General features: G+C 37.4%; 1 protein-coding gene across 3 annotated transcripts; it reads right to left on the bottom strand.

The window, feature by feature from the left end:
- Window positions 1-12,861: 12,861 nt before the first annotated feature.
- On the bottom strand, window positions 12,862-63,458 carry SLC35F5 (solute carrier family 35 member F5). 3 transcript variants are annotated; one of them, XM_036254533.1, is made up of 16 exons: window positions 63,216-63,458; window positions 62,340-62,430; window positions 62,058-62,199; window positions 57,700-57,843; window positions 55,308-55,370; window positions 53,089-53,170; window positions 52,048-52,238; window positions 36,541-36,622; window positions 35,745-35,832; window positions 34,322-34,386; window positions 32,268-32,372; window positions 28,905-29,064; window positions 23,929-24,019; window positions 16,975-17,129; window positions 16,126-16,219; window positions 12,862-13,692 (listed from the first exon to the last, which is right to left on the bottom strand). In XM_036254533.1, exons 1-15 carry the CDS (start codon window positions 63,253-63,255, stop codon window positions 16,144-16,146), a joined length of 1,575 nt encoding a protein of 524 aa, XP_036110426.1. In that variant the 5' UTR covers window positions 63,256-63,458; the 3' UTR covers window positions 12,862-13,692; window positions 16,126-16,143. The 3 variants fall into 3 exon arrangements, 2 of the variants coding, with proteins under 2 accessions (XP_036110426.1, XP_036110427.1); XR_004958683.1 differs by lacking the exon at window positions 12,862-13,692 and having other exon boundaries at window positions 16,130-16,219; window positions 16,975-17,101; window positions 63,216-63,296; XM_036254534.1 differs by lacking the exons at window positions 12,862-13,692; window positions 16,126-16,219; window positions 16,975-17,129; window positions 23,929-24,019; window positions 28,905-29,064 and adding an exon at window positions 31,240-31,625 and having other exon boundaries at window positions 63,216-63,296.
- Between the last annotated feature and the right edge of the window lie 8,631 nt (window positions 63,459-72,089).

Below are 72,089 nucleotides of genomic sequence, written 5' to 3'. Positions count from 1 at the left end.
GCCGGGGCAGCGGGGACAATGTGCGGGCCTCGTCTGTGCCAACCCCCAGGCCCCCGCCGCCACGCCGCAGGGTGCTTCATTTGGCAGAAGTCCTCCCTGAGCCGACTAGGCCGGAGTCTGAGCTGGGAGTGACTGCAACCATGACTCACCATCTTGATTAGGTTTCAGGTCTTACTGGAATTCAAGACACTAAGAGATTACAGTAGGTGCTCATTTATCAAAAGCATGGTTACCTGCTATTTTCTGAAGTTAGAGTAACTTACCTGTTCAGGCTTTTTCTTTAATATGAAAGTGATATCTGTTATATATGTTAGATTTCCTTAGCAGGTGATTTGGGTCCATGTAACCAGATTTGATTTTAAGTGTTTCTCTTCAATGCCAATTTAAAACCAAATGTTTTTGGTATTCAGCAATATTTAAACGGGGGTGCTCAGATAAGAGGAAGGCTTGTGTGGCCCAAAGGAGAAGATATTTGCCACTGAAGAATATCATGCCAAGGACATCATCACCAAGACGGTTGGATAGAAGGCTTGTGACTTCCCCTCCCACTTTGGACACGCCAAATAACTACACATAAATCAATTCCTTCTGAGTGAAATCCAGAACTCATTGAGTGACTCCTATACTCAATGTGCCCTGTACTTCAATGATTGAAAAAGTACACCAAAATGGGAAGAAAAGGCTGAGACATACTTTCACAAGTAACCCTACCACCAGTACAGCACCTTATAATCAGGAGGAAACCCCAAACTCCCAGCTTCTCACTGAGAGCAGAGGTTTTGGACCACACATCTGGTGCCTGACTTTTATGGCTGCTACACAGGGACAGGCCCACAGTCATCTACCTCTGACAGCCAACAGGGCTCAGCATTCAGAGTCTCACAGGAACATATTAAACAGAGCAACAATGTACAAAAATCAAGTGTCTTTCTAAACGACAAAATATTGAGAAAAGAAATAAAGAAAACTATTCATTTACAATAGCATCAAAATTTAAAATACTTAGGAATAAATTTAACCAAAGAGTTGAATGACCTGTACACTGAAAACTGTAAGATATTGACAAAAGAAACTAAAGAAGAAACAAATAAATCAAAAGATATGCTGGCTTGGCTGAGTGAATTGAGCATCATCCCATGGACTGAGAGGTCCTGGTTCAATTCCTGGGTTTTGGGTTCAATCCCCAATATAGAGCATGGAGGAGGCAACTGATCAATATTTCTCTCTCACATCGATATTTCTCTCTCTCCTTTGCTCTCTAAAATATCAATGAAGAATTCACATTTTTCTCAAGTGCACATGGGACATTCTCCAAGATAGACCACATGTTAGGACACAATCTGAGTCTCTACAAGTTCAAGAAGACTGAAATCATATCAAGCATCTTCTCAGATCACAATGGCATGAAACTACAAATCAATTGCAACAAGAACATGCAAAGACACTTGAATATATGGAGGATAAATAGCATGTTATTAAACAATGAATGGATTACCATGGAGATCAAGGAAGAAATTAAAAACTTCCTGGAAACCAATGAAAATGAACACACAAAAATACATAATCTATGGGATGCAGCAAAAGCAGTTCTGAGAGAGAAGTTCATAGCACTACAGGTCTACCTCAAGAAACAAGAAAAATCTCTAATAGACTAACCTCACAACTTAAAGAACTAAAAACCAAACAAAAAGAAAACTCCAGGGCAAGTAGAAGGAGGGAAATAGTAAAGAGCAGAGCAGAAATAAATGACATAGAAACCAAAATAACAATTCAAAGGATCAATGAAACAAAGAGCTGGTTCTTTGAAAAGATAAACAAGATTGATGAGCCCTTAGCTAGACTCACTAAGAAACAAAGAGAGAGAACCCAAATAAACAAAATCAGAAATGAAAGAGGAGAAGTAACAACTGACACCGCAGAAATAGAAAGGATCATTAACAAATACTATGAACAATTATACAGAAACAAATAGGACAATTTAAGTGAAATGGACAAATTGCTAGAAACACATAGTCTCCCAAAACTGAATCAAGAAGAAATAGAAAACTTGAACAGATCAATAACAACTAGGCCCTACAGTAATCAAGACTCTGCCAGCCAAAAAAAAGCCCAGGCCCAGATGGTGATACAGGGATGTTTTACTGAACATTCAAAGAAGAACTAACACCCATTCTCCTCAAACTATTCCAAAAAATTCAAGAAAGGAGATTTCCAAACTCATTTTATGAAGCCAGTATAATTCTAATTCCAAAACCAGAAAAAGATACTACAAAGAAAGAAAACTACAGGCCAATATCCCTGATGAATATAGACGCCAAAATCCTGAACAAAATACTAGCAAATTGGATCCAGCAATACACCAAAAAAATTATCCACCATGACCAAGTGGGATTCATCCCAGGGATGCAAGGCTGGTACAATATTCGCAAATCAATAAATGTGATACACCACATAAACAAAATGAAGAATAAAAACCACATGATTATATCAATAGATGCTGAAAAAGCATTCAATAAAATCCAGCATACATTTCTGATAAAAACGCTCAGCAATGTGGGACTAGAGGGATCATATCTCGACATAATAAAGGCCATATATGAAAGACCTACAGCCAACATCATACTCAATGGGCAGAAACTAAAAACATTTCCCTTAAGAACAGGAACAAGACAGGGATGTCCACTTTTGCCACTCTTATTTAACATTGTACTGGAAGTAATAGCCACAGCAATCAGACATGAAGAAAAAATAAAAGGGATCCAAATTGGAAAGGAGGAAGTGAAACTGTCATTATTTGCAGATGACATGATATTATACATAGAAAACCCTAAAGACTCCATCAAAAATCTACTAGACTTAATAAATGCATTTGGCAAAGTAGCAGGATACAAAATTAACATCAAAAAATTGACAGCATTCTTATACACCAATGATGAACTCACAGAAAGAGAAAGTAAAAAAACAATCCCATTTACCATCGCGGCAAAAAAATTAAGATACCTAGGAATAAACTTAACCAAAGAAGTAAAGGACCTATTTGCAGAAAATTATAGGACATTGAAAAAAGAAATAAAGGAAGATATAAAAAAGTGGAAGCACATACCTTGTTCATGAATTGGAAGAATTAACATCATCAAAATGTCCATATTACCCAATGCAATCTCCATCAAAATACCAACAACATATTTCACAGAGCTAGAACAAATACTTCAAAAGTTCATATGGAACCAAAAAAGTCCCCGAATAGCCCCAGCCATCTTGAAAAAAAAAGGACAAAGTAGGTTGGATCACAATACCAGATATCAGGTTATACTACAAAGCGACTGTAATCAAAACAGCCTGGTACTGGCACAAAAACAGGCATATAGACTAGTGGAACAGAACAGAGAACCCAGAAATGGACTCAAGACATTATGCTCAATTAATATTTGACAAGGGAGGTAAGAGCATACAATGGAGTAAAGACAGCATTTTTAATAAATGGTGTTGGGAAAATTGGACAGCTACATGCAAAATATAAAACTAGACCATCAACTTACACCATACATAAAAAGAAACCAAAATGGATAAAAGACTTAAATGTGACTCGTGAATCCATAAAAAGCCTAGAAGAAAATGTAGGCAACAAAATTTTGGATATCATACACAGCAGAATTTTCACCGACACATAACCTAAGGCAACAGAAACAAAGGAAAAATGAACACATAGGACTATATCAAACTCAAAAGCTTCTGCACAGCAAAAGAAACAACCATCAAAATGGAAAGGGAACCCATTGTATGGGAGTGCATAACTGCCAATGATACATCAGATAAGAGATTAATTTTCAAAATATATTGGGTGCTCATAAACTCAACAGAAGGCAGACAAAGAACCCAATTATAAAATGGGCAGAGGACCTAAATAGACACCTCTCCAAAAAGGACATACAAATGGCCAAGAGACAAATGAAGAAATGATCAACATCACTAATCATCAGAGAGATGCAAATTAACACAACCATGAGGTATCATCTCACACCTACCAGAATGGCTGCCATCAACAAATCATCAAACAATAAGTGCCGGCGAGGGTGTGGAGAAAAGGTGATTCTAGTATACTGCTGGTGGGAACGCAAACTGGTACAGCCACTATGGAAAACACTATGGTGTTACCTCAAAAAATTAAGAATTGAATTGCCATTTGATCCAGTGATCCCACTTCTAGGAATATACCCTAAGAAACCTGAAACACCAATCAGAAAGAGTATATGTACCCCATGTTCAAAGCAGCACAATTTACAATCACTAAGATCTGGAAACAACCCAAGTGTCCATCAGTAGATGAGTGGGTAAAGAAGCTGTGGTACATATACACAATGGAATACTGTGTAGCTGTAAGAAAGATCTGTTATTTCTTTAGACAACATGGAGAGACCTTGAGAGTATAATGCTAAGTGAAATAAGCCAGAGAAAGATAAATGCCACATTATCTCACTTATTTGTGAAATATAATGGACAAGGTGGGCTGGTGAATAAAATAGACCCAGAGACATAGAAAGGAGTATGGTTCAAACTGACCAACCTCAGAGTAGAGGGGCAGGGGGGATGGATGAGATGAACCAAAGAACTTATATGCATGTATGCATAACCAATGGACATAGACAACAATGCTGGGGGAGGGGAAGAGTGGAGAGGAGGGTGTTTGGGGGGGAAAGGAGTAACATGTTTAACAAAAATAAAGAAAAATTAAACAAACAAAAAAAAGAAATGCAAGCTAAATATATAAGGGCAAAAGTAGGTTTACAGTTGTGAGTACATAAAACAGTTTATTCTTTAAAAAATTTTTTTTTTCTTCATTGATTTTTGAGAGAGAGGGAGATGGAAAGAGAGACAGAAACATCGATGAGAGAGACCATGAATTAGCTGCCTCCTGCATGCCCCCTCACTGGGGATTTGGGCCCACAACCTGGGCATGTGCCCTGACCAGGAATGGAACTGGTGACCTCTTGGTTCATGGGTAGATGCTCAACCCCTGAGCCTCACTGGCCAGACATACACAGTTTTTGCTTGTATTATTATTATTTTTCATACAAACAGCCATAAACCTACTTTTGCCCCAACCTGTCTATACCTGGTCTCACACAGATTCTGCTGCCTAACCTCTAACACTGGTCTGAATATTAAGACTCATTTTAGATTTTACTAGTTAAAATTTACCCTATACTGTATTCTGGCATTTGATTTTTTTTTTTTTTTCTATTATCATGTTGTACTAAAAGGATTTAATATTTTCAGTGTCCTGTCTGCATTTTTTCTAGCCCATTTCTGCTCAGGTTTTTCAAAATGGATATTTCAAATGCAGTATCCCATGTGTGGGGAACGCCATCCCAGCCATGCCCCGCGCTCATTCTGCAGGCACTCGGCAGTCAGTATTTTAAGGAGACCATTTTGATGGATTCAAATGTTTTATTCAAGCCAATGAGTTACATACACTTCCTATGGCATCAGCTCTTGTCCATATTTAGAGCACAGCAGACTTAGATGGCAAGGGAAAGGCCAAAGGACCCTAGTGGTGATTATTTTAACAAGACAGAATTAAAAGATGAAAAACTCTAATGGCATTTCTTTAGCATCCCCAAATTTTAAGATTACATATTCACAATAGTGAATATGCTAGTAACTGTTTTTTGTTTTTGTTTTTTAAAATAAAACACTGAGTATTTACATGCTATAAAAATTATGTTATATTAAAATTACAACTAAACTACAGAACATCCATCATTCAGAACCGCCTAAATGGAAGTACAACTATGAAGTTAAAGAAGAAGCCCCATTGAGACTGGTAGGAGGGGCGGAGGTGTAGTCGGGCTGGTCCCACACCCACATGTAGAGGATAAAAATCAGGAGGGAAACCTCGGCTGGGAAGGTCCTCCTTGAGAAGTGAGGGGTTCCCGTCCCACACCATGCTCCCAGCTCAGGGTTCCAGTGCCAGGAAGAGAGGTCCCCATTACTTCTGGCTGTAAAATCCAGTGGGAATTGAGGCTGAGAGAGGCTGAGGCTGCTAGAACCCCAGGCAGCTCCTCTTAAAGGGCCATGCAAGAACTTACTGGGAATGGCTCCCTCCAGGCTCCAGTGTGGGGGAGGCAGCTTGAAAGGAACCACAGTCATGCGGGGAAGAACTGAGTTGTTTGGCATCTGTGCCAGAGCTGGAGAAGTAGCTTTCTCCTGGACAGATGTGTTGGCAGAGGCCATTGTTCCTTTGTGAGCCCTTCCCCCATGGGGCTGGCAGAGGAGAGCCATAACTGGGACTCCAGCAACCTGGCTCACACTGTTTGCCCCCACCCTAGCGATTCCCTGAGGCCCTGCCCCACCCAACTTTTGGGCCCACCCAAACTGTTTCCAGTGGCTTTACCATAGGAATTGCCAGTCTCAACTCCTGCTTCAGATTTTCCTAAATTCTCTCAAACAAGCAGCATCTGTTCTCAGCGAGTCCCATATCACTTGCTAAGTGGCCCCAGGCCCAGCACTAGAAGCAGCCAGCCTTGGTTCCCAGCTTGGTTCTGTTGGGCACCCCCAAGCCCAGCACAAGAAACAGCCATTTTCAGATCACTTTTTAGCTTATGCTGGGTGACCATGGTAGAACACAGGCAGTGACTGACCTTGCCTCAGAGCTGGCATGCCCAGTGGACAGCTTCAGACCATGTTGAAGCACCATCACCCAACCACCTCCACAAGTGACACACTCAAGGAGCGGACTCAGCGGGTACCAGAGCCCTGCTGAAGTAAGTCTTGCTCTGTGTGGTGGGCCCCTGCACAGCTGATCCTCCAAAGCAGTCAAAGGTCAGTGGTAAATGGGCACAGACAGTCCTTGAAGCTGAGTAAAACCCTCTCACCGATATGCCAACAGCAATCAAGACTCAACCACAACAGAAGGATGTACAGTCCACATGAGGGATGTATCTTGAGGACCTAGCTGGGGTGATCAGGGAGGCTGTGTCACTGGACCCTACAGGACACCTACTATAATAGGCCATCCTATGAAGCCTAGGGGACATAGCAACTCTATGTCTAATACATAGAAACAAATACAGAGAGGCAGCCAAAATGAGGAGACAAAGAAACATGTCCCAAATGAAAAAACAGAAGAAAACTCCAAGAAAAGAAGTAAACAAAATGAAGATATGCAATCTAACAGATGCAGAGTTAAAAACACTGCTTATAAGGATGCTCAATGAACTAAGTGGGGACCTCAAGAGCATAAAAAAGGGCCAGTCAGAAATGAAGGATGCACTAACTGAAATAAAAAACAATTTACAGAGAATCAGTAGTACAGTAGGTGAAGCTGAGAAACAAACCATCTATTTGGAATATAAGGAAGCAAAAAACACCCCATCAGAACAGCAAAAAGAAAAAAATAATAAAAAACCAACAAAATGAGGATAGTATAAGGAGCCTCTGGAACAACTTTAAGCATACCAACATTCGCATCTTGGGGGTGCCAGAAGAAGAAGAGAGAGAACAAGAAATTGAAAAACCTATTTGAAACAATAATGGCAGAAAACTTCCCTAACTTGGTGAAGGAAACAGACATACAAGTCCAGGAAGCACAGAGAGTTCCAAACAAGATGAACCCCAAGAGGTCCAACCTAAGACACATCATCAACAAAATGCAAAAGGTTCAAGACAAAGAGAGAATCTTAAAAGCAGCAAGAGAAAGGCAGCTAGTGACCTACAAGGGAGTTCCCATAAGGCTGTCAGCTGATTTCTCAAAAGAAACTTTGCAGGCCAGAAGGGAGTGGCAAGAAATATTCAGAGTGATGAAAAGCAAGAACCTACAACCAAGATTACTCTATCCTGCAAAGCTGTCATTTAGAATCGATGGCCACATAAGAAAAAGTTAAAGGAGTTCATCACCACCAAACCGTTATTATATGAAATGTTGAAGGGTCTTTTTGAAAAAAAAAAAAAAGATAAAATACATGAACAAACAAAATGGCAATGAATACATATCTATCGACAATGGAATCTACAAACAAAATGAACAAGCAGAACAGAAACATTCTCATAGATACAGAGAACATTTTGTTGGTTGCCAGATGGGTGGGGGGTTGGGGAATGGGTGAAAAAGGTGAAGGGATTAAGAAGAACAAATTGGTTGCTAGTCTGACAAACCTCAAAAAGAAGGTGGTTGGGGGGTGGGAAGAAATAAACCAAAGAACTTATATGCATAACCAATGGACACAGACAACAGTGTGGGAAAAGGCAGGAGGGGGGCGGAAGTGGGGAGGAGGGGCCAATGGGGGAAAAAATGAGGAACATCTGTAATACATTCAACAATAAAGATAAAAACAAAAAACAACAATAACAAAAAAACTTTGCAGGCCAGAAGGGAGTGGCAGGAAATATTCAGAGTGATGAAAAGCAAGAACCTGCAACCAAGATTACTCGATCCTGCAAAGCTGTCATTTAGAATCGATGGCTATATAAAGAGTTTCCCAGACAAAAAAAAAGCTAAAGGAGTTCATCACCACCAAACCGTTATTATATGAAATGATGAAGGGTCTTCTTGAAGAAAAAGATGAACAAACAAAATGGCAATGAATACATATCTATTGATAATTGAATCTACAAACAAAATGAACAAGCAGAACAGAAACATTCTAATAGATACAGAAAACATTTTGTTGGATGCCAGATGGGAGAGGTGTTGGGGTAATAATGGGTGAAAAAGGTGAAGGGATTAAGAACAAATTGGTTGTTAGACTGACAAACCTCAAAGGGAAGGGGGCATGGGGGTGGGGAAAAAATTAACCAAAGAACTTACAGTGATACCTCGGTTCTCGAACATAATTCGTTCCAGGAGGACGGTCGAGAACCGAATTGTTCGAGAACCGAAGCAATGAAACCCAATAGGAAAGCGGACTCCACAAAGCGTGACTCTCTCTCTGCACTCACACTGATGACGCAAGCAAGGCGCGCTGGGCCGAATGAACGCCATTCGGCTCAACTCGGAAGTTCGAGTTCCAAATATTTGTTCGGATTCCGAGACAAAAGTTTCTCGAATCCTGATTTGGTCGAAAACCGAGGCGTTCGAGAACCGAGGTATCACTGTATATGTATATATGCATAACCAATGGACACAGACAACAGTGTGGGGAAAGGCAGGAGGGGGGTGGGAGTGGGGAGGAGGGAGTCAATAGGGGAAAATGAGAAACATCTGTAATTCATTCAACAATAAAGATAAGTTAAAAAAAAATTAGAGCCCTGGCCGGTTTGGCTCAGCGGTTAGAGCGTCCGCCTGCGGTCCAGAGAGACCCGGGTTCGGTTCCCGCTAAGGGCATGTACCTCGGTTGCAGTTTGTCCCCGGCCCTGGTTGGTCATGCGGGTGGCAGCCACTCGATGTGTCCCTTTCACATCGATGTTTCTCTCTCTCTCTTCCTCTCTCTCCCTCCCACTCTGTCTGTACAAAAAATGGAAAAATGTCCTCGGATGAGGATTAAAAAAAAAAAAAAAAAAAAAATTAGACCCAGAAAGGGGTCTGGCTTACGCAAGGTTGAGCTGTTCTTCCCGGTTTCGGTGTTCCTCAAACCGATCTTCTCTGTCCAGATTCCTACACAAGTGAGGCCGAGGGTCAGAACGGGCACGGAAGTCCCCGCACCAGCGTCTCCTGCAGCAGGACCATTGACTTCAAGGATGTGGCCGTAGAGATCTCTCAGGAGGAGAGGGAATGCCTGGAATCAGTGGATATTGTACCTGGATGTGATGGTGGAGAACTACAGGAGCTTGGTCTCCCTGGCCATGTCATCTGGAGACAAGCAGGCCTTTTTGTGAAAACCTGGACTACAAGATTTATTCTCAGAAATAATACTGAGAACATAAAATGGCAACAGAGTTTATCAATGGAATGAACATTGGAAGAAATTTAAGGAGGAGTCAAACTCTAATACTCCTCAGAGAAGTCAGCTTCCAGAGAACCAATATAAAAGTGGAAAAGTCTTTGACCAAATGGCAAGTCACAATATACATCAGGCTATTCATATTGTGGAGAAGACAAACAAAGTAAATGTGTCAAGTCTTTGAAGCAGTCTTCAAATGACACTGAACAAGAGTATTCTTACTGGCAAGGAGGATTACAAATCGAATCCATGTGGTAGAGTCTCCAGTCAAATATTCAGTGTAAGTACACTTAAAAGAATCCATACTGGAGAAAAACCTCATAAATGTAAAGATGGTGGTAAAACATCTAATAGTTCTTCAGGTTTTACTCTAAATCAGATAATTCTTACTGGAGAGAAGCCTTACAAATGTAAAACATGTGGCAAAGCGTTTAAATTTCATTCATGTCTTACTGTACACGAGCAGAGAATTCACACTTGGGGAAAACTTTACAAATGGAGGGAATGTGGAAAAGGATTTAGTCAGTGCTCAAAACATACTCAACATCAAAGAATTCCTACAGGAGAGGTCTTATAAATGTTCAGAATGTGGCAAAGCTTTTAACTGCCATTCAGAATTTACTCAACAGCAGAGTTCACACTGGAGAAGAACCATGCAAATGTACAGAATGTGGCAAAGGCTTCAGCAAGGCCTCTGGCCTTACTGTCCATAAAATAATTCATATTGGAGAGAAGCCTTATAAATGGAGAGAATGTGGCAAAGCTTTCAACCAGTATGGAGCCCTTATTCTCCATCAAAGGCTTCATATTGGAGAGGACCTTATGCATGTAGAGAATGTGGCAAAGCATTTAGACATTCCTCAGGCCTTACTAAACATCAGAGAATTCATACTAGAGAGAAGCAGTATAAATGTAGAGAATGTGGCAAAGCCTTCAGCCAGTCCTCATACCTGACTGTCCATCAGAGAATACACACTGGAGAGATACCTTACAATTGTATAGAATGTGGCAAAGCCTTTAGCCAGTCCTCAAGCCTTACTCAACACCAGTGTTCATACTGGAGAGAAACCTTATAATTGTAGAGAATGTGGCAAAACCTTCAGGAAGTCCTCAACCCTTATCGATCATCAGAGATACACACTTGAGAGACCAAATGTATAGAATGCGGCAAAGCCTTTAGCCAGTCCTCAAGCCTTACTCGACACCAGAGTGTTCATACTGGAGAGATTTATAAATGTAGAGAATGTGACAAAACATTTGTCCACTCCTCAAGCCTTAGTCGGCGTTGGAGAGTTCATACTGGAGAGAAGCCTTACAAATGTAGAGAATGTGGAAAAGCCTCAACCCTTACTTATCATCAAACAGTTCATTCTGGAGAGAGGCCTTATAATTGCAGAGAATGTGGTAAAACCTTCAGGAAGTCCTCAACCCTTACTGACCATCAGAGAGCACATACTTGAGAGAGACCTTACAAATGCACCGAATGTGGCAAAGCCTTTTGCCATTCTTCAGCTCTTACTGCACATCAGAGTTCATACAGGAGAGAAGCCTTACAAATGCAGTGAATGTGGCAACTCCTTCAGGAAGATGTCAACCCTTACTGACCATCAGAGAATACATATTCGAGAGACTTTAGAAGTGCTTGGAATGTTGTAATGCCTTTAGCTAGTTCTCAGCCCTACTTATTTTCAGCAATCTCACACTGGAAAGAAACTTTATAAAAGTAGAAAATATGACAAAGCCTTTCACCAGTGTTCCCACCTTACTGTACATCAGAGTTAATACTTGAGAGAGATCCTACAGATGCAAGGAGAGCAGAAGTCCTTTACCAGCATTGAGCACTTACTGAACATTTATACTGGGAAGAAGTGCTATGTTTGTGAAAAATATGGAAAAGGCTTCAAAAGACATTCATGTCTTACTGTACCTGAGAGGGGTCATACCGTGGAGACCTCACAAATATAAAGAAGGTGGTAGAACCGTTATCCACTTCTCAAAACTTCCTGAACATCAGAAAAGTCATAGTGCAGGAAGGAAGGCCTTACCGTGTGGGAAATGTGACAAAGCCTTCAGCCAGTGTTAAATACTTACTGTGCATCAGAGAGTTCATACTGAAGAGAAGCCTTACAGTTATCTCCTTGGCAGTGGGATTTTATTTAACATCAGATACTTTATTGTCAAGAGGAGTCTTATCAAATGTGAAGAATGACGCAAAACTTTGAGTTACCATTGGTGTCTTATTGTACGGGAGAGAATTCATACTGGAGAGAAGCCCTATAAATGTAGTATGTGTCCCAAAGCCTTTAATCAGCAGTCGTGTCTTAATACAAAAAAATCATACTGGGCTGAAATCTTAGCAAATTAGAGAATGTGGCAAAGCCTTTAACCCGTTCTCAAACTTCCTCAACATTGGAGGAATCAATCTAAAGAGAAAGAATAAAAATAAAAAGAATTTGGCCAGAGATTTAACCATTGTATAGGCTTCACTGAGCATGATAAAACTAAGATACTGATAAAGACACCTTTCTGGTACAACTGCCGGACTATTTCCTGGAAAACAAACATACTGCAAATGCTCAAGGCAACCCTCATTCTGCATCTGTTCACCTTCAACACAGTCCCCTCCCTGACCCAAACTTCCCTTTATTCCCTGAAACCCCCCAAAAAAGAGCAACTTACTCTTTGTTCCCTGCCCTTGTATTGCCCGTCAATGCATGGGTCCTTTCCCTGACGGTGGGGAAAGTAATAAACTTCTGCCTTTTCTCTCAAAAAATTAAATTAAAAAAAATAAATAAATAAAGTAGAATGTCTGCTTGCCTTCCTTCTTTGGTATTTTACCCATTAAAAATTATTTAAAAAAAAAAAACAACTAGAATTATATAAAGAAGAGGCATCCAGTTCTATAGTAATTTGGCACATTTATATGTAAAAAAAAAAAAAAAAAATCAGAAACCAAGTGATAAATCTATAGTACACAAATATATATAAACATTTTATTTTAATAATACTCTTTATCACTTCAATTTAAATCATTCCATTATGAAAATGTCATAATTGAAGAGAATATTTCTTCAAAACTCTAAATTAAGCAGAGCTTTATCAATCAAATTTACAGCAATACAGCCTTTAGAAATACATGATTCTTCATTTTACAATATTTCCCCTTTAAAAATTTGTCATGGTTTGTCACAGATCAAAAATACAAGGCACCTAATGCTATGAAAAGATAATACAGTATATGTGGTGTAAGTGAACCAGATCTTTTCTCAAATATTCTTTCTGGAGTCTAACCAAATTTGCACGAATATACTTGTTACATAAATTAAACATTTTTTGTGTTAATTTGCAATATTCTACAAAACTCAAAAATATAATCTGTACCTATTATAGGCAACTTAATTTAACATTTTACCTGTAAGAAACACTGATCTACATACTAAACGATTTCTTGAAAACATTTTCATGATATAGTCCAGCATTTAACAAACAGTATATGATGATAAAGTCTCCAGACATTAAGATTTTATCCCTTGATTAGTTCAGATTACTTCATCAGCTGAATTCCTGGAGATGCATAAGGCAAGGTTGTCCTTTAGATGGACTGTGGATGGAAACTTCCTATAACTGTAGTGATATGTACATAGCCACATAGCAAAGTACTTCATTATGAAAATGAAGAACACTGATATGAGGAAAATATATTTTAGAGTTCCAAAGAACTGAAACTGTTATTTTTTAGACTAGGCACTGAAACATTGTTCTCCAAAGACTTGCAAGAGATTGTCTCTTCGCTATATAATGTTCCACTGTCAAGCTGAAAATAAAAACAAACACAGAATCATCATTAGATAGCAACTACCATAGTTTTCATTTTCTATAGTTTATATTTCAAAAAGCAAATTATCTTAACATTGAAATATATATCAAATACAATATATATAGTTTATATAACTGGATATTTGAACTTGAAGTGAGTCTTGAGAACTCATGAAAGTGAGTTCTATAGCAATGTCAAAGGCTGACATCCAATACTACTTAAAGATCATGTGGTAAGTTTAATCATGGTGTATTTCACCATTACTCCAGTTGAGACAGACTCCTGCCTAACCTGTCCTACTTTATTGTAGTCCATTTTCTTTAGTCTTCACTAGTTCCCCTTTATCCAGCTCTCACTTCCAAAAATATTGAAACTTTGTGTGGGGTGGATATGGGCATGAATATAGAAATAATGTTCAACATACTAGGGAGGGAAAATGCATATGTTATATCAATAAAAACCTTTAAAGAATAACTATGTGTACTTTTTAAAATTTAAAGATGGCAAATAAACACATATTAGTTCCACTCTGTCCCTAAAACCTTAGTAAAAAGACAATAAAGGGATTTTTTAAAAGAAATAAACATGGACAAAGAGAAGAGTAGAAACAAACAAAAAATAGAGTGCTAATTCTTAGCTTGCAATGGAGAAATATGACCAGATAATGTTCTAAAGTGAAGACACAGTATTGAAAACAAGCAGATTGGTGCACATTTTATAGGAAAAGCAGTTAGACACTTAGATCCCCTCCTCTTATTTTTCACAGTGGGTGCCTATGCTCTATCCCAGAAGACAATGTGAGGTTTATTCCCCCCAAAAAAGTAGAAACAAAGGGTCTCTGGATTGGGGAAATGCCAAGCACAATCCTATAGGGCTCAGGTAAAAGCAACATTTGTTCAGTCCTAACAATGTAAATACTGATTATAATCTATCCAAAATTATGCAAAAACAATGCTTGGCAAATAGGCAAGTGGGGTGGGAGCAGAGGAGGGGGACACTTGAAAGCAATCTATCCTCATTTGCCATAGTGGGAAATCAACTAAATATGCCTAAAACTGAGAAAGCAGGATATAGAAGTACAAGCATGTAGATTTAAAGTGATTCCTGAGAATGGGAAAGAATGAAAGCAGGCTAAATGGTGAAGAGCAGGGTTAGCTGCTTTGTATAAGAAGTCTTGTGGAACTCTAACTCTTTTGAACTATAGGCATGTATCAGGAAAAATGACCAATCACAGAAAAACAAAACCAAGGCAATTAGCTTTAGTTTAGATGTGAATTTACTATGAAGAATTTGCCTAAGCTTCAAGGTCAGTGTGATTGCAAGGAGTTGACAGGAGTTACTCAGTGTTCTAGATGAGGAGAGGAACCCCAGGTGCAATCAGGAAACATTTCGATCTAAACTGCCTAAAATCATCTCAGAAGAAAGGGGCTGAATCTTCAGAATTTCAGTAACTTACTGTGATCTCTCATTCTAAATAATCACTTTTGTACTTGACAAAGATATATGTCAGGTATATTTAAGCATTCATTCAGTAAAACAGGAAATATAACGTACTCTTTCTATCATGTAAGAAATATAAAAATATTTCTTAAATTTTAAAAACTGGGGAAATTTTCTTGAAACATTGTTAAGTGAAAAGCATAGACAGAGAATCAGGATATACACTGTGCCAAAGACTTGCAAGTCAAGTTACAGTAACACACATATGCATAAAAAAAGACTGAATGGCCCTTGTCAGTTTGGCTCAGCGGTTAGAGCGTTGGCCTGCGAACCGGAGAGTCCCGGGTTCAGTTCCCGCTAAGGGCATGTACCTCTGTTGGAGTTTGTCCCTGGCCCTAGTTGAGGTCAGTGGGTGGCAACCACTCGGTGTGTCTCTCTCACATAGATGTTTCTCTCTCTCTCTTCCCCCCATCTCTCCCTCCCACTCTATCTGAAGATAAATGGAAAAAAAAAAGTCCTCGGGCGAGGATAAAAAAAAAAAGACAAGTACACCAGAGTGATACATTTTTTCTGAATTTTATACTCAAAGAAAAAATATGTTTATATAGTATATCATTAAGTAAAGTAATAACCCTGAGCATGAATAAAGTAGTTAAAACTTAGGATCACTTAGTTTGAGTCAGGCACTAATTACCATACGTACTTTGAACTTATGAAGTGTTTAATACTTCTAACAACCTTATGAGGGAGGTTCTACTGTAATTCCATTTCCACAAATAAGAAAAAAGAGGCACAGAGAGGTTAAGAAACTTGTATAAGGTCACACAGCTAGCACATGAAGAAGCTGGAACCGAAACCCAGGCAGTTTGAGTCCATTAGCATCTAAGCTATATTGCCTCTCAAACAACTAATTATGGAAATGCAATTCTGTATCTAAGCAATACAAGAATTAGAACCTTAGTCACCACTAAGGCTAGCCAACATACAAACCTGGATGACTGACAACAGCTAGCTAGCTCCATCCTCTTGAGAAACACTGTGCATAGGAATAAGACTCTCACACTGTTCACTGTCTTCTGGAACCCTTTTAAAGAAGACAATTTTTAAAGAAAGCTTTATTGCTGAAAGGAACCCTTTAAAATGATCCATACAAATGGCTGAAGTTGTGTGGTCAGAACTAAGATTAGGGTAAAATTTCCCAACAACTTGTCCCAAGTTCTTTTTATAGCAGAATGTGAAAGCTTTCTCTCTTAAAAAAATTGAAAAAGAAAATTTGAGGCAATGTTATATTTTATTGAATTTTATTCAAACCAATAAAAGTTTTCTACATTTAAATTTGTTATAGCAGACCAATAAGAACTTTGATTTTACCTGTGAATCAAACACTAGGGGGGGCCTGGTTGGTGTGGCTCCATGGAGCATTGGCCCACACACCTACGAGTCATGGGTTTGATTCCTGGTCAAGGGCACATACCCATCAGGGCATGTGTGGGAAGCAATCAATTGGTACATCTCTCATGCATCTATGTTTCTCTCCCTCCTCCCTCCCTTCTACTCTCTCTAAAAATCAATGAAAAAAATATACTTGGATGAGGATTAACAGCAACAAAAAAAGACAACAAAAAAACATTTTTTTATAATAAGTAGTTGTGAAGAAGAAACTATCTCATCACTCAAAGGATCTAAATAAATAATTGTAATTTTACCTGGCATAGAACATATATAAATTGTAATCTTTCAATAATTCTTCACAAAAGTCTCTAAAAGTTAGGCCAGCATATGATTCCCAGTTTATCTAGCAAACATTAATTTTAAAAATTATGTTGTAGCTAAACCTACCTCTGAATTCGATGTTTTCTGCATATAAAAGCAAAAATTCTTCTGATTCCTACCATCACAGGGTCCCAATTATTATAATGGCATAGGAGAGTTACAATAAAAAATGAAACAAATACAGGTATAGCACCTGCAAAAAATAACCAAGAAAACTGCACCTAAAAATGAGAGAGAAAAAAAAACCCCACAATTATCATGAAGACAATTTTCCCCTTTAATGTAAGTTTTCCATTTATAAAAAGTTGCAGGAATAAGTTAAAGGACCAAGATAATTACACTAAGTACTGACAACACATTACTAAGCACATTATTATTAAACATGCGAATTCAAGACTTCAACATATTAACCACTTGCTTAAATTACCAAGAAAAACATTTGTCACTCGAAAACAGCCTTTAAAAAAGCCAGGAAGGCATGCTTTTCACTTATTAGACATGGTATGGCTGAGAACAGAATTATGAACCTTTAAGCTTTTGTCTTACAGATCACACTGCCCATTTCTTCATTACTGATTATACTGCTTAATCTCAAATCGATCCCTCCCTTCAGTTTCTGAATCATCATAAAAACTCCTATTAAAAAGAACTCTGTTATGCTCTAATGGTGTTCTCACAGTTTTCTTTAGACAGTCTTAAAAAGATAAAACTCTTTATTTTATTTTTTCAATGACCATTTATCCCCTCTATGACCTCTTACAACTCCACCCCCATGTCCAGTCCCCACCCCATAAAACAGATAAAACTCTTAACTGCAAATTTTATAAACCTTTTATTAACAATTTGCAACAAACTTTAATCCTGACATTTAAAAAGAGATTGATATCTAATAACAAATTTTTAAAAATCAAAAGGAAATCATGCCCGTCCAGTGTGGCTCAGTGGTTGAGCGTCAACCCATGCGCCAAGAGGTCACCAGTTGGATTCCTGGTCAGGGCTCATGCCCAGGTTGCAGGCCCAATCCCCAGTGGGGGCATGCAGGAAGCGGCCAATCAATGTTCTCTTTCATAGATGTTTCTATCTTTCTCTCCTTCTCCCTTACTCTCTCTCTAAAAATCAATAAAGAAAAAAATTTTTTTTAAAAAGGAAATTATGACTAAGAAAAATAAAAACTACAAATAGGAAGGAATACTTTTACTAAGAAATGTGAGACAGAGAAGACAAACAGCAAGACAAGCCTCAGCGGTGCAGAGCCCTCAGATATCATCAAGTCAGACCTGTTAATCTATCATTTTATCAGGGTTGTCAAGAAAATTAAAAATAATGAGATGCCATAAAGTTACAAAAAAAAAGATCATTCTTCTCTTTCAGTACCACCTAGATTCAACTAAAATCAAAAACAACTCTTAAAGAAGCCTGCACTGATTTACTTGAGACTTAGCTACAACACAATGGAGGTATGCTTTCAAAATAATGAGGAAAATAGTAACTCCAAGCTTTAAAACAGGGAGAAAAGCTGCTTGCCCTCTTTAAGGGTAGAAAAAAAGAAGTTTCCAATCATAGGCAAGACTCCCTCTGGTGGCAAACATATACCATTTCACTTCACAGCACCATTAGAGCAAGAGGGTTTTGTGAGAATGTTTTTTATGAGAGACTCACAATGCAAAACACATGAGTAATCACTGACAACTAACATGCACATCCTGCTTGTATGGTACATACACAGGCTGAGTCAGCCTAAGAATGCCCAGGAAAGATCAGTCAGTAAGAGAAAATACAAAGCCTTCATGACTTAAATGACCCAAGACCAGAAAAGTATGAAAAACTTATGACTGATGAGAGTAAAAATGTACATCTAGTTGATAAAATGATTTCACAAATATTCAACTAAAAACCCTGTTTTATAACTAAATTAAAGCAGACTTTATAAAATTAGGTAAATTTTAGGTAGGTAAAACCCTAGAGGACTTTTAAAGGCAAAGTCTAATTATTATTTTTTTCTTTATTGATTTTGAGAGAGGAAGGGAGAGGGAGAGAGAGATAGAAACATCAATGAGAGAGAACATCGACTGGCCCCTTCCTGCATGTCCCCCTCTCCCCACACTGGGAATTTGGCCCACAACCTGGGCATGTGCCCTGACTGGGAATTGAACCGGCGACCTCTTGGTGCATGGGTCAACGCTCAACCACTGAACCACACCGGCCAGGCAGAAACTCCACTTTTAATGAAGTTGTGTGTTGCCACATAACAAAAAACTTCCTATTTGATTTCCAAGAACCTAGGAAGACAATTTTTTAAAACGAGGACATTTATTAACAAAGAAAATTGTCGATATAAATAAAAAAGTCTGATTCCTAAATATATCTAAATATAAATCTGAATACATCAGATAGATTCCTATTACACAAAATATCAACTATAAATAGGTTAAGATAATCATTTGTTTTAAGCACAATAAATATCGTTAATAGATGCTAAAATTTCCGAAACCATATATAAACATGATTGGCTAGCAGAATTTAAAAAACCATGAAAAAAGTTGTCCTATCATGCTTTTCTAGTACAGCTCTGAGGCATACCCTGCTTCTTCTCCCAAAAGGTATCTTCCTGCCCTCAATTCCCACCCAAGACTCAGCCCATCCATTCAAGTAGTTGACTAATAATATATGTAAAGACAATCCAGAAAAGACCATTTGGTTATGTTTTTCTAATCAATGACATATATATACATTTTCCCTTTTCTTGTGTTTCTTTCTGCCTTCATCTTAAAATATTTGATTAAACAAGTTATAAAATCATTTAATAAAATTCAACCCTCTGTGACATTTTTTAAAACATTTCTTAAAATTAACCTTCAATTTTTATTTTTCAAATCTACAGAAGCTGATGTTTTCAAAATATCAGTACATTAGAGTTCAATTTCACAGAGGTCTACAAAATCCTTTAATAAGCAGCACTTCCCCAGTTTCACTACAACAATTTTCGCTGATATTCAAGATTATGACCCCAAGATGTAGAAGGACCTGGATATTATTCAAATGTAAAAAAATCGAATAGGTGTAACTCTAGTGTTATATATATTTTATAATATTCATATTCTTTGAAAATGCATGGTACATACTCAATTAAGGAGATTTCCATGTTTTAACCATGACAAATATGAATTTATTGCCCCGGCTGGTTTGGCTTAGGGGTTAGAGCGTCAGCGTGAGGGCCGAAGAAGGGTTGCAGGTACAATTCCTGGTCAAAGGCACATACACCTGGGTTGCAGATTCGATCCCCAGCCCTGGTTGGGGTCATGTGGGAGGCAACCAATGGATGTCTTTCTCACATCAATGTTTCTCTCTTTCTCCCTCTCTCCCTTCCACTCTATCTAAAAATCAATGGAAAAATATCCTGTGGTGAGGATTAAAAAAAAAAAAAGAATTTATTGAACCACAAAACAAAGTTAAGATCAGTACAGAATTAAAAACAAGAGAGATCAAAATTGTAACTAAACTACAAAACAAACATCTTTCAGAACCACCTGACATGGAGCTGAATGGAAGTCCTACAACTATGAAATTAAAGAAGCAGCCACATTGAGACTGGTAGGAGGGGCGGAGGTGTGGATGGGCTGGTCCCACCCCCACATGTGGCAGATAAAAATTAGGAGGAACACCTCAGCTGTGAAGATCCTCCCTGAGGACCAAGGGGTCCCTGTCCCTCAGCAGGCCCCCAGCTCAGGGTTCCAGTACCAGGAAGAGTGTCCCCATCACTTCTGCCTATAAAAACCAGCGGGGAACTGAGGCTGAGGAAGGCTAAGTCTTCTGGAGTCCCAGGCAGTTCCTCTTAAAGGGCCCACACATGGACTTACTGGGACTTGCTCCCTCCAGGCTCCAGCATGGGGGAGGCAGCTTGAAAGGCACCAGAGACATACGGGGAAGAACTGAGTTGTTTGGCATCAAGGTGAGGGCTGGAGAGGCAGTTTTCTCCTGGACAGACATGCTGGCGGAGGCCTTTGTTCCTTTGGTGAGCCCTTCCCCCATGAGGCTGGCAAACATGCGCTGTATCTGGGAGTCCAGCAACCTGGTTCACAGTTTGCCCCGCCCTTGTGATTCCCTGAGGCCCTGCACCACCCAACTTTCAGGCCCACCCAAACTGTTTCTAGTGACTTTACCATAGGACTGGCCTGTTTCGGCTCCTGCTTCAGATTTTCCTAAATTCTCTCAAACAAGCAGCAGCTGGCCACAGCAAGCCCCATATCTCTTGCTAAGTGGCCCCAGGCCTGGCACTAAAAGCAGACAGCCTTGGTTCACAGCTTAGCTTTGTTGGGCATTTCCAAGCCCAGCACAAGAAGCAGCCATTGGCAGATCGCTTTGTAGCTTATGCCTGGTGGCCCTGGGTAGAACACAGGCAGTGGCTGACCTTGTCCCAGAGCCAGCACACCCAGTGGACAACTTCAGACCACATCGAAGCACCACCACCCAATCACCTCCACAAGTGACACAGTCAAGGAATGGACTCAGTGGGTACCAGAGCACTGATGAAGTAAGTCTTGCTCTCTGTGGTTGGCCCCTGTACAGCTGATCATCCAAGGTAGTCAGAGGTTGGTGGTTAGTGGGCACAGCCAGTCCTTGCACAAATCAGCCTGATTAAAACACTCCTACTGATGTGCCAACAGCTGTCAAGCCTCAATTACAACAGAAAAGTGTAAAGGCCACATGGGAGGTGCACCTCGAGGGCCCAGCTAGGGTGACCAGGGAGGCTGTGCCACTGGATCCTACAGAACACCTACAACAAAAGGCCACCCTACGAAGCCCAGGGGATACAGCAACTATCCCTAATACATAGAAACAAACACAGGGAGGCAGCCAAAATGAGGAGACAAAGAAACATGTCCCAAATGAAAGGACAAAACAAAACTCCAGGAAAAGAACTAAAAGAAATGAAGATAAGCAATCTAACAGATGCAGAGTTCAAAACACTGCTTATAAGGGTGCTCAATGAACTTAGTGAGAATTTCAAGGAACTTCATGAGAATGTCAAGGAACTTAATGAGGACCTCAAGAGCATAATAAAGGACCAGTCAGAAATGATGGATGCAGTAACTGAAATAAAGAATAATTTATAGGGAATCAATAGTAAAGTAGGTGAATCTAAGAAGCAATCCATCTATTGAAATATAAGGAAGCAGAAAACAGCCAATCAGAACAGCAAAAAAAAAAAATCCAAAAAATGAGGATAGTATAAGGAGCCTGTGGGACAATCTCAAGTGTACCAACATTTGCATCATAGGGGTGCCAGAAGGAGAAGAAAGCGAGCAAGAAATTGAAAACCTATTTGAAAAAATAATGACAGAAAACTTACCTAACTTGGTGAAGGAAACGAACTTCCATGTGAAGGAAGCACAGAGTCCCAACCAACATGAACCCAAAGAGGTCCAACCTAAGACACATCATCATCAAAATGCAAAAGGTTCAAGTCAAAGAAAGAATCTTAAAAGCAGCAAAGGAAAATTAGTTAGTTACCTACTAGGAAGCTCCCATAAGGCTGTCAGCTGATTTCTCAAAAGAAACTTTGAAGGCCAGAAGGGAGTGGCAAGAAATGTTTAAAGTGATAAAAAGTAAGGCTCTACAACCAGATTACTCTATCCTGCAAAGCTATCATTTAGAATCGATGGCCATATAGAGTTTCCCAGACAAGAAAAAGCTAAAGGAGTTCATTACCACCAAACCGTTATTATATGAAATGTTGACGGGTCTTCTTGAAGAAGATAAAAAATATGAACAATAAAAATGGCAATAAATACATATCTATCAACAATTGAATCTATAAACAAAATGAGCAAGCAAAATAGAAACAAACTCATAGATACAGAGAACTTTTTGTTGGTTACCAAGTGGAAGGGGGGCTGGATGAAAAAGGTGAAGGATTAAGAAGTACAAATTGGTTGTTAGATTGATGAACCTCAAAGGGAAGAGGGTAGAGAGGGCAGGAAGAGAGAAACCAAAGAACTTATATGCATATATGCATAACCAATAGACACAGACAGTAGTGTGGGGAAGGCAGGAGGGGGACGGGAGTGAGGAAGAGGAGATCAAGGGGAGAAAAAAGGAGAGACTTCTGTAATACATTCAACAATAAAGATAAGTTTAAAGAGAAAAAGTAAATAAATAGATATAATTGAGAGTGTTTTGCTTTTATCCTGAAAAGTGCAAAAAGATCTAAAGAAAATTAGCTTTCAAAATCTGATTATAACTTCTACACATTATAAGCTTTTGGGCTTTCAAGTATGTCCTCTTCCAATTATATTATCGCCCCCCCCCCCATACACACACACATTTTATTACTTAAAAGCTTAAAAATATTGACGTGAATGATCCATGGCTACATTACATCTTTTCGTATTAGCCAATGGTACATTTCTTTTCTTCCTGTTAACCCCTAGGAGCACTGAAGAAACTCCTCTCTCAGGCTGCTGGGAGGAACACAGATTCTGTTTTCTGCAATGTTTGCAATATTGCCAATATTTATTTATCACAAGATCCCCATATCCAGACCAGGACTTCACAGAGGAGGGAGGAAACCCCTACCCTGCTGAGTTCAGATAGAAATGAGCATTTGCTTAGAAACAACACTGCTCATATGCCTCTCTTATCTATAGTAGTTATTAGCAGTATTAAGGAGTTTATCTTAGAAATCAAAACACTACTATTTTATGATAAAATGTATCCCTTACTCCATACCAATGACCTACCAAAAACCATAAAGAACATAATCTGCTCCAAAACTGGAGAATACATAAGAAGATACTGCGCTTAACTGAAGATAAAAATACTAAAAAGCTAAAAATGCAAGAAATAATTATCCATTTCTTTTAGTACGTTTTACAACTCTGTGTAGGAAAGCATTTTGGGAAAGAAGGCATCAAGTACTGTTCATGACTATATCCCTTGTAATTTAGTCATATCTATTAACTTTCATTAACTCTGTTTGTAATAATGTACATTAAATATCTAATAAACAGTTTGCCTTACCTTTTGCATACACATGTCAGCTATTATGGACAGAGGTATTGTAAGGCTTAGTGCAAGTGTGCCTATCAATGATGAGGTAAGAAAGCAGCCCCTAAAAAGGAAAAAACAAAAACAAAAACACATTTCCATATTTAAAAAGTAAAAGGACCAAAAAAAAAAAAAAAACCCAACAATGATCAATGTCTACCTATCCTAAAATATAGATGAAAGATCAAAAGCAAAAATAAAAGCCCAGGATGGACAGAGATACAATAAATAATAAAGTTACTAAGATAAATCTTAAGGTTTACTTTCCAATATTAAAAATCCAAATATATAAGTATAAAAATTTTGAGGTATTTTACATTATTTTTAAGATCGGCTTACAGATATTCAACTTTGAATGTGTAGCTTATATTTCCTTAAAATTTTAAATAAAACAGACAAAAGAGCTGTGATGATAATACTCAGCTAACAAAGCAGGCAGCTTTATTAAACTGTTGGACAACACCTCTCAACACAGACTTAAAGTGATAAGCCAACATGTGAATCTGTCATCAAACCAAAAACATCTCAACCTCATGAGAATTAAGTCTTTAGATGTGTGTAGCTCTTTTGGTTTGGCTTAGAATCAAAAAGAAAAACTGAGTTTTTTGTGTGTGTTTTTAAATTTATTTTATTGTTGAGAGTATTACAGATGTCCCCCATCCCTCCCCCTTACCCCCCTTCACCCATCTCCCACCCCAGGCCTTCACCTGTCTGTTGTTTGTGTCCATGAATTTTTTTGTTTAGATTTATCTTTATTCTTGAAAGTATTATAGATATCCCTCCTTTCCCGCCCTGCCTCCCCCCCCCCAGGCTCCCTCCCCTCCACTGCCTCCCTACCCCCTACCTTCACCACACTGCTGTGTCCATTGGTTATGCATATATGCATATAAGTTCTTTGGTTTATCTCTTCCTGCCCTCCCCTTCTCCCTTCCCTCTGAGGTTTGTCCGACTGTTTCCTACTCCCATGGCTCTGGATCTACTTTGTTCATCAGCTTATTTGCTCATTATATTCTACAAATAAGTGAAATCTTGTGGAACTTGTCTTTCTCTGACTGGCTTATTTCGCTCAGCATAATACTCTCCAGATACTTCTACAAAATATTTCCTTGTTTTCCATTTTTCTTGCAATTGTCCTAACCAAATCCTGTATTATTTTCACCTTGAACAATTATTTCATTTTTACTTTAAACTATCAATATTGGTTTTAAATGTAAAAACATTAATCTGCATATAATTGTGTTTAATTGAAAAAAAAAGAAAGCATTATACCAAATAGATGAGCCTTTTATAAAGACTGATAATTTGGGTATATAAGAAGAAAATGAATTATAGGCCAAGATGAGACCATAATGTATATAATTAGGACTACAGACCCATGGAAATTATGGGCAAGCAAATTCTAGTTCAGTATATGTTAGAATTAATAATACTGTCCTACCCTGGCAGGTTTGGCTTAGCGGTTAGAGGGTCGGCCTGCGGACCAATGAGTTGTGGGTTTGATTCCAGCCAAGGGCACGTACCTCAGTTGCAGTTCGTCCTTGGCCCTGGCTGGGGTCATACGGGAGGCAGCCACTCAATGTGTCCCTTTCATGTCAATGTTTTTCTCTCTCTCGTCCTCTCTCTCCCTCCCACTCTATCTGAACAAAAAAAAAAAAAGGAAAAATGTTCTCGGGTGAGGATAAAAAAATAAAAATAAAAATAATGCTGCCCTGCAATAAAAGAGGCTATCCCTTGAAAGTGTCACTTGAAGTATTCAATAGAGGCTGGACAATTAGTTCTTATAGTTGCAGTAAAGAGAATGCAAATACTAGTAGGTCCCACTACTCATAAACTGCTCTATGAAATGAGGGTTTAGGAGTTAAATATGTATATTTTTTAATGCAGCATATGTTCTTAAGAGATTTATAATGCAAAATACAATCATAAAAAGTTTGATAGGCTGGTTATGGTTGTTTTGAGTTACAAATACCTAGAATTTAAGGGAGATGTTTGTTTCATTACTTATTAACATTATTGCTACTGAGTTATTACTGTTAAGTACTCTTAAACACTTGAGTGTAGAAGTGTATCTGGAAAATAAACCTTGAGGTCCTGAAAAATCAATCCCAGGTAAGGATAAACATAGCTTGATCATAATACATGATTTTCAGTGTCCAATTTAACTATTCAATAATGAACACCCATAATACACAGTAGGGAATATAAATTGTGTTCCTTCTGTGGAGAATGAGATGGTAATTCTCTATCAAAATGTAAAGTCTACATGTTTGACTCAGTCTTTTCCACTTAAAGGTATGTATCCTATAATATATGTATGCAAAGACATACATAAGAATATTCAATACTGTATTATTCACAAAGCAAAAGACTGGAAACTTAAAATGTCTCTCAATAAAAAACTGGTTGAATATGTTCTATCCATTATGTAACATAATGGATTATAGTATTTTAAAATACAGGCTTTAAATAATGAATTGAATCTAAGTGCTGTTATGTGAAAACGGACAAGACAGCTTGTGGAAAGAAGTACAGAACAATATCCACAGTATGCTCCCGTTTGTGTGTTGAAAATAATACCAATTGAGGGGAAAACTCAGAGACTGATACACATTTCTGTATGTATAGAAAATATTATAGAAGGTTTAGAAGTGGATAGTGGTTGCTTCTGAGAAAAAGGAATAGAAATTTGGGGTAGAACAGAGATTTCCTTTTATACACTTTTGTATATTTTACTCTTTTAATTTTAAAAACGTTAAATAAAAAGAATAAAATATTTTAGAACATACTATTTATTATTTCTTTAAATGTAAAATTTTCCAAGTGAGAAAACTACCAACTCTCATATAATGGAGAGATTACATGTCAGAACTCATATTTGATTGGCCTTAAAGCCTACTACATTAAATTCTGCTGAACATAATGAAACTATTGTATATATTAATTAATAAAAATAAAGCTCTCACTCTCGCCAGTTTGGCTCAGCGGTTGGAGCATCGACCTGGAGACTGAAGAATCATGGGTTCGATTCTGGTCAAGGGCATGTACCTCGGTTGTGATTCGGTCCCTGGCCCTGGTTGGGGTCATGCAGGAGACAACTAATTGATGTGTCTCTCTCAAATCAGTGTTTCTCTCTCTTTCCCTCCCACTCTATCTGAAGATAAATGGAAGAATGTCCTTGGGTGAGGATTTAAAATAAATAAATAAATAAAGATCTCAATTAAGAGTATTTTAATATATGCAGGTGGCACAGTCTATGTTTACTATGAGTCTCAATGTAATAATAATGTAATAAGGACCAAAATAATCCCTTCTTTAGTCTAATATCCAAATAAAAATTTAATTATTTCTTTTAAATATGTAAAAATGCTTTGCTTTGAAAATTTCCAATTTAAACTAAACTTAGAAATCTACAGACTATGAACTTGTATTAAAATACAATGTGTAATTATTTAAAGCACACATTTGAGGTTGAACCATATCAAACTACAGTAAAAAATGGCTGATCAACAATTCCTATGATTCAACTAAGTTAAATCAGAATACAACCACTAAGTAGTTTTATCTGCTCAGAATCAAGAAGAGAGACAAATGACAGAATACAAGTGATAGGACAAGAGAACCAAAGGGAAAAGATATATATTAATGTATAAAATAAAATATGCAACTCTTTTCTTTTTTAAATCCTCACCCAAGGACATTTTTGCATTTATCTTCAGACAGAGGGGGAGGGGGAGAGGGAGGAAGAGAGAGAAGCCTTGATGTAAGAGAGACACATCAACTGGCTGCCACCCACACAATCCCAACTGGGGCCAGGAACAGATTGCAACCGAGGTACATGCCCTTATCAGGAACTGAACCTGGGTCCTTCTGGTCTGAGGGCCAATGCTCTAACCGCTGAGCCAAACTGGCCAGGGCAAAATATGCAACTCTTTCTGGTTAAAAAAGTAAGCACCTAAAATACATGTAAAGAAAGATGAAAAAAATAAATGAGTAAATGAATTCTAAATCAGAGTTTTAGATTAGCAAAGAAATTTAAGATAAGTTCATAAGTTATTACAATATAACGTAAATCTTTAAGTACTACATGAAAGAGAGTGAGTGTTGAGGGTATCAAGAAAATAAGAGATATTTCCTTAACTGGGGAGGAGGAAGAAGTATAGGCAGAGCATAAAGACTTCATACAAAAGGCCATTTCTGTTGCAGACTTACAAAGGAAAACTAGTCAGTAGTCTTGTCATGTAATAAAATTCACTCAGCAGTTTAAGTACAATTTGTGTTTCTTTGTAAGTTCCTACTAGGTGGAAACAGGATTAAGTACCAAGTTCTATATGTGAAAGGTTTCTTAAACTCCATACATGATATTGTCTTCTAACTATTTGAGGATCATTATCACATTTCAACATATTAGATATTATAACATTTCAAAGTATGTTAGCATATCTCATCAGAGTTTAGGGTTTACACATGTGGTTCAAGCACATGAAGTCCTGAGAATAAACAAAACAAAAAGTCTATAAACAACCAGAGACAAAGTCTTTAAAATAAGCAAAGGCTCTTAAACAAAGTCCCCAGAATCTCACTCAGAACTAATGTCACTAATACTTAGGAAATACATCTTACAAGTTTAGATGTCTATTAGATGACACCTTTCATTTGTATAACACTATACTTCCAAAAACACGTTACAAATTTAGATCATTTATATTCATTCATTAACTATTTACTGAGTTCCTTTAATGTGCAAAACATTACTCTATACAATAGATAAGTTAAAATTAAAAACCAAAGCTCTTACTGTAATGGAGTTACTGTATTAAATTGTTAAGTGTGTGGGGTGATAAGATGCACAGGAAGGGCCATCAGAAGACAAAAGAAACATAAATGTTTAAACTATCCACAAGTCCATGAACTGATAACTAATAAATCATAGGGTAATAAATAGTACATACCACAACCACAGGAACTCGGAGAGAACTGTTCCAATAAGGCCATTAATGATAATGCACATTAATACTACTTTATTGGGAAATTCAAAGTCCTCAAATCCAGTATAATGAAGTAAAAAGAAACCTGGCCATAAGAGCAGCAGATTAAACAGACCTACGAAACCTAAACATGTATGAAGAGAAAAAGTTAGTTTCAGTGATTTAAATTTTTCAAACTTATAACTCTATACTTAGAAAACAGATTTTGTACAAAGGGCTCCAACAGATTCCCTTAAATGGAACTTCTGTTTATTTGTTTTGAAGTCAGTCCTGTGGATAACTCAATACAGAAAAAAACTGGATCAAGTAATTGGTGATCACTGAATCTTCAAGGTTCAAATGTCTACATTGCAGGGAGCAACCATTGCAGAATAAACCACTTACAACAATTCAAAAAAAAGAGTTAAGTTTAGCAGTAAATAATATACAGGATGGGGCAAAAGTAAGTTTATTGTTGTGAGTATATAAAATAGAATTTATTCTTGAATTAGTATTTATTAATTACTGCATTATTTTCCATACAAACAACTGTAAACCTACTTTTGTCCCACCCTGTATTATCCTAGAAGTTAAAGAAATAACTGGTGTATGTGTGTCTGTTTGTATATTCAAACCTAAATTAATTATTAAGGAATTGCAGAGTTTGTTCTCTGATTCAACTCATAGTTATGTTTAAAGCTCATATGCTATACTAGGAATAATGGAGGAAGGGCCCAATAAAGGATACAATTCTTGGTTCCCACCTTCCCAGAGCTCATTAGCTACTTGGTGAGATAACACATACACAAATACCTATTCAGTATATGAACTAAGCACAGACTACTTATAAGGAAGGCTGTAATGCTTAGTGGTTAGAAGTATGTGCTGCAGTCTGATCACCCTGGCTCTGCTCCCAGCTCTACCGTTCATGAGTAGTGTAAACCTGAGGCAAGAACAGAACCTCTTTTAAGTCTCAGTTTTCTAGTCTATAGTGTAAAATAGTATATAATTAGGTTATTAAAAAGATTAGATAAAACAAATTATAGCACAGTACCTGTCAAAAAACACACAGTTAATAAAGGTTGCTATTATTGTTATAAAAATGTGAGTTTATATATGACTATATACATGAAAGACTATGTAGTAAAGACTATAAAGAAAAAACTATAATTTTATAGTAATTTTTATTACACTTTCTGTGGATCCACTATGGAATCCATGAGGTAACTATAGCGCTTTTATTAAAAAAAGTTAAATTATAGTACATGCATATTTTATACGGCTGCTAAATAATAAACTAATATTTAGGATGCCCAGTTAAATCTAAACAAGACTGGAACACCCACAGTCTATCTGCTGCTAAAGTCTTAAAGCTACCACCTTCTCTAAAGAACTGCCTTGGACAGCAAACAAGTCTGCTCTGCCCAGGAAGTTCCCACCCTGCTGACCCTGTACCCTCGGCAGCCAGGGGCAGCGCTCACAAGGCAGCCCATCCTGAGGAGTGCCCAGACATTGCCACTGCCTCCCACACCTGCTCTCTCACTTCCCTTGCCAGTTTTTCCTACAGAGCACTGCCCATCCCCCCCCCCCCAATAAATCATCCACACTAAATCCTATCCTGCATCTATGAAACCCAGATGGATGATTTAAGACATCTAGTGATAAAAATAAAATCAAACAAAAGGACATATACACAGAAGGGATTCATGATCTAAAAGGCTTGCATAACATTAAAAAACTGTAATTAAAATGCCAAAATTTGGTATTATCAAGAGCCAAATCTATGTTCTGGTCCCTGAACTATCAAGTCTATGAAATCCCACATAAATTAAGAATGTTTGGTCCTACAAATTGTTTCATTTATTCTCCAGACCCTCCAGAATCTGGTCTACATACTTTCCTGCTCTTGCCTAAAGTGAACCCTTCAGCACAACCACACAGACCTACTCACTGTCCCTGCCACGCTCTCACTTCCCCAGGCCTGAGGAACCCTCCATGTGCCGATCATGACTCTTCTTTTCTAATCCTGTCCACTCTAAAGCTCAGGTCAAATCAATATTGCTTTCCATATCACATATGAAGAAGACCAATCAAGTTACATATCTATGTACACTCTATTAAATTAAGCAATTTTTCTTGAAAGTTGACAATCTTAAAACACACACACACACACACACACACACACACTAGCATTTCATCCCATTACATATGAAATTTTCTATGACTCTAAAATAAGACATTAAAATGATCATCATACTTAAGGTATATTTATTGAATTCTATACTTAAAAGGAACTTGAGTGATCACTCAGTTTGGTAGCTTTTCAAACGTTTTATTTTTGTTAATCTTAGGTAAAGAGAATCAAACTGCTTTTAGAATAAAAATATTTTCTACAACTTAAATGATAATGCAAAAAGCCCAACAAAGCAGAGTTGTTCCAGCTGAAGCAGCAAAGGAGTCCAAGAAGCAGACCCACACATACAACTCCGTGTCCTACCAACCTTCCCAGGATCCTTTGTAAATCAGCTTGGAAGCTATTCATCTAGTCCAATTTCCTCATTTTTCAGATGAGTATGAGATAAATGAAGTTATAACAGTTATATTTCAGGTCTCCTGATTCCCTGTTAAGCTGTACTCTGAACCCTCATCACCAGGCTTCTTTATCTATGGTATTCCGACATCTTTTGAAAGATATCCACAGATATCCTACAGACAAGACAAGTTTTTTTTACTGAGCTGATTTTTGGCAAAAGAAAATTTATAAATCATATAAGGTATTTTATTTACCAAAATTAAAAATGGATGCCAGAAACTATAATTGGATAATTTGAAAAATCTATGTCATATAAGAGTCTGATTTCTAAAGATAAAATAAAAATGAAAAACCTTAAATGGCCCACAGTTGTTAATGAAAATAAGTACACAGACTGGAACAGTATTAAACATATATTTGGGACAGTTTCCCCAATCCTATGCTTCCGACGATTCAAAATTGGCAAAATGTATAACAGGTATACACTCACTTGCTCATAATAGCATGATTCTGTCATACTAATGAAGAAAATATCTGATTCGCAGGCTGAAGATATTAATACAAAAAAGGCGTTAAAAGGAATTTCTTTCTTTACTTCACTTTGAGGAAATGGACAATCCCTCATAGGTACACAACTATGCAGGATAGGGTAAGAGAAAAACATTGAGTTTGGACTTCATAATCTTTAAAATCTGAAGTTTTTAAAGAATCATATGCAGGAGGGGAAGCCTTTTCTATTCCCTCCAAAAACCAAAAACGAAACCCTAAGTTAATCATTCAGAGTAACAAGCCTCACAAGTTAAACATATTCTTACCAAAGAACATTGGAATATCCAACTTATCTTCTCTGTCTACTTTTCTCTTAATCATAACAATATAGACAGCATAGAGCAGGGCTCCAACAAGAGACCAAATGGAACCTGTAAAGATCAACATAATGATTTAAAGCATCTGTTCATCAACTAATTCAACCCACACTTATTAAAATCTAACAATGTGTCAGATCCCATTCCAAGAAATGAGTGTACAAATAAGAAAAGTACAGCTCACCCCATCTTTGTCCTCCAGGAGTATAGAAAGGCATTTAATGTGTAAACAAATAAATGCAAAAACATTCACCTCAATGATCTAAACAAACACTTATATATGTTATGATACTAAAATTCATATAAGTAACACTGTTTTTAAATTTTGAAATGTAGACTTCCTGTCTCCCCTACAGAAACAATTTTGCCACCTGACACCATTCAACTTTAACGATGCCTCTTTCCCTCTCTAAGCTGTTGCTTATATTGCTCTCCCCACTGCCATGTGTCTTTTTTTTTTTTAAATTCCTACCTGAGGATATTTTTCCGTTTATCATTAGACAGAGTGGGAGGGAGAAAGGGAGAGAAAGACAGAGAGAAACATCGATGTGATAGAGAAACACTGACCAGTTGCTTCCCACACACAACCCAAGCAGGGCTGGGGATGAACCACAACCGAGTCACATGCCCTTGATCGGACTCTTTGGTCCATGGGCCGATGCTCTAACTACTGAGCCAAAATGGCCAGGGCCGTGTGTCATTTTCAATATATATTCTACTATTAACTTCAAGGTCCTGTTAAACTCGCATCTCTGCCACAAAGCATCTTCTTTCTCCTCTGCTGAATTTATTAATACTTACTATAGTTAAATGTAGTATAATTTTATCCTCTAGTGGCTTCATTTTGTAAATCTCATCTACTGATTACAATCAAGAATTCTTTGAAAACTACAAACACAAATTTAGACTTTTTAATGTTTCAAACGATCTAATTAAGTAGGGCTCACAGTACATGCATAATAAATATCGATCCTCTTTAATGTAGTAACTCATTCTCAAAAACATTTAAGTAAGCTTTTAAAAACAGCCAAATAATGTCTTATCTGCCAAGTGACCATATTCAATACTTTAATCAATTATCCAGAAGTCCAATGTTTTATTAAATATGTTTATTATCAAACTTCTAAAAACAGCAATGGGAAAACCTGTCAACAAAATCTCTCACATGCAACAAATACGTACATTGTTTTACACATACGAAACTGTTGTAGGTAAGAAAGAAGTGAGGCAATTTAAGACAACTCACTGGATATTAACTAGAAATAGTTTAGAAATATTCTATTAAATAAACTTCAAATATCTGAAGTGTCCAGAGTAAAACCATTAAGCTGGGTTCTGATTAACTTTTTTTGTAAATCTAAACAATGGATCAAAAGCAAGGGACAAACCAGGCAGATAGTACCTTAAGATTAACATCATTAGTAACATCACTAGTTAAATCAACAATGTGTCTTCTGATACAATGTCCTGATCAGAACATATCACTTTCATGGTATTCTTTCCAAAAAGGTACAACATAAATTTAACCATGAGGAAATATCAGTAAAACCCAAACTGAGGGACATTCAACAAAACAACTGAACAGTATCCTTCAAAAATGTTAAAGGTTATGAAAGACAAAAAGAAAACTGAGGGGTATCTAGATTAAAGGAAACTAAGGAGACATGACACGTAAAATGCACAAGTGATGATTCTGGATCAGAAAAAGAACATTGGTGGGGAAAATGGTGAAGCTGGAAAGGGACTACAGACTAGATAATATAATTCTAATCAATGTTAACTCCTAACTTGTATAACTGTACTGTAGTTATATATATAGCTCACAGCAAATCTGGGTGAAGGCTATATAAGAATTCTGTGAAATATTTTTAAATTTTTTAACATTATCTCCAAGAAAATGATTTTTAAAAAGGCTGTTAGTGCCCACCCTCTGTGTGGGTGTGTGATGATGATATGGACAAAATTTTCTTGCATACTCTAAGAATGCAGCATCAGATACTTACCTATTGTATTTCTTCCAGCAGATTTTTCAGACCCTGACAGGTTTACCAGTACAACACCTCCAATGCTATGAGAATAAGAGTTATTATTGGTGAGCAAAATAATAAATCCCTTAAAAGGACTAATCATAAAGATAAAAATTATTTATAAGTGATCAAGATTAATTTTGGGGTAAAACTGTTAAATAATTTATGATTTAATTAATATCTAACAATTTTTTTATCCTTGAGGATATAGTTATTGATTTGGGGGCGTGGGGGAGAAAAAGATATTGATGTGAGAGAGAAACATCGATCAATTGCCTCCTATACGCACCCCTGGGAGTTGAACCTGCAGCCTTAGGTACGTGCCCTGACCAAGCAATGAACCTGCAACCTTTTGGTGTAAGGGACGATGCTCCAACCAAATGAGCCACCCAGCCAGGGCAATATCTAACATTATCATCAGTATCATATAAGAGCTATAGTATTAGCTCATTTAATCCACACAAAATGCACAATATCACCTTATAAGGAAGGTATTATTGTTATTACCATTTCCACTTTCCACATAAGAAAACTAAGCAAAAAGAGGAAGTACTTAACAAAAATCACATAGCTGAGATCTAGGGAGTCCTCCCAGAGAGTTTAAGGGAAATGCTGAGGGACACAGGGCAGAGTTGTGATTCAAACCTAACTGATATCTAATACTAATCTCTTCATTAAGTCATTCTGCTACATTCTCTGATTTCTCATATTCTCTCACAAAAACAATAGCCTTATCAAACCAACACATCTTTTTTGAGTACTGTTGGTGAGCAAAGCCCCATGTGAGGTCTTTGGTGACACAAAGGTTCTGGCCTTGAAGGGTTTAAAATCTCATAGGGAAGATACAAAGACATACACAAAGCAAAATCAAAATAAAAGACTCAAATATAGTATTGACAATATTGATCCTATACAGTAATACAAAATTTCCAAGTAAATTATACAGAATATAAATGAAAGACTGAGGCTGAGACAATCAGAGAAGACTGCATGATAGATTTCCAGAAACGGGAGAAGTAAAAACCAAGACACAAACAAAAAGGGGAACTTGTTTTAAGAAAAGAAAATGGAAACGTGAAAGATTATGAGCATTAAGTTACCACATTAACTTAAGTGTGAACATCAGTACAATACTTAGTAAGGCTGAAGTCGTATGAATGGGAACCAAAGATGCCTTGGAGCCCTACCCTCAGGTTACCCACCTCAGGAAGGTTTAGAAAACTAGTCTAGAATGTGACACTGGGCTGAGTAGTATAACGTCCATTTAAAACTTTCTTCTATCCTCATCTTTCTTTGCCTCTACAGTTGACTATAATAAATTATCCTCTCTCACTACCAAAAATATTTTAAACATTGTATTTTTAAACAGAGTAAAACAGCTATTACACTAGATTCTTACCTTAATATTACAGCTAATAGTTTAGAAAGAGTAAATCGATCTCCACTGTTACTTGGAAACACTGCAGCAAGGATTAAGGTAAAAAGTCCTATGGAGAGAAAAAGATACACTGGTTTAAATACTGTCCGCATTATTTACTATCAATTTTATTATTTAAATAAGTAAATTATACACCTAACTAGTATACTAACTTTTGTCATTTGTAAGTAGAATAAGACTGCAGTTACCTAGGCTAAAATGTTCAAGTATCATAAACAAAACAGCCCCCACACTAAACCATGTTTATTTCAACAATACAGATCAAGTATAGTCCTTTTTTTAATGAATAAGAGAGTTAATCTGAGCATTCAGAGTAACACTCTGACCTCGTCACAATCAAGCTTGTGTGCTAAAGTTATTTTTACAGCTTCAAAACACTGTTATCTTCTAGAATTAAATAGTGATTCAATTTTAAAAATAAAAACACCTTTCATAGGGTAAATTACAGTTTTAAGAAAAGCAATTACATTTAACAAAAGGGTCTAGAAAAAGATCTTTGGAAAGAATATGTAAAAGATAAAACAACTGTAATAAAAAGAGCTGTCATATTGGTATAAAAAATACTGTCAATTATTTGTTAGAAATATAAACAGCACAAGGCTATAACATAAAACTATAAAGATGAAGTAGTTACAATACACTAATGTAATGAGAACAAATGAAATAATTTATAAGATAAAGATGTGTGTATATGTATATATACATATTAGAAATAGATCTCAATTCATAATACAGAATTTGAAGATACATTTCTTACCAGAAGTTGAGGACAAAATATTAACAATAGCCACTTGTGTGTCTGAAAGTGCTTCTTGATATGACAAATTTGCCAAAAACCACTGAAGAAACAGAAAACAAAGTGAAACCTAATGGATGGCATGTTTATATTTGCCATGACAATTTATAGTCCCCCCCCCCTTTATCTTCCCCTAAACACAGTTATCATGATAGGTTTTAAACTCTGCTTTGTATTGAAAAATCACATGTCCAAAAAGAGGACAAACATTTATAATCAAAACGAAGGTCTTTTCCCTTAAAAGTTAACAATAGTTGATTAAAAATTAGCATTCAGGTCTTTTTAAAAATGAGGATACAATTTCATATCAAATCAACTTTAAATTTTCTTTATCCAAGCACTGCTAGCACTCTATTAAGTTTATATAAATCAAATTTAAGTTGGGAAAAATTTTCAAACATTAAATATGTACAAACTAACACAGCACGATGAGAAATGAACAAGATGATGCCTATGGGGATGGATGGAAATCAGCTACCTAGCTACATTGCTAGATAAAAGGCTATATTCACTTTGGAAATGTAAAAATGTCCAAGAAAATTGTGAATTTACTGGAATTGTGATTGTCTGATTCTCAGTTTGGAGACACAATACGAAGAGTGCTCACAACTTTAGACATCATAATTAAAGGAAGTTTTCTAGCAATAAGAATTCTATTTTCTTCTTTCTTCCCTGTGCACATGTGGGCTAGGATATTCTTATATTCCCAACCCGGTGCCTCCTTTGATCTATAAAATAAGAACTAAGACCTCTTTCGATGAAGCCTGGTACGTGTGTGTGTATGTCTTGCATGTGTGTGTACCCAAAGTTCATTTATTCTCACCGTTATCTAATATTCTAATGCATATTACCACAATTCATCCATTTTTCTGTTGATGGATACTTCTTAACTATTTCAAACAATGCTAATATGGCCCAACAGGTGTGCCTCAGTGGAATGAGCACTGTCCCATGCATGAAGGGGTCATTGGTTCGATTGCCATTCAAGGCACATACCCAGGTTACAGGCTCAGTCCCCAGTAGGGGGCGTACAGGAGGCAGCCAATTGATATTTCTCTCTCATTGATGTTTCTCTCTCTCTCCCTCTCCCTTCCTCTCTAAAATCAATAAAAACATTTAAAAAACAACAACAATGCTGCTATGAACATTTTAGTGTATGCCTCCTGAGGCATATATATATGCATGTCACTAACATATATACTAAGAAGCAGATTGATGAATCAAAGTAAATTAACTATTTATCTGTTTTTGGCATCTCTGTTACTTAAACTTTGACTGGATAATCATATTCAAGTGAAGAATGTATTGTCTCCACAAAGGGAGGGACATCTCTTAATTTCTCTCAGAACTTGTTATGTGAGTAGTATAATTATTAGCATTTACATATCATTTCAATGAAGCAGCACAGACACGTGATTTTAGAGCACTGCTAAAAGCTAGCAGATAGCTGAGAGACTAGTAGTTTCCATTCAGTCTAAACTGTACCTTAAGGCTAAAGCCAGGATGAAACTATGGCAAATTATTCTGATTCTACCTGTAGTCTTCTGACTGCCTAGATCAGTGACTTTCAACCAATGCATTACAAGAATTTTTAAAACATGCAACACCTAACTAGATAATTTCACTTGACTACCTAAATAAGAAAATAAAGTAGCAATAGGTGAGATGGTCAATATCAAACTTATATGACAACAGAGGCCACAGTTTATCTGTAATTGAAGTGCTAGAAAAGAGGCTAAAGATTCTGGCCTTAATTATCTTTTGGAGAATTTCTGCAAGAAGAGATAACGCTCACTGGGTGATAATTAGCTTTCTTGACCCACTTTCCTTACCACTTTAATGCTTAAATATTGTGCTCATTTTCCAAACACTCTCACTAGTCTCTGCCAATGCAAGATAAAAAAATAAAAACAAAACATTCAAATATCATTACAACTTATCATTAGCTATGAAGTCTTTCCAGAAAGATCTTCCCATTCTCCACTTCTCTTAAAACTCCATTCTTTGGCTCTCAAACCCATAGTACCCTCATCACAAAAAAGACCCATCTCAATTACCCTGTAATAAAAAATTATCTTTACAATGTTTCCTTTCATTACTCCAGAGTTAAGGACAACCACTTACTCATACTTAATCTATTGCAAATAATTTATATAATAATTAATTCATGAGTGGTCATTTATTTTTGAGTTACCATAAAAGGTATTCTTGGTAAAGCTTTTATGACCTAAATTATATTTTACAGAAAAAATTAAAACACCGTAAGCCCTAATGAGACAAAAGATATTAAAGGAGGACTGGCAAATATAGTAATCATTAACTCCTTTTGACCTGCACTGTCTAATACATTAGCCCAGCGATTTTCAACCAGTGTGCTGCAGGAATTTTTAAAATATGCAATACCTGACTATTTAGTCAGGGGCACTGACTTCTTTTCCCTTAGATTGTCAAATAAAAAAATGACAACAGCCAACATAATAATATGTTGTAAATGAATCAAAATTATACCCATTTTTTTGGTTAGGCAAAAATATATTTTTTGGTGTGCCATAGAATTATAGTAATTAGTTTGTATGTGCCATGAGATGAAAAAAGTTGAAAACCACTGTATGAGCCAATAGCCACATGTGGCTACTGAGCAACTGAAATATGTCTAAACTGAAATGTTTAGAAATTCAAACTGAGAGGAATGGCAGTGTGAGAGAACCCCTTACCCTCCTCCCTTGAAGTTTCAACTATTTGAACAGCTATAACTCAACAAAGGATTCCCTGCTCAATGAACAAACACACCAGAGTTCTGCACACTGACACATCTAAAGGTGGGCACGTGGGAGTCAACTGGGGAGGTGACAAGGGAGACACACCGAGACAAACCACAAACACAGACCTAGAGCTGGGAGCTCACAGTGGGGCTCAGCCTGGAGAGGACAGGAGTCAGGTTGTGGCTGGCACTCCCTGTAGCCAGGAGGAGCAAGAGATTCAGTGGGCATTCCTGTAGGAGTGGGCAGCATGAGCTGCGGCTGAGCCCAGAGACCTGGGCAAGGACACAGAACCTTGAGGCTGCAATTGTCCGGCAGTCCCCATTCCAGTCAGAGAACCAAAGTCATAGAGCCTGACCCCCTGTAACCTCCCAGAGCTCGCCTCCCCTCGCACTTGCAGGGGTTGCAGAGCACATCATCTGCGAACCCAAGAACTGGTACTATAGAACTGCTTTTTTCTCTGAGCAAAGGGTGCTCTCTGTGACCAGTTCTGGGGTCAGGGCACAGGGAGAATCCTGTGGAGGCCCAAGGTCACTATTACTGGAAGAGCAAAACAACAAAGAAGCCACCTGGGATCCTCCAGCCCACCCTACCCCTACACATTGTTGCTACACTGATGGTGGCTTCTAGCTGCAGGGATTTCATTACCCTGCAGGGTTGGTCCCCTGGCACCTGAGAGACAAAATCACAAGGAAGAAAACCACCTACCCAGGGAATACCACCCCACAGAGATCTGAATAGCCAGAGAAGTGCAAGAGAGTTAAAAATCTTGTGATTCAGTGCTGCCTACTAGAAAATAATAGAAAGAACTCTTTGTACAATATCATGTCATCTGCAAATGATGATAGTTTTGCTTCCTCCTTTCCAATTTGGATCCCTTCTATTTTTTCTTCCTAATTACTGTAGCTAAGACTTACACAACTATGTTAAATAACACTGGCGAAAGTGTGCCTTCCTCTTGTTCCTGTTGTAATGGGAAATGCTTTTAGTTTTTGCTCATTGAGTATCATGTTGGCTGTAGCTCTTTCATATATGGCCTTTATTATGTTGAGGTATGATCCCTCTATTCCCACTTTGCTGAGAGATTTTATCAGAAATGGATGCTGGATTGTGTAAAATGCTTTTTCAGTATCTGTTTATATGATCATATGGTTTTTACCTTTCGTTTTGTTTATGTGGTATATCACATTTATTTGTGAATATTGTATAAGCCTTGCATCCTGAGATGAATCTCACTTGGTCATGGTGAATAATTTTTTTAATGTATTGCTGGATCTGATTTGCTAACATTTTGTTGAAGACTTTGGCATCTATGTTCACCAGGGTTACTGGCCTGCAGTATTCTTTCTTTGTAGTGTCTTTATCTGGTTTTGGAAAAGACTCCATCAAAAATAAATGAATTTGGCAAAGTAGCAGAATACAAAATTAACATCCAGAAATCAATGGCATTCTTATACATCAATAATGAACACTTAGAAACTGAAAATAAAAAAACAATCCCATTTACCATTGGAACAACAGCAACAAAAATACCTAGGAATAAACTTAACCAAGAAGGTACAATAGCTGTTCTCATAAAACTACAGGACATTGAAAAAAGAAAAAGAAGATATAAAATAGTGGAAACATATACCATGCTCATGGATAGGAAAAATCCACGTCATTAAAATATCCATACTACCCAAAGCAATTTACAGATTCAATGCAATCCCTATTAAAGTACCACCGACATATTTCACAGATCTAGAACAAATACACCAAAAGTTTATATGGAACCATAAAAGACCCTGAATAGCCACAGCAATTTTGAAAAAGAAGAACAAAATGGGAGGGATCACAATACCAGTTATCAAGTTATACTACAAAGCGATCACAATCAAAGCAGCTTGGTATTGGCACAAGAACAGGCATATAGATCAATGGAACAGAACAGAGGTCCCAGATACATACCCAAGATATTATGGTCAATTAATATTTGACAAAGGTGGCAAGAGCATACAATGGAGTAAAGACAATCTCTTTAATAAATGGGTGTTGGGAAAACTAAACAGCAACATGCAAAAAATGAAACTAGACCACCAACTTACACCATACACAAGAATAAACTCAAAACAGATAAAAGACTTAAATGTGACTCATGAATCCATAAATATCCTAGAAGAAAATGTAGGCAGCAAAATCTCAGACATCACACACAGCAGAATTTTCACTGATACAATGCTAGAGCAAGAGAATCAAAGGAAAAAATAAATAAATGGGACTATATCAAACTAAAAAGCTTCTGTACAGCAAAAGAAACCAGCATCAAAATGAAAAGAGAACCCACTCTCTGAAAGAACATATATGCTAACGAAACATCGAATAAGGGGTTAATATCCAAAATATATAGAGTACTCATACAACTCAACAAAAGGAAGACAACACTCCAATTAAAAAATGGGCAGAGCACCTGAATAGACACTTCTCCAAACAGGACATACAAATGGCTGGGAGACATGAAAAAATGCTCAACATCTTTAATCATCAGAGAGATGCAAATTAAAACAACTATGAGATGTCACCTCACACCTGCCAGAATGGCAGCCATCAACAAATCCTCACACAAGTGCTGACAAGCATGTGGAGAAAATGGGACTCCAGCACACTGCTGGTGGGAATGCAGACTGGTGAAGCCACTATGGAAAACAATATGGTGTTATTTCAAAAAATTAAAAATGGAACAGCCATTTGATTCAGTGATCCCATTTCTTGGAATATATCCTAAGAAGCCTGAAACACCAATTGGGAATAATTTATGCTCCCCTATGTACATAGCAGTGCTATTTACAATAGCTAAGATCTGAAAACAGCCCAAGTGCTCATCAGTAGATGAGTGGATTAAAAAGCTGTGGTACATATGCACAATGGAATACTATGCAGCTGTAAGAAAGAAAGATCTCTTACCCTTTGAGATGACATGGAGAAACCTAGAGAGTATTATGCTAAGTGAAATAAGCCATTCAGAGAAAGACAAATACCACATGACCTCACTTATTTACAGAACATAATGAACAAAATAAGCTGTTGACCAAGAGATCCAGAATCATGGAAGTAGGGAACAGACTAACAAACCTCAGCAAAATGGGGGGGTGGGATGGGTGTAAAGAGATAAACCAAAGAACTATATGCATATATGCATAACGAATGGACACAGACATTCATTTAGGGAAAGCAGGAAGGGGGTTGGAGCAGGAAGGAGGGGGTCAATGTGGACAAAAAAGGACATCTATAACACTTTCAACAATAAAAAGCAAAAAAAAAAGAACTCTTTGTATTAATCTGCTAGACAAATGCCACTCATACATATTAGATGCCTAGATAAAGAAGGAAGCCATCAAATATCATGAATAACCAAAGTAGCAAGGCGGCTCAGAAAGAAAATGAAAAATCTCCAGAAAACCAATTTAAAGACATGGAAATATGTGATATAAATGACAAAGAATGCAAGATTGCGGTTCGGAAAAAGTCAGTAAGATGAAAGAAAATATAGACAGGCAATTTAATGAGCTCAGAATACAAATCAATAAACAAAACAAGTACTTTACCAAAGAGGTTGAAACTTTTTAAAAGAACCAAACAGAAATTCTGGAGATAACTCAATAAAAAAGACTGAGAATGAACTAGCAAGCATGGGAAACAGAGCAGAGCAGATGCAGGTAAAGATCAGTGACAGCGAAGATAGAAATCTAGAAATAACACAGAGGGAAGAAGAGAGAGACTTGAGCATAAAAAAATGAGAGAACTCTACAAGAACTATCTGATTCCATCAGAAAGAACAATATAAGAATGATAGGCATACCACAAGAAGAGAGAGGAAGAAAAGAATGGAGAGCCTCTTCAATCAAATAGTTGAGGAGAACTTCCCAAACCTATGGAAAGAGCTAGATCCTTGAATCCAAGAAGTAAACAGGACATTTAATTACCTTGATCCAGAAAGGCCTGCTCCAAGGCACACTGTATTACAACTGTCAAAAATTAATGACAAAGAAAGAATTCTCAGGGCAGCCTGGGAAAAGAAGAAAGTCATCTATAAGGAAAGTTCATTAGGTTCTCATCACACTTCTCAACAGAAACCATAAGCTGGAAGAGAGTGGAACCAAATATTCAAACTACTGAAAGAAATTACCAGACAAGAATAATATATCCAGCAAAGTTATCCTTTAGCAATAAAAGAGAAATAAAGACTTTTCCAGACATATAGAAGCTGAGAAAATATATCACCAGAAGACCTCTACTGTAGAAAAGACAAAAGGGTCTTACTCTACCTGAAACAAAGAACAAAAGGTCACAAAATTATGAGCAGGGTCACCAACAAACTTGCAGCATAAACAGTGACAATTTGTGACAACAACATAAAGAGAGAGAAGGCAAAGGTCTAAATTTGCAAAGGAGGATGGAGATCAGGTTCAAAAGAAAAAAAACAACTGTATCTATGAAACTTTTTCATAAACTCAATGGTAACCACGCACAAAAAAACAAAACTGAGACATATAGCTTGAAAAAAAGAGGAAACAGAGTAAAGAAATATGGAATACCACCAAAAAAACAGGCATAAACACAAAGAAAAAGAAATAATGGAGGCACAGAGCTACCAGAAAACTAAGGATAAAATGGCTATAGGAAATCCTCACACATCAGTAATTACCCTAAAGGTAAATGAACTGAAATCACTAAAAAGAGATACAGAGTAGCACAGTGGATCAAAAAAACAAAACCCAACCATATGTTGCCTTCCAGTGACACATCTAGACTGCAAAGACAAAGTTAGACTCAAAGTGAAAGGGTGGAAAATGATTCTCCAAGCAAATAGCATCCACAGAAAAGCAGGTGTCACGCTTACATCTGACAAAAACAAATTTTAAGATAACAAAGGTAACAAGAGACAAAAATGGACATTTTATAATGATAAATGAAATACCCATCAAGACAATAAACACTTTTTAAAAATTAATTAATTTATTTTTGTTACAGATGTTTCTCCTTTTTCCCTGATTCTCCACTCCCTTTCCCTCCCCACCCTGTCCCTAGCTTTGTTGTCCATGTCCATTGTTCATGCATACATGTATATAAGTTCTGTGGTTTATCTCTCCTTCACCACCTCCTCTTCTGGGGATTGTCAGTCTGTAACCCACTTCGTCTCTGGGACTACCTCATTCCTCAGACTTATGTTCATTATATTCCACAAATAAGTGAGATCATATGATACTTGTCTTTCTCTGTTTAGCTTGTTTCACTTAGGATGACACTTTCCAGGTCCCTCCATGTTGTCTCAAAGCATAAGAGATCTTTCTTTCTTATAGCTGCATAGTACTCCATTGTATATATGTACCACTGCTTTTTTATCCATTCGTCTACTGATGGACATTTGGGCTGTTTGCAGATCTTAGCTATTGTAAATAGTGCTGCTACAAACATGAGGGTACATATATTCTTTCTGATTGGTGTTTCAGGCTTCTTAGGGTGTATTCCTAGGAGTGGGATCACTGGGTCAAATGGAAGTTCAATTTTTAATTTTTTGAGGTAACACCATATTGTTTTCCATAGTGACTGCACCAGTCTGCATTCCCACCAGCAGTGTACTGGAGCTTCTGCTTAGCAAAAGATACAATCATCAAAATGGAAAGGCAACCCACTGTATGGAAGAGCATAAATGCCAATGATATATCCAATAATGGGTTAATTTCCAATATATATAGAGTGCTCATACAACTCAACAAAAAGAAGACAAAGAACCCAAATAAAAAATGGGCAGAGGAACTAAATAGACACCTCTCCAAACAGGACATACAAATGGCTAAGAGACATATGAAGAAATGCTCAACATCACTAATCATCAGAGAGATGCAAATTAAAACAACAATGAGGGCCCTGGCCAGTTTGGTTCAGCAGTAAGAGCGTCGGCCTGCAGTTCGAAGAGACCTAGGTTCGGTTTCCGCTAAGGGTGCATAACTTGGTTGCTGTTTGTCCCCGTCCCTGGCTGGGTTGTGCGGGTGGCAGCCACTCGATGTGTCCCTTTCATGTCGATGTTTCTCTCTCTCTTTCTCTTCCTCTCTCTCCCTCCCACTCTATCTGAACAAAAAATGGAAAAATGTCCTCAGGTGAGGATTTAAAAAAAACCAACAACAATGAGGTATCACCTCACACCTGTCAGAATGGTCACCATCAACAAATCATCAAACAAGTGCTGGCGAGGGAGTGGAGAAAAGGGGACTCTAGTACACTGCTGGTGGGAATGCAGACTGGCGCAGCCACTGTGGAAAACACTATGGTGTTACCTCAAAAAATTAAAAATTGAACTTCCATTTGACCCAGTGATCCCACTTCTAGGAATATACGCTAAGAAGCCTGAAACACCAATCAGAAAGAATATATGTACCCCCATGTTTGTAGCAGCGCTATTTACAATAGCTAAGATCTGGAAACAGCCCAATGGTCCATCAATAGACGAATAGATAAAAAAGCTGTGGTACATATACACAATGGAGTACTATGCAGCTATAAGAAAGAAAGATCTCTTATGCTTTGAGACAACATGGAGGGACCTGGAAAGTGTCATCCTAAGCAAAACAAGCCAAACAGAGAAAGACAAGTATCATATGATCTCACTTATTTATGGAATATAATGAACATAACAGTCTGAGGAATGGGGTAGTCCCAGAGACGTGAAAGTGGGGTACAGACTGATAATCCCCGGAAGAGGAGGTGGCGGTGGAGAGAGAAACCACAGAACTTATATGCATGTATGCATGAACAATGGACATGGACAACAAAGCTGGGGACAGAGCAGGGAGGGAGGGAGAGGGGGGAATCAGTGGGGGAAAAAAGAAAAACATCTGTAGCAAAAATTCATTAATTAATTAAATTTTTAAAAAAAAGGAAAAAATTCTTTTAAAAAATAATACCTCACAAACAAATGGGGTTCATGTCCAGGAGCATTAGGATGGTTTAACATACAAAAATCGATCAATGCAATACTCCACATTAACAAAACAAAGGATAAAAATCATATGACCTTATCAATAGATGAAGAAAAAGCATGTAACATCCACTTATGATTAAAACCTTCAATAAAATGGGTATAGAAGTAAAGGACCTTAACATAATAAAGGCCATATATGACAAACCCTCAGCCAATATCACACTCAATGGTGAAAAACTGAATGCCTTTCCTCTAAAATCAGAAAAAAGACAAAGGTGCCCAGTCTCATCATTCTTATTCAACATAGTTCTGGAAGTCCTAGCTAGAGCAATCAGGCAAGAGAAATAAAAGGCATCCAAATTGGTAATAAAAAGGTAAAAGTGTCCCTCTCTGCAGATGACATGATTTTGTATACAGAAAAGCCTAAAGACTCCACCAAAAGACTATTAGAAACAAGAAACAAATATAGTAAAGTTGCAGGACACAAAATCAACGTACAAAAATCTACAGTTTTCCTATATACTAACAATAAAACTTAAGAAATGAAACAAAAAAAATTCCTTTTGCAGTTGAAACAAAAAGAATATCTAGGAATAAACTGAACAGGGGATGTGAAGAACTTATGTACTGAAAACTAAAAAGCATTATTAAAAGAGATTGAAAAAGACACAATGAAATGGAAAGATATTTTGTGTTCATGCGTTGGAAGAATCAACATAGCTAAAAAGGTCATATGCAGATTTAATGCACTCACCATCAAAAGCCCAAGGTCATTTTTGTTTTGTTTTGTTTTTTTTATCCTCACCCGAGGACATTTTTCCATTTTTTGCACAGACAGAGTGGGAGGGAGAGAGAGGAAGAGAGAGGGAAACATCGATGTGAAAGGGACACATCGAGTGGCTGCCACCCGCACGACCAACCAGGGCTGGGGACAAACTGCAACCGAGGTACATGCCCTTAGCGGGAACCGAACCCGGGTCTTTCCAGACCGCAGGCGGACGCTCTAACCGCTGAGCCAAACCGGCCAGGGCCCAAGGTCATTTTTTAAAGAAATAGAAAAAAAAAAAAAAAATCAGATTTGTTTGGAACCACAGAAGACCCCAAATAGCCAAAGCAATCCTGAGAAAAAAGAGTGAAAAAAGAGTGAAGCTGGAGCTATTACACTATCTGACTACAATAGAGCTACAATAATCAAAACAGCATGGTATCAGCAGAAAAACAGACACACAGACCAACAGAACAGAATTGAGAGACTAGAAATAAAATTCTATGTATATGTCAAATAATTTTTGACAAAGGAACCAAAAACACACAATGGAGAAAAGAAAGCCTCTTCAGTAAATGGTGCTGGGACAACTGGAAAGCCACGGGCAAAAAAATGAAACTAGTACAAAAATTAATTCAAAATGGATCAAGGACCTAAATGTAAAATCTGAAATAATAAATTACATAGAAGAAAACATAGGTATTAAACTTATAGACCCTAGTCTTATAGAACATTATAAATTTGATCTCAAAGGTAAGGGGAGAGCAAAAATAAACGAATGGGATTATACCAAATTAAAAAGCTTCTGTACAGCAAAAGAAACCACCAACAAAACAAAAAGGCAACCAATGAAATGAGAGATGATATTTGTAAACAACAGCTACAACAAGAAGTTAATATCCAAAATACATAAAGAATTCATACAACTCAACACCAAACTATTCAATTAAGAAATGGGCAGAGGCCCTGGCCACTCTGGCTCAGTGGTTAGAGTGTTGATCCACGAACCAAAAGGTCATAGGTTCTATTCCTAGTGAAGGGCACATACCTGGGTTGTAGATTTGATCCCCAGCTCCAGTTGGGGCCATGTGGGAGACAACCAATCAATGTGTCTCTCTCACATCAATGTTTCTTTCTCTCTCCCACTCTATCTAAAAAAAAAATCAATGGAAAAATATCTTCGGGTGAGGATTAACAACAACAACAAAAAGAAATAAATGGGCAGAGGACCTGAACAGACACCTCTTCCAGGAAGACATACAAATGTCCAACAGATATATGAAAAGATGTTCAACTTCACTATCTATTAGGGAAATGCAAATCAAAACTATAATGAGATACTACCTCACAAGTGTTATAATGGCTATCATCAACAAGACAGGTAATAACAAGTATTGCAGAAGTTGCAGAGAAAAAAGAACCCTCATTCACTGCTGGTGGGAATGGAAACTGGTACAACCACTATAGAAAACAGTATAGCAATTCCTCAAAAATTAAGAATAGAATTACCATATGAACCAACAATCCCTCTTCTGGGTATCTACCCAAAAAACTTGAAAACACTTATTCACAAAGATATATGCACTCATACATTCATAGCAGCATTATTCACAGTAGCCAAGACATGGAGACAACCAAAGTGTCCTTTAATATATACTATGGAATACTACTCAGCCACAAGAAAAGATGAAATATTGCCATTTGTGACAACATGGGTGGACCCTTAAAATATTATGCTAAGCAAAATAAGTCAGTTACAAAAAGCTAAGAACCATATGATTTCACTTATATGAAATAGAAAACTGAAACATAAACACAGACAACAGTATGGTGGTTATCAGAGGGAAGGGGGAACGGGTGGATAGTAAAGGGTAAAGGGGATCAAATATATGGTGATGGAAGATGATTTGGTTTTGGGTAGTGGTCACACAAAAATGATATACAGATCATGTATCATAGAAATGTAGACTTGAAATCTATATAATCTTACTAACCAATGTCACCCTAATAAATTTAATTTTTTTAAAAAGTAGAAATTGAAATAAAAGCTAAAACTGAAATGAAATAGAAATTGAAATGTTTAAAAGATTTTTGTATAAAAAGAATGTAAATGATCTCATCAATAATTTTATATTAATAATATGTTGAAATATTTTCTATATAGTGGGTTAAACAAAATTATTGTATTAAAATTAGCTTCACTGGTTTCTTTATTTTTTAATTTGGCTACTAGAATACTTAAAAATATAAATGTAACCTGCATTTGAGGTTCACGTTATATTTCTATTGAATAGCAGATAAGGTCTGCTCTAGACTTCATCTAAGCTTATCACTCCATTAAGTTAGGTTTCCAAAGAAGCAATAGAGCTGGACTAGATTACTCTAACTTTCTACAGAAATGCCCTTACTAAATATTATCATAACTCTCTGCTCTTGTAATTTATTTAAGGTTGCTTTTTTTTAAAAAGACTATTAAAGCTGCAAGCAACACAGTGTACATCAACAGATAAACAGATAAACAAAACGTGGTATGTATATATACATACATACATATACATATATGTACACACACACACACTATGTAATATTATTCATCCTTAAAAAGGAAGGAAATTCTGACACATGCCACAAGGACATTATGCTAAGTGAAATAAGCTAGTCACAAAAGAAAAAATACTGTATGATTCCACTTATTTGAGGTACTTAGTCAAATTCATAGAGACAGAAAGCAGAACGGTGGCTATCAGTGGATAGGGGAGGTAGACAAGGGGAATTATCATTTTACAGGTATAGAGGTTTTTTTTGTAAGATAAAAAAAAGTGCTGTTGATAGATGGTGGTGATAGTTGCACAACAATGTGAATGTACTTAATGCCATAGAACTGTACACTGAAAAGTGATTAAGACGGTAAATATTATTGTGTGCATATTTTACCACAATATTTTTAAAAGGCTATTATCTGCACTTATCTATATGTAAATGGGCCATACAGAATACAGTCGTCCCTCGCCACGTCACACTTCGACTTTCATGACATCACTCTATCGCAATTTTTTCAAATACTATACTATATACGTGATAGAGTGAAGACGCGGAAGTCGAAGCGCAACGTGGCGAGGGACGACTGCATATAAAGAATCCTACTTCGCGGAAATTCATTTATTGCAGTAGAGTCTGGAACAGATTAACTGCAATAAACAAGGGCTGACTGTAGTGCCTCAATGCATTATCTCAGTTTTGAATTAGGAATTTGCTTTATCCAATGAAGACAGATACTTCCTTTTAATAGAGAGTAAGCTGTGAGACTCCGGATGTTTTCCTTTTTGTCTTGCCAATTTGCCTAGAGATGAATTGTGTGCTGAGCTGAATTAGCTTTCTTCCTTTAAATCAAAGTTCCTGATATAGTCGTCCCATTCTACAGCCAATTTCCTCCATGACGCCCCCCACCCCCACCCAGACACATATTAACTGTTTAATCTGGCTCTTATCTTCCTCCCCCATGCCTTTTTAAACTTTTACAGTATAGATCTCTTATTATATTTCAAGTTTCCTTTGAAAATTAGGTTACATATAATTAATAAATCTTAGTCTTGCCTTACTCGTTTAAACTAAGAAATCACAACAAATAGCATAATCAAAATATGAGCCTTTAAATTTTACTATATATATAATTACCATATTCAACCTCCCAAAGATTTCTTGATTTGTATTGTTGAATATAATTAATCAAGGTATCACGAAAATAGAGGTTATTCAGGCAAAGGATGGAGAAAAATAGGCTACGCAGTAAGCACGAGAGGCAAACTGTAAAAAACCTAAAATCAAACTAATAACATTAACATTGCACTGCATTATCTAGTGTGTAAAAATGCTCAGTATAAATTTAAATCTTAAAGGCTCATACTAAGTAAACTTGGATTAGGCTAATCTCAATTATTTATATGCATACTGAAATATATTTTTAAAATTCTAAACTTCAGTCTTGGCTGGTTTGGCTCAGCAGTTAGAGCATCAGCCCGTGGACCAAAAAGTCGTGGGTTTGATTCCGGCCAAGGGCACGTACCTCAGTTGCAGTTCATCCCCAGCCCTGGTCGGGGTCGTGCAAGAGGCAACCAGTCAATGTGTCCCTCTTACATCAATGTTTCTCTCTCTCTTTCTCCCCCACATCACTCTCTCTGAAGATTTTGGAAAAAAAACCCTTGGATGAGAATTAAAAATAAATAAATAAAAATTTTAAACTTCAGAGTTTTCACAAACTCAGATAAGTCTCTAATCCCCAAATAATATTTTGCTATGATTATTCTTTGTGAAATATTAAGACATTTTCAGTTTCTTTATTAAAATAATAGGGAAACCATGCCCAGCTGGTTGAGCATTGACCCATGCACCAAGAGGTTGCTGGTTTGATTCCCGGTCAGGGCACATGCCCAGGTTGTGGGTCCAATCTCCTGGGGGAAAGAGGGACACACAGGAGTTGGCCAGTTGACGTTCTCTCTCATCGATGTTTCTCTCTCTCCCTCTCCCTTCCTCTCGCTCTCAAAAAAATAATAATAGAGAAGCTATCAACAATATTACAAGAAATTCCATAAAAATGTTTACTATGAGTACTTACTAGAATATTTAACCATATTTACATGAATTTAATATATAAAATTGTCAAAACACTATTTGAAGAAATCAATATATACAGTAAACTCATATCTGGATATTTGCTAGCCCCTGTACACAGCAACTCTATTCATTATTCTGACCATGAGGCACTGACCAATTCTGAATACATGAATAATTGTAGTAGTAAAGTATTATTAAATTATTTGAGGTATGACAAGCATTTAAGTTCAATTCTCTAATTCCCCAATGATTCCAGATAGCAGAGTTTAAAGCCATGATTAAGCAACCTAATAGTCTTACACTTCAATAGTATAGTTGGTATGTATACTGTCTTAAAATTCAAGTTCCAAACATATAATAAAGAGAAGACCTACCACAAAGCAAAAAAAAAAGCTAATTTTTGCTACTTGAGTTGCAGTAAGTTTCCCCACAGTTTTGAGTAAAGATTCTTGTTCTTTCACAGTAGGATATGACATGCGAGACAACTTAGCTTCCAATGCATGGCTTGATGGAAGCTGTCGAATCTCCATGATATTACTGAACCTTACACGAGACTTTTTGGGAGCTTAAAAGAAAAAGTATAGTACAATTCATTAAATGTTTCTCCTCACATCCAACAAAACTCACAAGTCTTAATTTACTAATAAATGCGTATTATTTAATCCATCTATGATGAGACTTGAACAGTCAAAGAAGTTATTTTACCTGAGGCAACTCTGCTCATTCAAAAAAATTAACAGAATAAATGTTTTCATCTATAAAAATGTTTTAAAGGTTTAAGGTAAGACCAATATTCAAACAAGATTTCTACAACTGTATACACACGTAACTGCCTAGTTCAGGATTATAGTATGATTATTATTTTAGCATTTACAGTAAAACTTTGGATTTTTCCTCATAGATATTCAATTTATAAGAATTATTTTCCAGTCAAGCATACAGAATATTTCTTTATAGGTCCATTCCTTGCGAAAGAACATTATGGATATATACTGTGCCTTGTGTTGAAGCTGGCATTCTTTACTCAATTCACAGAACCAGCAAAACACCTATAATTTGCTATCAAGTACTTTGATGGCATGGTTGAAGAAAATATTATTCATTAAATAAATAGATAGATGGACAGAGATAGATAGATAGATGAAAGAAAGAAAGAAAGAAAGAAAGAAAGAAAGAAAGAAAGAAGAAAGAGAGAAAGAAAGAGCATAGAGATTTCTGGTATTTGGAAATAATTTCCAGTTGAATTACTAAGAACTTTCAGTCAAACTTCTGGAAGACTACAGGCCAAGCCAATACCACAAGGAACAGAAGAACTGCCAGGTAATCTAAAAGAAATCACTAAGTTTTGGGATGGCTTGAACAAAGCTAAGATTTCCACCCATTCCTAAGATAACAAAAGTCTAAGTTTTGCTTACTTTTTTCAGTATCAATGCTTGTGTTCTCAGGTTTTTCACTGGGAAGATCATGAAATTTCACAGGAACATACAGAGGTTCACTCTGGAACATAACAGAAACAGAAATAAATGTAAACAAAAAGTATTATAGCTGATATATTGGCTAAAATTTAAGTAGATGGTTTGTAGACACAGATACCACCCAAAACATGTTTTTACAGCATAATTTTCCCAAAATGCATTTTCAAGACTTAAAAAGGAAACTCAAATAATCCACACAGGTACAATGATAGAAAAGAATCAGTTTAAAATTTGTAAGTGTAACAATACAGCATTGGAACATTACGATACTTAGTATTTAAATGTCATTAAAGCAGACCTCTCTCTCAACTAACAGATTATCTCCCATTCCTTTTTTTCCACTATTTTAACAAATACATATTGAGTCCCACAATGTCAGGTGCTGTTCTAGGTCCTGGGGATATAAGAGTGAATAAAGACCAAGTGTCCTCAGTGATCATGTACTGCAAAAGGGAAGGGAGACAATGAATAGAAAATCACCCATATATTATGTATATATATTTGCCAAATTGTTTCCTCTTATTACTTAAGATTTAAACACACACCAAAAGTTCCTGAAAACTTTTTTGGCATCAGTACATAAGAAAAAATAGCTACCACTTACCAGTTCTTACTATGTACCAGGTACCAAGAGCAGTTAAACACACATTTCTCATTAGTCCTTGCAACAACCTTATAAAATGGTATTTTAAAGAAACTTTTCTAGAAGCTAAGATATAATAACTCAGTGGTAGACAACAAAATTAAAGCCAGGTTTGTCTAACCATGTTCTAAAGGTCTGTATTTTTAAGTGGTTCTAAATTCCTCAACCGATTCTGCAAATATTGTTCAGATTTAAGGAACACTTCTCCAACTAAGCTATTTCATAAATAAATATAAAATTGTGTTTTATATCTTTGATTTCTATTCCTAATAGAACTCTGCCAATGAAAAGTATTTGGTAAATGAAGAGACAATAGGATCTGGAAATAAATGCAGTCTCTTTGTTACATTGAACTTTTCATTACAGCATTTGGCTTAGAATGATATGACATATCCATTTTAAAGATAATAGCAAAAATTAGTAGAAGAGTAATTAGAAAGTAGGCTGTCATAGCAGCTCTGACTTCTACACCAAAAGAGACAACTGATGATAATCTTGTTGATGCTTGAGATCCCAGAGAAAAGAAATGACATTTTCTCTAAGCTTCATAAACTTTTCCCAGTACCTGATAACCTATACTGCATATAAACATAGTCCTAGAAGACAGATAAACAAATAAAAAACTGTAGTCAATAGGTCTACCAAGCTAATGCTTCATAAATTGGTATTAAATTTTAGAACTTTAAAATTCTTCTCAGACAGAATGCCACATTTCTAACAATACATTTAAAAAAAGATGTTTTAGCGGTGGTCTAAAAAGATTTTTTTTTTTATGTTTCTATTGATTTTTTAGAGAGAGAAGGGAGAGAGAGAAACATCAGTGTGAGAGAGAAACATCAATCAGCTGCCTTCTACATGCCCCCCACTGGGGATTGAGCCGGCAACCTGGGCATTTGCCCTGACTGGGAATCAATGCACGCTCAGTCCACTGAGCCACACCAGCTAGGCCAAAAAGAATAGATTTTTATATACTCTCTCCAATTAGATTACAAATGCCTAAAATAAGTGAATATATTCATTACTTTATTTGCTTATTATCTGTCTCCTTCTCCGTCCCAAATACATGCTCTCCTGCGCTGGAACATAAGCTGTATTTCCAGAGTCAAAAACAAGAGCTTGATACATATTAAACACTTAAAAATTTGTGGAATGAATGAAACAAATCTGCTTATATATTCTCAGTGTCAAGCAAATACATGTGTTTCTAAGTGATAATCATAATAAAAGGAAGTAACAAAGTTGGTAAGAAACAAAGGACAAAAGTCTGTCCTTTACTATTTCCACTCCTTAGCTATTTCCCTTCCCTCTCTCCCCTGTGGTGGCTGAACTGCTTACTTTCTGGTCCCAGGTATCCCTAAGGAAAGAGGGTACCAAACTAAAATAATCATGGAGGGCACCCAATAGTGATATATATATATATGCCAATATAGCTGTGGTGTTATCAAAGCAGTTTTAGTCCTTCCCACCATGGCTGAACTCCACCCGCTCCATTCCTGCCAAGAAAAGCAGCACTTACCAAAGAACTATTCATAGTTGTATCTGTTGTGCAAGCAGCAAAATAACCTTCAGCATCTGCAAACTACAGATAATAGGACAAAACATTCAATTAAACTCCTGTTATAAAGAAGGACTAGTGTCAGTCATAGCTCAAAAAACTAGAATAAAAACTCCAGAGTAGACCTGTAAGAATATAATTATTAATAACAATAATAGCAGCTAATGCCAAGTATTAACCATGTGATGTAGGTATTACAGTATTATCTTCATTTTAAAGAAACTGAGGTTGAGAGATTTTAGCTAAGCAACAGAGTTAGGACTCAAACTCAAGTTAGTCTAACTCCAAAACATATGCCCCTTTCACAATACTATTACAACATTTCAGATTAGTAGGGGAAGGAAAGAATCATGATAATAGTATTAAGAACTTCCTAAGTGGATCTGTGACTGGACCACACTGAGAACCACTGTGCTAGGGCTGTATAAGCATGCTTTTATTCATATCCACAGCTACCCTTTCATCATCCCTGCTTCAATCTCTGGAAGTTAAATAACTTGCCCAAGGTCATATAATCAGCAGTGACTGAACAAGATTCAAATACCAGAGCCTACACTATTAAGAATGCTTGTAAATCAATAAGAAAGTCAATGTAGAAAAATGAACAAGATATAGACAACTGACAAAAGAATTCTATTGTGCAATAAATATATGAAAATGTAAATAAAACAATGCATATTAAAAAAGATGCCACTGATCACTTATCAAGTTGGCAAATGTTGGGGTCTTGGTAAGGGCTCAATCTCATATACTGGTAACAGAGATATAAATTAGGCATAACTAGAAGACTAAATTTATTTCTGCTGTAAGTAATTTTAAATATATTTACATAAATATATAGTAGAAAATATTTATAGGCATTAGAATGGTGAGATGGTGGATAGACTATTCTTGTTTTTACTAAAATTTGTCTTTAACAATGAACATTTATCATTACTATAATTAAAAAATACTTAACATTAAAAATGATCTGATAATAGTAAATTACATAGAAAGTTGTTCATAATAGCAAGTTATAAAACAGAACATAACAGTAAATTTCACTTCTGCAAAAAATAAAACAAAAATGCACAAATGAAAAAAATGGCAGGATATATGCCAAAAACTATCAATGGTTATTCCTTGAATGGTAGAATTTATTCTTTTATTCTTTTCGTCTGTCTATATTTTCTAAATTTTCAACAATGTACATGTATTAATACGCACATAACATTCCTACATGTAATACTACAATGTATGTGTATTTCTATAACATACATGTATTACTCTTAAAAAGTAATATACATATATACATACACACACATATTTATCATAAGTTAAATTTTTATGCACATATAAGCATGTACTTAAAGGCTTTACCTCAAAAACAGTTACTGAAAAGCCCCTGAAATGAGTACATTTCTCAATGTACTCATAAGATAAGACAAGAAATCATAGTATTTTAACCCACAAAAAATAGTAGACAAAAGAAAAGGAGTAACAGACAAAAAAGTAAAACAGTGGTTAGCAGGGGCTGAGGGGAGGAGGGACATGGGAATTGTTTAATAGGCACAGTGTTTCTGTTTGGGATGATGAAAAAGTTCTGGAGATGGATAATGGGGATGGCTGCACAGCAAAATAAATACATTTAATGCCACTGAACTATATACATTTAAAAACATTTCAAATGGGAAATTTTATTATATATATTTCCTACAACAAAAAGGAGAAAAGAAAAAAATGGTTAAAATAATAAACATGATGTTATATATACTTTACCACAATTTTAAAAAGAGAAAAAGGGAGAATAAAATAAATGCTTGATATAAGAGACAGTTTTATATTCATTGTTCATTCTCAAAAATTCAATTTATTTCTATAAATGAGCATGTTGCATCACTGAAATAACATAATCTAATTAATTAGCCAAGCGCTTGAAACATCCCCCGAAATATATTTTCATTTTAATATATAGGCTTGAGTTACTTTGCTTTTACAGTCTTTACAACCAATTAGATGATACTCATCTAGTCTGCAAAAGATCAAAGATCCAGATATTCTTCTTATTCCTTACTTTCACCATCTTTTCCACATTAATTGACTTTGGCTAGTTCAAAAATTTTTAACAACTCAGAGGATGTCATGAGGTAAGAAAAAGAAGGTGATTATGTATCTTTGATTTCTCACAAGATATTCTGATTTCAAGGTGATTAAAAAAATACATTTTAAATTTTGGACAAAAGTATGTTTTTCTTATAACATGCTAAGTTCATTCACTTAACAACTTAAAATTGGAATGTCCTTCAAGAAACTAGTACATCTTTAAACTTTGACAAAATATACCCCCTCTCTAACACTTAATATTTAAACTTACAAAAGCAGCATTCTTTCCTCGAAATCCTTTTGTACACTGTTGTCTCCATGGCTTCCAAATAATAAAGCCCAAAAGGTACAGAACAAACATCGATGTTTTTGCAAAGGTGCTGAAGAATGGTTTGTTGTACTGAGTAAAAACATACTGTAGAGAAAAAAGTTACATAAACTATGAGACGACTTTAAACCTTACTACTTATCTCTAATAAAACAAGGCCATTACATGATTTTTAACTCCAGAAGTTCATATGGAAGGGGACACTCTAAAAGGATTATAAAAATGTTTTAGATTCATTTCTGAATATCATATTTGCCTTGCAAAAAAAAGGTTAATATACCTAAACAAAGCATGAACAACTTGCAAAAAAAGTTCTGTTCAACATTCACTGAAAACCTACTATGCAACAGTATTTTTGCTAGAGGCTAAGGAAAAATAAGACGGACTTTCCTGAAAGGAGAGAGAGAGTATCCAGCATAAATGTGCTAGATACCATGATAGGGGTACAGAAAGCAGGAACCATGGGAGTACCAAAGTGAGGGAGACCATTTTAAAAGTTATGGAAGTTTCCTAAGAGAGGTTACTCTTTTCTTAAAAATATGTTTTTCCTGATTTTTTTTAGAGAGTGGGGAAGGGAAAGAGATAGAAACATTGATATGAGAGAGATATATCGATTGGCTGCCTCCTGCATGCCCCCTACTAGGGATCAAGCCCAAATCCTAGGCAAGTGCCCTGATCTGGAATCAAACAGGGACCTCCCAGTCCATGGCATAACGCTCAATCCACTGAGCCACACCGGCTGGGTGAGAAGCTATTCTTAAGCTGTCTGAATAGTTAGCTCAACCAGAGTAAAAGCAATAAAATAGAATAGTGTCTGAAGAAAACGACATGAAATTTAATGCTTTTAGGAAATTATACAAAACATGTAATCTTTGTTTAAATTGAAAAGATCAGTATGAACTCATGATTCCATCTTTCCTAAAAATTTTCTCATTACGTGCACTAAAATACCCAGAAAAAAATGGCAACCCTGGAGGAATGAGCACCTCTGGAATCCACATAGTGATCTAAACCATTTTGCATAAAAAAACCCCATGGGTTGATTATTGAAAAAATAATTACATCCAAGTATGGAGCATAAAATATACCAGATGAACCTGGGGTATCTTGTGCCAGAAAGCAGATAGGATGTTAAAGATTAATGGAGTCATGTTAAAAGGGTTTTAGAGACCATATAAAGGGGCTCCTAGTAGTCAAAGATAGGACAGTTTAAGCTTCAAAAGAAATAACTACAATTATCTGAAATATCAAATATACAAAAATCCATGAATGTATAATGATACTGAAAAAACCCTCAATGTTTACTATTGGAAGTTGCTAGGCAACATTACTCTGAAATGAATAAAGGAAAAGAATCAAGACTTAGCCAACCTTTCCTATATAAACCATGTTTCAGGATAAATAAACAGCAGTTGTGGAAAAGTTCTCCTTAAAGAATTCCAGGTAGCCCAGCTGGTGTGGCTCAGTGGTTGAGTATAGACCCATGCACCAAAAGACCACTGGTTCTATTCCCAGTCAGGGTTCATACCCAGGTTGTGGGCCCAATCCCCAGTGGGGAGTATGCAGGAGGCGGCCAATCGATGTTCTCTCTCATCGATGTTTCTCTCTCTCTCCCTCTCCCTTCCTCTCTCTCTCAAATCAATAAAGAAAAAAAAAAAGAATTCCAGCTAATAAATGCAAAAGGAATGACCCTTAGAAAAATCACCATTTTACCACTCTTAATGAAATACTCTGTCTGGGCAATAATAATAAAGATATTCAACTAATACTTATAGGTTGATAAGGAACTTTCTAGTTCTCAAACTGGCACCACCCAAAGTAAGACTTGCAGCCATTATGTGCCTTATGCTGTGATGCGAAAGAAAGAGCCCAGTACCACCAAGGTATTTTTTCTTAAATACTGGAACTGAATCAAATTAAGACTTTACACTTAACTACCATTTTATAGGAAATAAAAGAGAAAGAGGAGCAAGTTAAATGATACCCCAAGGAAGCAATTAGCCAAATCCAGAATGTGTGTGTTATGGACTAAATGTTTGGGTCCCCCTCCCCAAATTCATGTTAAAATCCTAACTAACCCCCAATGTGCTGATATTAGGAGGTGGGGCCTGTGAGTAGAGCCCTCATGAATGAGATTAGTGCCACCTAAAAAAGAATCCAGGGAGCTCTCCCACCCCTTCTGCCTTGTGAGGACACAGTGCAAAGACTGCTATCCGAGATCAAGGAAGCAGCTCCACACCAGACATGGAATCTACCTGCACCTTGACCATGGACTTTCCAGCCTTTATGACTGTGAAATAAATGTTTGCTGTTTGAGCCACCCTGTCTAGGGTAGTTTTGCTAAAGCACCCCAAACAGATTAAGATAGTGTGATATATCCTACAGGAAAAATGATACAGTTTCCCCAACAAATCAATGGCATGATAAAAGGAGGGGATTGGAAGAATACAGTTAAGGAATAACAGTGGCTTAAAAGTTATTACAAATGCAATGTGTGATCTTTGTTTAGATCTTAAGCTAAAAAGATGTCCTTGACATAATCAGAGAAATTTAAATATGGACCAGATATCCCTATTTAAGGCATACAATTAACTTTGTTAGATATGCTAATGGCATGGTGATTATATTTTAAAAAATTAGAAGTCCTTTTCAGTTTAAGATGAATGTATAAGAATTTTTATATGAAATGACAGTAGCTAAAATTTGCTTTAAAATACTCCAGGAAAAAATGTTTAGGGTGAGCTTAATAAGATGGGCAAAATTTGACAACTGTTGGAAACATGAACATTCATTATACTACTCTCTCTACTTTGTATATATTAGATATTTTCCATAATAAAAAGACTGATTTTCTTTTTGAAATACACAATCTCAAAAGTTTGTTAAGCATATTTGGCTGAAGAATTAGACACATTACATATTCTCTTGGATAATAAAATTATAAAATATCCTCTTACTAACAGATTTTACTTTTCTAAAAATAGGGACAAGTTTTGTGGGGTATTTTTTTAGTTTGCTTAGATACAAACTGCTAAATTATAATTTAATCGGGTGCTCTTTTGCCATAAATTTTATTGCCTGATAAATAAAAAACCAAACTACTTATTTAAAACTAAAATAAAATTTTAAAGATAGGCTTATTTCTCTGTCAACATGAAAGAGATTTCTTTGGCTCGGCTGGTGTGGCTCTGTGGTTGAGCGTCCACACATGCACCAAGAGGTCACACGTTCAATTTCCAGTCAGGGCACATGCCCAGGTTGTGGGCTCAATCCCCAGTGGGGGCATGACAGAGGCGGCCAATATATGTTCTCTTTCATCGATGTTTCTTTCTCTCCCTCTCCCTTCCTCTCTAATATCAATAAAGAAAAAAAAATTAAAAAAAGAGATTTCTTTGTATTTAAAACACAGATTAATCTAAAAAAAAAAAAAGGTTATAGAAGAGTGAAAGGTTATAGAACAGTTAAAAATAAATGTTCTGTTTTATTCCAGAGCCTAAATCCAAAAAGAGTAAAATTTATTTATTAGATAGTGTCAGTGTCAACTATTTACTTAAATATGACGTGAGAGGACAAGAAGTATCAAACTGCTTCTTTTGACATTTAAGTTCATTTTATAAATGCTAGGTTTTTTTTGTATATTAGCCTTATGATTGCAACATGTAAGTTTAAATGCAGTAATTTCTGAAAATAAAATTGCTTGTCTTTTTATAGGGATCATTAACCAAACAGAATAAAGTAACTACACAAGCAGAAAGAAAAACTAGCTTGTGAATTCAAAATACCACATTACTACCAATAGGTCATCAATAAAATTTAACTAAAGGCAATCACTGTGCTTCACAGTAATGTATTAATCAGCAAACAGAGAAATGTGCATGTAACCATTTGAAATCTCTGGTCACTTTCATTCATTTGTCCAAAAGCATTCTTACTTTCTACTAAATGATGACAAATGCTTTTGCACCCTGGATGGCTGTTCCCCTAGAAAATAGTATTTCAGAGAAAGAAACTGAATTTAGGAAAAAAACAGAAACACTTTCAAATATTAATAAAATATGCATATATTCCCTTTCTAAATAACCCCTAAAAAATACAAGAAAACTGTATAAAACAACAGAGTATCCTTTCCGTTTCAAATTGAATTGACACTAATTCAGTATCAAAGAAAAAACAAATAATTCAACAATATTCGAAATACTGCTTTAAGTAAGCATGAGAAATAGTAATGACCAGAGATACTCTAGATTAACAGGAATATTATTATTATGATGCAATATCATTCCAAGACAAGCACTACATACCGAAGTAAGTTCTGAGGACGCGACCCATATCACATCAACAAGTAGGAGAATAACAATTCCAAGAGCCATTCGCCTGCGCTGAGTAAAACCACTGCTCTGAGAGTTCATTCGGTTCATGATAAATACACACACCATTTGCAGTCTGTTTAGAAAATACACAGGGGATTTAAAATATAAGAACCATATAAAAATGAGAAAATTAGTATAGCAGAAACATCTGACATTTGTTAGCTAATCTTCAGTTTGAAAGTCACACAGTAATTAAAAGTTTCCTTAATTTACCTTATTTTAAAGGCCTTCCTGAGATCTTCAAGAGCAATGTCTGAAAAGTTGGCAGATCTGAGTCTAAACGGAGGTGAAGAACTCAACGCACCTAATTGGAGGTGAAGAGCTTAGAATAAGAGTCATTGAATCTTTTTTACTTGTCTTTAAAATGAATGCAAATGAAAGAAAAATACTAAAGTGTGTTATCCATAATTGCCACTACTCTCTAGACTTCAAATTATAATCAGAGAAATACATGGTACAGAAAAAAAAAAAAAAAAACAAAGGCGACAGTCCACAAACGGCACGCATAAGAAGAGCTAACTACTGCTAAATAGCTTCTCGGGGTTCAGAGAACTCGACTCCCCACTCTCTCCAGAAGAATCCACCCCCGCGGGTCAGCGTCTAGACACGAGCCTCTTTCAGGCTGAGTTTTCTGCCCCTGATCTCGGCTGCGGTTCGCTGAAAAGAAGTATGTGTTGTGAGTCTTGGGGGCAAGTTTCCGACCAGTCGCGTGGTCAAGAGAAAGGATCCTCCACCCTCCTCCACCCACCCCTGTCATTAGATCTAGATATTTTAGAACGAAATAGCCATTCACGAGAGCGCAGAGGAAACAGCTGCTAAAGGGAGTCCGCCTCCCTTTCTTGGAGGAACAAAAGTGTTAAACCAGTGACGCCTCTGGGGGGGGCGAGGTCAAGCCCGCAGCTGGGCGCGAGCAGCTTCCTCGACCGCCCGTGAGCACCGGCTCGCACGCCCGGTCGGCCGGCCCCTCGCTGCGCAGGCGGACCGTTACCATTCCGCTCCAGGCACCAAGCTTGGGGGTGGGTCTGTTCCCGGGCACTCGGTCCCAGTGTGGGCTCCGGGTGATTTCCAGGCCCTCCCCAGCCAGCCTACCTGGCCTTCCTGCCCAACGATGGCGTCGTGGCGGCACCATGAGCGGACCCGGCCCGGCCCTGCCGCCGCCCAGCGCCACGGCCCGGCCTCGGACTCACACAGCTGTCGCGGCGCCTGCCATTGCGCTGCGCTGGAGCCCAGCCCCTGAAGCCGCGGTGCCCCTCTGAGCGAGGCTGCCGACGCCACCCAGCTCCACTCGGCCCGAGAGGGCGGGAGCGGGCAGGGGAAGGAACCGCGCAGGCAGCGATGGCCGCGGAGGCCCGGAGCTGGACCCTGGCGCCGGCCCCACCCCCGGCCGGCCAGCCAGCCCCGCGGCCCCGCCCCCGGCCCGCGGCCACGGCGCACCGGTTACGTCACGCGGACCTGGGGGTGTGTCTCCCTGGTGATGCGGCTGCGGGTTACTGCCGGGCGCGGGCCGAGGGGCGGAGCGAGGAGACACGGGGGTGACGCAGGGGAAGAGGGTGTTAGGAAGAAATGGAGCTGGGCTGTGCTAGGAGAAAGGGAAGCGGGCGGCTGGGCGGAGCTTAGGCCCGGGAAGTGGCCGAGGTGCACCATGACCTCGCACCAGAGGAAGAGCTAGCCACGGTATTTCTTACAAAAGTCGGCTGTGACACTCTTGATATTTCTTCCTTGGGTAGAGGACCTAAAAGCAAAGTGGCTTGGGAGGATTTTTGCTTTTGTGTGTAATCTAGAGCCCAGTTCTTGACGTTAGAAGCTGTGTCACCTCCCTGGCCCTCAGTTTTCTCATCTGAGAAGTGGGCATAATGATAGCACCTGGCACATCTGTTTTTTACAGATATGTGCCAGGATTACATGTGTACAAATGTGAAAAGCTTAGATATTTCATGGCACATAGTAAGAACTCCACAAATGATAGTAATAATTAAACTATAGGTTTTTCTTAATCATCTTTTGAATATCCCACAAGAGAAAAGGCTTGGCCAGTGTCCTGATTTGTATTTAGAAAACAAGAACGACACAAAAAGGTTCTATAGCTTAACCATTTGTAACGTGTTTATCAGATGATGGGAAGAAATTAAATTTTCTTACAGTCTGTAGTTACAATGTGTAGTGTATTTCTTACCTTTTAAATTTTGTATTTATGAAATTGAATACATACTCAAATGAAGACCATACCAGTGGACATTTGTGTTGTCAATAAATTACCAGTTTCTAATAAATTATCAGCATGAAGCATCTCTGATAAATCATTTAGAAACCTATCATGTAGACTAGAAAAATCTTAACCATCTACTTAGGGAAAATTTAGTTGTATGACAATCAAATTATTTCAGCATCTGCTTTACTCTTTAACTTCTTTAAGTGTCAGACTTATTAATATGCTTAAAGTTATTTTGCTACCTTTATGATATGTAAACTGAAAAAATAATAGCATAATGAATAACTCCCAGAATCTACCAGTTAGAAATACTGGGTTCTCATTTTTAATCTGACCACAATTTGTTATGTAATTTTGAGGATTATTATTCTCTGTACTTTGCCTCAATTTCCCATCTATGAATATGCTGATATTGTCATGTTTCTTAAATACAAATGATAATACGTTGTAAATGTATGTAAATATAAATTACCACTATTACCACCTATTTCCAAAGTATCTACTGAAGGACAGCGCTGTGACATTCCTATGATGGATGAAGTAATTCTAGACATTCTTTAATTAGTCTCTAATCCTAGATTCATTTTCCATTAAATTTTTTTCCCACCACTCTGAGGAAAATTCTGCTGGACAACAGGACTTGTTGTGATTTCTGTGCTGTGACACCATCCTGACCTCAGGCATTCCTTTCTTTTGTCCCCATGTATCTTGCCCAAAGCTAAATCCTCAGTAACTTCAAAGTCTTTGAAAACTGCTTTCTGATCTGATAACTTGAACTCATCTGAATGTGAATAAGTCTTATCTTTACCTTTCTCTCCCTACCAAATCCCAACTGTCTACAAATATAAATTCCACAAGTGCAAGAATTTTTGCCTATATTGTTGTTCTCCACTGTCCGCTTAACATCTAGAATAGTGCTGGTAGTCAGTATTTGTTGAATGGATATCCTCTTGTTTCTTGACTGTTAAAAACATAATTCCTTTCCCACATTTTTTAAGTATGTTTTTATTGATTTAAGAGAGAGATGCAGGGAGAGGAAGACACAGAGAGAGAAACATCTATGTAAGGGAGAAACATCAATTGGTTGCCTCCCATACATATCCCAACCAAGGACCAAACCAACAACCTGGGCGTGTGCCCTAACTGGCAAGCAAACCGGCAACCTTATGGTGTCACACTGGCCAAGGCTTTCCCACGTCTTTATTTCTGTCGATCATATTTTCCTAGTCTCACAGGTTTAGAAGGTTGATCTTTCATGTTCATTAATTTTCTTTTTAATCTTCAAACTCAATAGGTCTCTCAATAGTAGACCCTTAAGTTTCAACAGGTATGAAGTTTTCACCTTTAAAAAAATTCCCCCTTGCCCTGGTCAGTTTGGCTTAGCGGTTAGAGCGTTAGCCCGTGGACCAGAGAGTCTGGGGTTTGGTTCCCGCTAAGGACATGTACCTCGGTTGCAGTTTCTCCCTGGCCCCGGTTGGGGTCGTGTGGGTGGCAGCCACTCGATGTGTCTCTCTCACATCGATGTTTCTCTCTTTCTCTTCCTCTCTCCTTCCTACTCTATCTGAAGATAAATGCAAAAGTCTCCTCCGGTGAGGATAAAAAAATAAAAAAAATTCCCCTGAAAAAAAAAAATATGGTGGCAGGCAGTACCAGAGTGAGGGTGAGTGTGTGAGAGTGTGAGAGAGTATGAGTGAATGTGAGTGTGGACGACCAACCTTAAGCAGTGCAGAGACATGGGGCAGAAGGTTCCATTGCTGTGGATGAAAAACATTCAACTACCGAGGTAAGCGGAACATCAGCAAACTTACCCTGCGGGAGGCCCCACCATTTTGGAAGATCCTGGGTATTACCTGGGAGGAGGAAACGGAGTGGCTAGGGCCGAGTGACCTGAGTCCACCAGAGTGCTCTGCACCATGGGTCCAGTGGGCTCAGCTCTGTCATCGTGGTCAGTGCACAGCAGCATTGCTATCAAGGCACCTGCTGCAGTAGCCGAAACGGCTGGGAGCCAGAGCCCCACCCCCAACAGCAGCGGCAGCTTGCCCAGGCTCTGGGGGGCACTAGCACCAGCTTTAAAGCTTGGCACCTCCCCCCACAGCAACAGGGACTGGGCAGGAGTAGAGCCCCACCTCAACAGGCATTAGCAGCTCAGATTGGCAGCTGAAACCCATCCCCAGCGGCATCAGCAAAGACTGATCAGGGGCAGTGCCCCCACCCAAGGAGCAGGGCTAGGGAAGATGAGACCTGCCCCTGACACCTGCAGCAGCAGAGTTGGAGTGGAGCCCCTCCCTCCAGCAGCAGCAAAGTCCCAGTGCAAAGCATCCTCTGCCCCCAACAGCAATAAAGCATTGAGACCTGAGAGCTCCCCCTGGCAACAGAAGCAGTAGTTGCTGTGCGAGCCAGGAGCTAACACTTGCCCCCAGCAGCAATTGATCAGGAGCTGAGCCCTACCAGGCAGAAGAGTACCCCAAAAGAACACCAGTGGGACCCGTGCACCCCAGCAGCATACCAGAGGGGCCCACAAAACCCAGCAACATACCAGAGGGACCCATAAACTCCAGCATCTCACTAGTGGAACCCATGAACCCTAGCAGGGTACCAATGGGACCCACGAACCTCAGAAGAACACCAGCTGGACCCACACACTCCAGCAGCGTACCAGAGGAACCCACAAACCTCAGGAGCATGCCAGTGGAACCCACGCACCCCAACAGAGTACTAGTAGAACCCCACACACCCCGGCACTGTACCAGCAGGACCCAAACACCCCAGCAGAACACCAGCCAGATCAACACACCCCAGGCAGCAGCAGCTGAGACCCATCCCCAGCAGCATCAGCAGAAGCTGATTAGTAGTGGTGCCCCAGCCCAAGCAGCAGTAAGTCTCAGGGAGCCAAGACCTGCATGACAGACCAATACCAGCCTCCAGGTGTCAATCCTCCAGAACCTACAGCAAGCAAGAGGTGCCATACACCAAAACAGGCTGGGAGGCACAGCAACCTTAACTGATACACACCAACCTGCCTACACACTCCAACAACCCTCATCGGGCTTAGAACTACCAGATTGCTAAAATGGTGAGACAAAGAAACAACACCCAAATGAAAAAAAAAAAAAAAAGAGAGAGAGAGAGAGGAATCACCATAAAAGGAACTAGAAGAAAGTAACTTGTCAGATAAAGAATGCAAAGCAATGATTATAAGGGTGCTCAAACAATTTGGTGAGAACTACACGCAACTTAATGAGAAATATGAAGAGCTCATGGAAACTACTTTAGCTTTAAAAAAGAGGTAGAAGCTATGCATAAAAATCAAGAGGAAATAAAGAATGACATAGCTGTTATGAAAAATACCTTAGAAGGGTTCAATAGTAGATTAGAAGAAGCTGAAGTCCGAATCAGTGACTTAGAAGACAAGGTAGAAAAAAAACACCCAAATAGAGCAGCAAATAGGGAAAAAATTTAAAAAGCAGAAGGAGAGTTTAAGGGAGCTGTGGGACAATACAAAATGTAACAACATTCACATTATAGGGGTACCGGAAAGAGAAGAATCAGAGAAAGGAATAGAGAACCTGTTTGAAGAAATGACAGAAAACTTCCCTAAACTGGTGAAGGAAAAAGTCACACAAGTCCAAGAAACACAGACAGTCCCAAGCAAGATGAAACCCAGAAAACCCACAGCTAGACACATCATAATAAAAATGGCAAACATTAAAGACAAAGAAAGAATCTTAAAGGAAGCAAGAGAGAGACAAAGTTACCTACAAGGGAGCTCCCATTAGACTGACAGCTGATTTCTCAATAGAAACACTGCAGGCCAGAAGGGAGTGCCATAAAGTGTACAAAGTAATGCAAGGCAAGGGTCTGAATCCAAGACTACTCTATCCTGCAAGGCTATCATTCAAAATTGAAGGAGAAATAAAGTGCTTCACAGATTAAAAAAAAAAAAAGATAAAGGAGTTTACCACCACCAAACCAGAACTACAAGAAATGCTGAAGGGGCGAAGAAGAAGAAGCAGCAGCAGAAGAAGAAGGAGGAGGAGGAGGAGGAGGAGGAAGAAGAAGAAGAAGGAGGAGGAGGAGGAGGAGGAGGAGGAGGAGGAGAAGAAGAAGAAAAACATAGAGGAACACAGGCATAAAATTAAATCGGCAACTAATAACTATCAATAATAACCTTAAATGTAAATGGCTTAAATGCCCCAATCAAAAGACATAGGGTAGCTGATTGGATAAGAAAACACAACTTATATATATGCTGTCTGCAAGAGACTCACCTCACAACAAAGCACACAGGATGAAAGTGAAGGGATGAAAAAAATTTTTCCAAGAAAATGGAAATGATAAAAAAGCTGGTGTAGCAATACTCATATATGACAAGATAGACTTCAAAACGAGGGCCATAATAAGAGACAAAGAAGGTCACTACATAATATTAACAGGATCAATTTAACAAGAGGCTATAACCCTGGTAAACATATATGCATCAAATATGGGAGCACCAAATATGGTAGCACCAAAATATATTTAAAAACTTCTGGAGGAATTTAAGGGAGAGGTCAATAGCAATACGATCATAGTGGATGACCCCACTGACACCACTGGATAGATCTTCCAGACAAAAACTTAACAAGGATATAGAGTCCTTAAATGGTGACCTAGATCAGTTGGACTTAATTGATATTTACAGAACATTTCACCGCAAAGCTGCAGAATATACATTATTCTCAAGTGCACGCAGGACATTCTCAAAGATGAACCACATGTTAGGACACAAATTAAGTCTATGAATTTAAAAAGATTGAAATCATATCAAGCATCTTCTCACAACACAATGGCATGAAACTAGAAGTCAATTACAACAAAAACACACAAAATCATTCAAACACTTGGAGGCTAAATAGCATGTTATTAAACAGCAAATGGGTTACCAATGAGATCAAGGAAGAAATTAAAAACTTCCACCCTGACCAGTTTGGCTCAGCTGTTAAAGCATCGGCCTGCGGTCCAGAGAGACCTGGGTTCAATTCCCCGCTAAGGGCACGTAACTCGGTTGCAGTTTGTCCCCAGCCCTGGATGGGCTGTGTGGGTGGCAACCACTCGATGTTTCCCTTTCATGTCGATGTTTCTTCCTCTCTCTCCCTCCCACTCTATCTGAACAAAATATCGAAAAATGTCCTTGGGTGAGGATTAAAAAAGAAGAAGAAGAAATTTAAAACTTCCTGGAAACCAATGAAAACAACCACATAACAGCACAAAATCTGTGGGACACTGCAAAAGCAGTTCTGAGAGGGAAGTTCCTAGCACTATAGGCCTACCTCAAGAAACAAAAAAAAATTCCTAATTGACTCTCTAACCCTACAACTTAAAGAACTAGAAAGAAAACAAAAAGAAAAACCCACAGCAAGTAGAAAGAAAATAGTAAAGGTTAGAGCAGAAATAAATGACATAGAGACCAAAAAAAAAAAACACAAACAAACAAAACACACACACAAAAAAAAACAGTTCAAAAGATCAATGAAACAAAAACCTGGTTCCTTGAAAAGATAAAAAAGACTGATGGGCCTTTAGGCAGACTCACCAAGAAACAAAAAGAGAATACCCAAATAAACAAAATCAGAAGTGAAAGAGGAGAAGTAACAGCTGACACCACAGAAATACAAAGGATCATCAAAACATACTATGAACAATTATACACCAAAAAATTGGACAATCTAGGTGAAATGGACAGATTTCTAGAAACACACAGTCTTCCAAAACTGAAATGGGAAGAGAGAGAAAACTTGAACAGACCAATAACAACTAAAGAAATTGAAGATGTAATTAAGAAACTTCCAGCAAACAAAAGCCCAGGCCCCGATGTCTTCCCAGGGGAGTTTTATAGAACATTCAAAGAATATCTAATACCCATTCTCCTTAAACTATTCCAAAAAATCCAAGAAGACGGGAGACTTCCAAACTCAATTTATAAGGCCCGCAAATCAATAAAAACACTACAAAAAAAGAAAACTACAGCCCAACATCCCTGATAAATACAGATGCCAAAATCCTTAACAAAATATTACCAAATCAGATCCAACACTATATCAAAAAAATTATTCACTGTGACAAAGTGGGATTCATACCAGGGATTCAAACATGGTACAACATTCACAAATTAATAAATGTGATACAACACATAAACAAAATGAAAGATAAAAACCATATGATTATATCAATAGATGCTGAAAAAGCATTCAACGAAAATCTAGCACCCAATTCTAATAAAAACGCTCAGCAATGTGGGAACAGAGGGATCATATCTTAACATAATAAAGGCCATGTGAAAAACCGACAGCCAACATCATAATCAATGGGCAAAAAAAAAAAAAAAGCATTTCCCTTAAGAACGGGAACAAGACAGGGATGGCCACTTTTGCCACTCTTATTTAACATAGTACTGGAAGTCTTAGGCACAGCAATCAGACATGAAGAAAAAGTAAAAGGGATCGAAATTGGAAAGGAGGAAGTGAAACTGTCATTATTTGCAGATGACATGATATTGTACATAGAAAACCCTAAAGACTCCATCAAAAATCTACTAGACTTGCCCTGGCCAGTTTGGCTCAGTGGTTGAGCATCAGCCTGCAGACTAGAGAGTCCCGGGTTTGGTTCCCACTAAGGGCACATACCACAAAAAACAAAAACAAAAAAACAAACTACTAAACTTAATAAATGAATTTGGCAAAGTAGCAGGATACAAAATTAATGTCAAGAAATCGATGGCATTCTTATACACCAACAATGAACTCACAGAAAGAGAAACTAGAATAACAATCCCATTTACCATCGCAGCAAAAAAATTAAGATACCTAGGAATAAACTTAACCAAAAAGTAAAGGATCTCTTCACAGAAAACTACAGGTCATTGAAAAAAGAAATAAAGGAAGATATTTAAAAATGGAAGCATATACCATGTTCATGGATTAGAAGAATTAACATCATTAAAATGTCCATACTATCCAAAGCTATCTATGGATTCAATGCAGCTTCCATCCCAATATTAATGACATACTTCACAGAACTAGAACAAATACTCCAAAAGTTTATATGGAACCAAAAAGGCCCCGAATAGTCACAGCAATCTTATAAAAAAAAGAACACAAAGTAGGAGGGATCACAATACCAGGTATCAGGTTTTACTACAAAGCCACTGTAATCTAAACAGCCTAGTACTGGCACAAGAACAGGCACATAGATCAATGGAACAAAATAGAGAACCCAGAAATTAACCCAAGATATTATGCTCAATATTTGACAAAGGTGGCAAGAGCATACAGTGGAGTCAAGACACCTCTTCAAAAAATGATGTTGAAAAAATTGGAGAGCTACATGCAAAAAATGAAGCTAGATTGCCAACTTATACCATACAGAAGAATAAACTCAAAATGAATAAAAGACTTAAATGTGATTCGTGAATCCATAAAAATCCTAAAAGAAAATGTAGGCAACAAGATTACCAACATGATTCGCAGCAGAGTTTTCACTGATAACATCTTCTAAGGTGAGAGAAACAAAGGAAAAAATGAACATATGGGTCTACATCAAACTAAAAAGCTTCTGCACAGCAAAAGAAACAACCATCAAAATGGAAAGGGAACCTGCTGTATAGAAGAGCATAATTGCCAATGATACATAAGATAAGGGGTTACTTTCCAAAATATATAGACTACTCACACAACTCAACAAAAGGAAGACAAAGAACCCAATTAAAAAATGGGCAG

Source organism: Molossus molossus, unplaced genomic scaffold, assembly GCF_014108415.1.
Source record: "Molossus molossus isolate mMolMol1 unplaced genomic scaffold, mMolMol1.p scaffold_m16_p_11, whole genome shotgun sequence".
In the NCBI taxonomy this organism is placed as follows: Eukaryota; Metazoa; Chordata; class Mammalia; order Chiroptera; family Molossidae; genus Molossus; species Molossus molossus.
Note: the sequence above shows the minus strand (reverse complement) of the source record. Positions and strands in the feature narration are given on the sequence as shown.

Coding starts and splice junctions, on each gene's coding strand:
- SLC35F5 (XM_036254533.1), bottom strand. CDS start 63,255: ATGGTGCCGCCACGACGCCATCGTTGGGCAGGAAGGCCAG. Junction 62,431..63,215: donor TCGTTGGGCAGGAAGGCCAG/GTAGGCTGGCTG, acceptor ACCTCCAATTAG/GTGCGTTGAGTTCTTCACCT. Junction 55,371..57,699: donor GAGGAAAGAATGCTGCTTTT/GTAAGTTTAAAT, acceptor TATTATCTGTAG/TTTGCAGATGCTGAAGGTTA.